This window comes from Mya arenaria, chromosome 4, assembly GCF_026914265.1.
Source record: "Mya arenaria isolate MELC-2E11 chromosome 4, ASM2691426v1".
NCBI lineage: Eukaryota > Metazoa > Mollusca > Bivalvia > Myida > Myidae > Mya > Mya arenaria.
In genome coordinates, this window is record NC_069125.1 from 14,348,943 (window position 1) to 14,410,751 (window position 61,809).

At 34.3% G+C, this 61,809-nt stretch overlaps 4 protein-coding genes and 1 long non-coding RNA gene across 5 annotated transcripts; 3 read left to right on the forward strand and 2 right to left on the reverse strand.

The window, feature by feature from the left end:
* Positions 1-1,689: 1,689 nt before the first annotated feature.
* LOC128230644 (salivary glue protein Sgs-3-like) lies at positions 1,690-8,950 on the forward strand (the record flags this gene model as incomplete). The annotated part of the gene is made up of 3 exons (XM_052943087.1): positions 1,690-2,034; positions 7,615-7,703; positions 8,575-8,950. Coding segments are annotated over exons 1-3 (684 nt in total), but the record flags the coding sequence as incomplete, so codon positions are not given.
* Positions 8,951-8,952: 2 nt separating this feature from the next.
* LOC128230645 (adhesive plaque matrix protein-like) lies at positions 8,953-16,400 on the forward strand. The gene is made up of 4 exons (XM_052943088.1): positions 8,953-10,749; positions 10,859-11,068; positions 13,279-13,506; positions 15,755-16,400. The coding sequence occupies exons 1-4, from the start codon at positions 8,953-8,955 to the stop codon at positions 16,007-16,009; spliced, it is 2,490 nt and encodes an 829-aa protein (XP_052799048.1). The 3' UTR covers positions 16,010-16,400.
* A 3,732-nt stretch (positions 16,401-20,132) lies between these two features.
* On the reverse strand, positions 20,133-55,778 carry LOC128231329 (MAM and LDL-receptor class A domain-containing protein 1-like). The gene is made up of 8 exons (XM_052943999.1): positions 55,651-55,778; positions 54,616-54,816; positions 54,087-54,257; positions 52,788-53,141; positions 51,999-52,291; positions 50,618-50,704; positions 21,456-21,686; positions 20,133-20,970 (listed from the first exon to the last, which is right to left on the reverse strand). Exons 2-8 carry the CDS (start codon positions 54,626-54,628, stop codon positions 20,716-20,718), a joined length of 1,404 nt encoding a protein of 467 aa, XP_052799959.1. The 5' UTR covers positions 54,629-54,816; positions 55,651-55,778; the 3' UTR covers positions 20,133-20,715.
* On the reverse strand, positions 33,558-34,715 carry LOC128231331 (uncharacterized). Its single transcript, XR_008260348.1, has 3 exons — positions 34,532-34,715; positions 33,829-33,904; positions 33,558-33,624 (listed from the first exon to the last, which is right to left on the reverse strand). It is a non-coding gene; the product is annotated as an uncharacterized LOC128231331 (long non-coding RNA).
* LOC128231330 (uncharacterized) lies at positions 42,448-48,324 on the forward strand. The gene is made up of 4 exons (XM_052944000.1): positions 42,448-42,718; positions 43,015-43,068; positions 47,640-47,723; positions 48,044-48,324. The coding sequence occupies exons 1-4, from the start codon at positions 42,605-42,607 to the stop codon at positions 48,134-48,136; spliced, it is 345 nt and encodes a 114-aa protein (XP_052799960.1). The 5' UTR covers positions 42,448-42,604; the 3' UTR covers positions 48,137-48,324.
* Positions 55,779-61,809: the final 6,031 nt, after the last annotated feature.

Below are 61,809 nucleotides of genomic sequence, written 5' to 3' on the forward strand. Positions count from 1 at the left end.
AATCAAAATTGTCGCCGATTAAGGCTATTTTTAAATTAAAAAATATTCTAATTAATGAATTACAATCACAAAAAAACTGATTATAGGGTAAAAAAAAAAATCATTTAAAACATTTTGGTTTTGATATCTTACGTCAAAAATGAGTATTTAATTGCATCTTCTATACAACCAATATCATTTCCGGGTTTTATCGAGTTCTCCGGGTTAATTTCCGGGGAGTAAACCTATCCGAATCTGATGTCCCAGATTTAATTTTAACAGATAGTATCTAGTTCCCCAGTCGTGGCCAAAATGTTAACCAAAATATATACATGTATATTTTGATTTAGTACGCATTCATTTTGAAACTTTGTGGATTCTGCTTATTTATATTGCGTTTTGTAACTCGTAAAATAATTGCTAAAATTCTGCGTTACTTACCACTGTCAATGTCTGATATCCACCCTTTCATCTGTTCTAGTGCGGCGAAACAAACGATATTCGAGAAACATCGTCTCGCCTTATACGGTTAATGGTGAAGTCACCTAAAGCGGTGTCACAAATCTCCCCATCCCTTCAAGACAGTCCATGTGCTTTCATTGAGTCGTGTGTATATGAAGTGCAATAGTCCATTCACCAAACGTGATGAAACTATCATTCCGCTCAACTTTCCCTGCAGTCATGTCTTTAGCTATGACATATGTTTTCCCCCGACAAAAGGTGCTCACAGCAGAAACAATGATGCCTATTACATGGTTGGTGATATCTGTAGCTTTGTGAACTGTACAACCTCTTACTTTTAATCTAGTCATCCATTCTACAGACTAAGTCTCATCTTGTTCAAGCTCGCCTATTTTCTTCATTACATGATTTTGGAAAGGTCGTGGTATTGGATGGGTGCCGATACATCCAGAACACACATACATACTGCAGTCAACAGAACATCAAATCATTTCTTTCTCATTCATTGCCTTTATATTAAAAGATGTTGTAAACTCCCGCGATGCAATGACTTGACTTATATTGACGTATATTGGCGGCAGATTTAGTCATAACTTTAATATACTTAATTGTTGATGTCTGAAACATTTAACGATAGTTGCATCCGAGGTTAAGATTAATAAATTTACTGAAGGTAAAAGGATGTTTTGCTTTTTTTAAATTTTCATTCTACTACTACCAACTCACATTTCTCAACCTCTTCTAATAACGTCAAGTGAAAACAGAAAACTCTTTTTACATACGTTTGCAATATATGTATGATTTACATATGTATTTGAGAAAATAAAATTGAACACACAAGGACAAGATTGTAAACAAAGGGGCGTACCAAATACTTTATATGTGAAAATGATATTTTGAATAAAGAAATAACTAATGTGAGTTGTTCTGTGCAATACGCAATTTACTTTTCAACATTTGAACACCAGCTATGTCTTGATTTTGACATGTTTGGAAGCGGAAACAATTCTGTATTAAAATTAAGAAAACATTCCAACTGCCGGAAGTAGGTCACCTTGCAACCTTCTTGTTTCTTAAATTCCAACAAAGTTTGTTTGTTTATTGATACTTTTTTTGTTTATTTCATGTCACGTAGAGGTTATGGAGCCTTGAAATTAAATGCAACCTGGAATTTGAAACTTCCTTAAACGTAAATATTTACCTGCTTCAGAATTAACGTCGCAGTGTATTTAGCCTGAACTGGAGAAGGAACATACTTCGCAGCGAAATAAGTGTATATATTCGGTGGTTAATTGCATTTGTGCTAGTTTATAAAAATCGTCCCTTTTTCTTGGTTACAAATTATTTTGACTTTAGAACTACTGGATTGTGAAAATGCGTTTCTTAATATTGATTTCATGCGCAATATGTGTGCGCGTTGTAACATGTGCGCCTACACAACCGCCGGGCGTCAATAACAGCATGCATCATGATTTGTCATCAAAGATTGGCTCCATCAATTCAGAATTGGATCTTCTAAGACACGAACAATTACAAACTAAGCAAGATCTTAATCAGGCGAAAACAGAGACTCGAAGAATACAAGAGAATCTGGTAGGTATTTCTTGTGTGTAATGTACGCTGATTATACCTGATTAAAACCCAATGAAGGTCGCCATCTTTCTTTAGTAACAACAACAGCACGCAGGGTACAAACCTAAACAATTATCAGACAGGGTTGACGGCCTTTACATAAATTGAAAAGACTACATCACCTTCATGAATATTCTTTTAAGTTTCAATAATAAACATTAAGCTGAATAAGTGGCATGAACAGTTTATAGCTTATTAGGCACAAAACGTTAACAATAATCCTCTTTTGCATTTCTTTCGCTTCCTCTGTAAAATCATAACCCTAAATTGATAGAAACAATAATTTGTATTACAAACTGTCCATGGTCTTTTCTTTTCATTATGAACTCTTCCAATTTATCTTTTTTTCTGTATTACCCTTATGCCATGCTATGCGATATCCATTCCATCCATCCATCCATCCCATCCATCCATGTCTGGTCCAGGAACTACCTTCGCGTCGCTTTAAATAGCGTGACAAAAATGACTGTTAGAACCTGTCAAATCTTAGATACATACAAATACCTAATTTTACTAACGGCACCAGAACCATGTAAATATTCAGGAACATAATTCTTCAAAGAAACATGAGGATAAGCACGAAGCAGAGAAAACTTCCATCTATCCAGACAGCTAGTTGTGTGCCAATTCAAAGTTTATGTCTTTTAACATTATCTTAATCATGAACAGCTCGCCAATACAAAGAAGAAGGCGAATTCGCGTCATCGATTGAATCACGAACTTACCTGAATTCTGCAAATAATGATCTTCAAAAATTCTAAAAACATTCACTTTGTTAAAATGGGCGCATTACGTCTTCATGATTACTTTATACTCGTAAAAATTACTGTTTATTTTTGTTATTTTTTTGTGCTGAGACAACTAATAATTGTTTTCGCATTAGCAATTTGTTTATTTTGCAGAGATGTAAAACATTGTCTTATCATTTTGCTCAATAAAGAGAATTTTGTAAAATCTGACTTCGTTTCGCTGGAGTAGCCTCCCTTGATTTCAATACACAAAAGTACGTTACATATTTATACGCGCGAGCCATTCCATTTCTGGACATTTGACAAATAGCGGCACATTTAAATCAAGTTGAAACCGAAAAATATACATGACTTATTTAATTGTCAGGTATATGCGGTCCCGACGGATATGTGTTTACACACCGAACGCGACGTGATACAGGTTACCAGAAAAACGCCCTCTCATAATATCCCTTATATATCAAATTGGACGATGCAGGTTTGAAGTTAAGAACATTTTATTTTTTCACAGCGCAGCACCATGCAAATTTAATTGCACTTTTATAATCAAAGATAGTGTTACTAGAAATCAAATGTTTTCAATCAAATATATTCTGAACCTAACATTAATCAATCTTCAAAGCACCATTTCAACCCATTGGTCTTCTTGCACATACAGTCGAACCCCGATGGCTCGAACTTCGAGGGACCGACGTAAAAACCTCGAGTGTCGGCAAATTAGAGCCAAGCGGGAATGATTGAGTTCAGTTGAAAGAAATCTATCCTTAACATTCAGATCGAGCATTTTAAAAAGGGATATCTTCATTGAATCTTATGTACCAGTATAGTTTGTATTGCATTTGCATTTCTTTAAAAAACATTCACTTAAACAGACCCAAACAAAAAGAAGGCATGTAAACGCTTGCTTAAAATGTTATAAAAGGCGTCAAATAACATATTAAAGCATTTCAAATATAAAGATATTACAGAAACTATACTCGACTATCAGATAAAAATAGCATGGAACATGGAAATACGTAACAACTAGCAAGCAAGACATTAAACTAGTTCATTAATATTAATTGAATGCAATGTATGGCACAAGAAGAAATAACTTAATGTCTAAACTGTACAATAATTTATTTCTAAATAACATCGGAATTTTGTAACAGTAGAAAGGCAATCTCTTTTTTAAAAATCAAATTGAGGAAAACAAAACGTGGGTTAATTTCCTTAACGAAAGTCACGAAAAACGGCGTTTGTTTGGATCAAATGTCACAACTCAATGTTTTTTTTTCCTTTCTCCATGAATAATCATCCGTTTTTATGAATTATATTAGTATTTATATAACTACCTTAATGTTTCTCTCAATGTATTTATACCCATATTAAATGCAATGCAAAACTGTTTTTTATAGATGGTTACATACTTTTTGTGACCTTAAGTTATATAATATTATATCTGTTATCTAAAAAAACAGTGTAACTCAAAACATTTTAAACTGATCAGTTTTTCCCCTAATATTTAAGTGTAGGATTCGTAATTGGTCCCAGCTAATATATAGTATATGATTCGGATTTAAAACTTTACACAAATTTCAAAATAAAAATAAATCACATGATATCGATATTAAACACTTAATTGATTCCGTCTATATACTAATAATGATATTTCTTATTTTAAGACTAACGAAAAATATACCTACTATGTACAGTTATATTAACAATCAATTGTCGCATAACGTAGTATAAACACTTTAAAGTGTCACGTAACATAAAAGTTACGTATGAAACACTTTAAAGTAATAACAAAAATCAATAGTAGAATTCAAAGTTTATTTGTAACAAAAGCAAATACTTCATCATAATTATTCAATTTAGATGTACTTAGCTGGTGACAGTCGTGATAGCCGCTGGCTATTAGTCCAATTAGCTGGACAGTTCATGACTGTAGAATACGTTCTTTTTGTATAAAACAAGAAATTAAATATGCACAACTGTCACTAGCTAGACAAAAAAGTGGTATATATAGACGCATGATTATAATGTTAGAGAGTTGGGATAGGCAAGGCAAGGAGAGCGGCCTTGGGTCCTTAATGGACGGCAGTTAGGATGCGGGATTACCTTAAATGTCATGCTGTATTATATACTGATTATTATACTTAGAAAGAACGTGGAACAATAAAGACTTAGAACACTTGAACAGTTGTTGGTTGTTTACTGAACGAACTATCACGAAAGTTAAGTGAGCGTTGGCATTACGCGACACAATATATTTTGAGTGAAAATACAGTCTTCGAAATGGTCATTTTGTTATTTAACAAATACAAAAAAACGCGTATTTTCAGCATTTCGGCTTTGCTTTTTTTTGTCTTATCTTATGATCAGTTATGAGAAACATAATATGTATTAAGTAAAATATAGTACACAGCGAAACTGCAAACTTTTGATGATAAGTGAATATTGTCAGAGGTCATGGCGAATTGCCAGAGGCAACTGATAAGCCCTGCCTAATCTTAGCGCTGATTCAGTCGAGTATCGGCCGGCTAGTTTGATCTACATTCCGCATCATGTTAATTGGCTATAAGATCATTTATTCAAGTTTCTTTAGTTTGAACCTAAATAAGTCAATTGAATTCATTATTGTCTGCGTCTGCGTCTGCGTACTTATCAGAATGCCCTTATTATTATTTTGATAAGTTGCTTAGCTTCCCCAAACACTCCGAAAACCTGTTTTATAAATAACGTTTTCACAGTGCTCCGCCAGGCGGTAGTTAGAAAGTTTGTCGAAGAACCTAACCCTCAATCAAACTCTGGTAAAAGACCAAAGATGGGGCCTTGAACGCGGCATAGACTGCAGTAGGTTTCATTTAAAATGGTGAACAATAGGAAGTTTTAGTAAGTTTGTAACTTTTATAAAGTCTTCATTCGAAGCCAAATGTTGCCTTCCGACAAAACATCTATGACGCAATTTATCACGTGGTATACACACATGGATATGTTCAGTGCCTAATAACATTTTCACCAATATTTTATAATTCCAAGAACTCTATATACATATTAGAGGATATCAACTAAGCTATTCATATTTAAACACCATTTTCCTAACACTTAACAGGTGTTTGCAAAATTTTAATTGAATTATTTTAATGCCTTTCAACTTGGTGTATCCCCATATTTCGTAACCGTTGGTTACATGTTAAAATACGTGCATTTTACTTTTAAGGTGTTGCCAGCTTCTTTGTTAAAAGCATAATAGCCAGTCTAGTAAACAATAAATTTTAAGTAGTTAAAATCATTACAACTTAAATCGGTTTGCCATTAACGATTCAATTTTCCGTGGTCAATAGCAAATTCATTTTCGTTTTCTTTGATGAACAAAATATTCGACTTTCGACGTAGAATTATTGTTGATTGTCATCCTGTGTCCATCAAAACAAATTGAGCACGAAATTACAATGTCAATAAAGCTGCATATGCGACATACAATGTAATTATTTTGGTCGAACCTTGACAAAACATATTGAACCTGTAGGCGAAACCCGTTACCATAAACCATGGCTCGATTTCAAAACTGTGACATCATTTAAAGACTAATTATGTTGATGGTGTAAGAACAAAGACCAATGTAGATCATTTTATTAAATTATACATATATGTATTACATGCTATACCGTGTTTCCGGTTTAATATATCAATCACGTATTCTTTGGTTTATATTACATTATAATATAAAATATATCATTGCTTTTTTTGTTGGTCAGAAAATATATCACTTCGCAAGTTTGTAAACAAATTAATGGACAAAAACAATTGCTTAATTTATAACACTCCAGCAAGTCATCCGCGTATTTCTAACCTTATATTTGTGATGAATACAGCTGTACATTTTCCTTCTTTAGAAATCTAAAGAGTAAAGCATGGTAGTTCGTCATGCTTTCGTGAAAAAAAACAACATTTTAAAGACGTCGGTAGTTCGTCTATAGAAACTGAGAATTACTTAATGAACATATCACAAATTATGACGTCATCACTCCGGTTATTACGTCACAATTTCAAAGACAACAAAGTGTCGTTAAAAGAGTTGTGTTTTGATGTAACTCTTATTGGATATCATCTTAGTATGAATTCTACTTATAAACAGGATTAAAAAATTGGATGTATATGTGTTTTTTAAAGTATTCCGGGTTCTATAGTTCTGTAATGCATGTAGCGCGGAAAATTATATTGCTTTGTCGTATTCGGCTTATCACTTCAGCAGGTGAAACAGGTAGCTATTTTTACTGGAAAAAGCATGTTATAAAAAAGAATCTGATACTCGTTATCATATTATACACAATGGTCCAGGAAATATGACAAAAGCTAACATGTACTCGTTGAATAAAAGTGTGTATTAAAAACGCCCCAATGACCGATCCTATATAAATGAGAAAGAAAACTTGAAAATTACAGTGAAAAACAATAGAATCCAAGTTTTGATCTACCAAGCTCTTCATATTAACAGCTCTCCCACCTTAAATTTCTAAAATAACTTCTGACTCAAATGAAATGATATGTATAAATGTTAGTACCTCATTAATAACTTATATTTTCAAAGGTAACATTTCATAACATGTATATCCATAAAAATTGATTTCCAAAAACCGCAAAAAACGGAAAGAAAGAAATAATGAAATTTGGTTACAAAATGCTCGTCTATATCCGTGACGTGTAGTCCTACAACCGTGACTAAACTCATTATACGTGACAATTTTTACGTGACTAGGGCCAACATAAGTGACAGCCTGATATTTTATACTTGCTTTACTTCCAGAATACTGCACTGGGTTATCTCAATATGGTCAAGGACAGAATCTCGCCATCCTCCTTCTGGAAAGCGCCTTCATTCGATGTCGGATTATTGTACGTATTTATTTTGTCAAATGCTAAATAATATAAACCTTAAAGCTGCACTCTCACAGATTTGCCGTTTTGACAACTTTTCCAAATTTCACGTATCAAACTGCAGATTTTCATATTTCCACTCTAAAATTAATATGTTACAGCTAAAAGCGTTACTAACGATTTAAAAAAAGCATAACACATCAATTGAACTTCAATATGAAAATCTGCTATCTGATTTTTGTCAGAAGTCTTATATCACTGGTTTCCTTGCATGAATTGGCTCGTTCTAAGACAAAAATAAAATGAATTTTGTCGAAACGTTCAATCTGTGAAAGTGCAGGTTTAAGAGTAGAAAGTATATCTGCATTAAAAAACACGTGTTTAGTCAAACATGGCAATACTCTGTAATACTGTGCATGTTTATGATATTCCTTTCAAAAAGCTGCGCAGACTCCGGAATGATCCAACAACAATTAAACCCAAAACAATCTCTATTTCATGACGAACATTCTAACCATTTGGACACTGGTCATCCTGCTGGTCTACTATGGCCGAAAATACTTCTTGTTTGTGTTGGAAACATGTTTAAGTTACAGATAAAATGTTATAACCCGATACGTTACAAATAATTTATATACTGGAACGTAGTACGTTATAAGTGAATGAACACGACTGTCAAAATAATTGTTCATACCAAATGTTTTTACATTTGTTACAATGAAAATATATATATTATGTGTACACATGTATATATATACCCTCTGTGCCAAATGCCTTATAGAAATAATGTGAGTGTACCGGTTGACATGCCAAATAAACAAACTATCGATGAAATGAGACCTTTAAAGACTTAGTGAGTAGTAAAACTATGAAATTGTCGTTATTGCAGATACAAAGTTGTCGAGGTCAAGGAGACATTTTTGGTAAAAATTGATTCGTCACCGCTTTCATATCAAGCCCCAACGCAACCGTCAACAACTCAGGAACCTACAACGCAGGCTTCAACAACTCAGGAACCTACAACGCAACTGTCAACAACTCAGGAACCGACAACGCAACCGCCAACAACCCAGGAACCTACAACGCAATGGCCAACAACCCAGGAACCTACAACGCAATGGCCAACAACCCAGGAACCGACAACGCAACCGCCAACAACCCAGGGACCAACAACGCAATGGCCAACAACCCAGGGACCTACAACGCAATGGCCAACAACCCAGGGACCAACAACGCAATGGCCAACAACCCAGGGACCAACAACGCAATGGCCAACGACCCAGGGACCAACAACGCAATGGCCAACAACCCAGGGACCCACAACGCAATGGCCAACAACCCAGGGGCCTACAACGCAATGGCCAATAACACAGGAACCTACAACGCAATGGCAAACAACCCAGGAACCTACAACGCAATGGCCAACAACCCAGGGACCTACAACGCAATGGCCAACAACCCAGGGACCAACAACGCAATGGCCAACAACCCAGGGACCAACAACGCAATGGCCAACAACACAGGAACCTACAACGCAATGGCAAACAAACCAGGAACCTACAACGCAATGGCCAACAACCCAGGGACCTACAACGCAATGGCCAACAACCCAGGGACCAACAACGCAATGGCTTACAACCCAGGGACCTACAACGCAATGGCCAACAACCCAGGGACCTACAACGCAATGGCCAACAACCCAGGGACCAACAACGCAATGGCCAACAACCCAGGGGCCTACAACGCAATGGCCAACAACCCAGGGACCTACAACGCAATGGCCAACAACCCAGGGACCAACAACGCAATGGCAAACAACTCAGGAACCTACAACGCAATGGCCAACAACCGAGGGACCTACAACGCAATGGCCAACAACCCAGGAACCAACAACGCAACCGCCAACAACCCAGGAACCTACAACGCAATGGCCAACAACCCAGGAACCTACAACGCAATGGCCAACAACCCAGGGACCTACAACGCAATGGCCAACAACCCAGGGGCCAACAACGCAATGGCCAACAACCCAGGAACCTACAACGCAATGGCCAACAACCCAGGAACCTACAACGCAATGGCCAACAACCCAGGGACCTACAACGCAATGGCCAACAACCCAGGGACCAACAACGCAATGGCCAACAACCCAGGGACCAACAACGCAATGGCCAACAACCCAGGGACCTACAACGCAATGGCCAACAACCCAGGGACCTACAACGCAATGGCCAACAACCCAGGGACCAACAACGCAATGGCCAACAACCCAGGAACCTACAACGCAATGGCCAACAACCCAGGGACCTACAACGCAATGGCCAACAACCCAGGAACCAACAACGCAACCGCCAACAACCCAGGGACCAACAACGCAACGGCCAACAACCCAGGGACCTACAACGCAATGGCCAACAACCCAGGGACCTACAACGCAATGGCCAACAACCCAGGGGCCTACAACGCAATGGCCAACAACCCAGGGACCAACAACGCAATGGCCAACAACCCAGGGACCTACAACGCAATGGCCAACAACCCAGGGACCTACAACGCAATGGCCAACAACCCAGGGACCTACAACGCAATGGCCAACAACCCAGGGACCTACAACGCAATGGCCAACAACCCAGGGACCTACAACGCAATGGCCAACAACCCAGGGACCTACAACGCAATGGCCAACAACCCAGGGACCAACAACGCAATGGCCAACAACCCAGGGACCTACAACGCAACGGCCAACAACCCAGGGACCTACAACGCAATGGCCAACAACCCAGGGACCAACAACGCAATGGCCAACAACCCAGGGACCTACAACGCAATGGCCAACAACCCAGGGACCAACAACGCAATGGCCAACAACCCAGGGACCTACAACGCAATGGCCAACAACCCAGGGACCAACAACGCAACCGCCAACAACCCAAGGACCTACAACGCAATGGCCAACAACCCAGGGACCAACAACGCAATGGCCAACAACCCAGGGACCTACAACGCAATGGCCAACAATCCAGGGACCAACAACGCAATGGCCAACAACCCAAGGACCTACAACGCAATGGCCAACAACCCAGGGACCAACAACGCAATGGCCAACAACCCAGGGACCTATAACGCAATGGCCAACAACCCAGGGACCTAAAACGCAATGGCCAACAACCCAGGGACCAACAACGCAATGGCCAACAACCCAGGGACCTACAACGCAATGGCCAACAACACAAGGACCAACAACGCAATGGCCAACAACCCAGGGACCAACAACGCACAGGCCAACAACCCAGGGACCAACAACGAAATGGCCAACAACCCAGGGATCTACAACGCAATGGCCAACAACTCAGGGACCTACAACGCAACCACCAATAACTCAGGTACCTACATGGGATGCTTTAACAACTAAGGAACCTAAAGCGCAAACTCCAACAACTCCGGAACCTGCAACACAGACTTCAACAACATTCAAAAAGAAACCCCTACATTCATTTTAGAACTGCAAGAAAGAGTAATATGACATAAGCACCCACTTTTAAATATTCTTTCATAATCGAATGGCTTCTAGTAGACGGAATCACAGGGGTTTCTCTCGAACAAAAATCCGTTATATATAATATATTGACAAGGGATACATCATCGATTGCGCAATTCTGACACAGGTTCGCAAAGCAAAAATGCGTGTGTAAAAGTACCTCTATCAACCAAAAGACAATTTTTGACGATGTAAATCAGTAAATAAACATAAAATATTCACACTGCAACAACAATTCTAATTATAGCATTCTGAACAATGTCTGTTAATTTGTTACCGCAAATCGAAATCAGGTATGGTCACATCTACTTTTTGACATGCTTTAGATATAATGCGCCGGGGTTACAAAATGGAAAACATGGAATTATTCGGTTTAAAATATTGTGAATAAAAACACTCTTTTTTCAATACGTTTATTAGATTGCAACGTTACTGTGAATTTAAAAGCAAGCAAAAGAATCTTAAATAAATATTGGTGATACTTATAGGTAAGTATAGATAATTCTAGAAAAATGGAAATTTGTTGACTTATTAACGCTGCCTTTCTTTGCCTACTACAAATAGGTTAATCAGACACTGTTATGAAACTAGCCAATTGTATTAAAACCGATTTTGTTATTTACTATTATTCAGATATCACTTACTGTGTACTGAGGTTGTATTCAAAACAAGTCTTAATTGGGTCTTTGAACGATGTAGCTAATCGGATTGTTCTAAATAAATAACGGACCAATTCAGTGAATGGAGTCAATGATGTATGACCACAATATTGACGTTAATTGCATATTGAATTCCACACGTTTTTTTCCATACACCAATGAACCGCGATACTTAAACATACGCGCCTTAGTTTAACGTCCTCAATCATTTTTACTAGACGATACAGAAACGAACATTAAAATAATGCTTAATAAACGGGCTTTGTTTGTTACCATGGTAAAGAGCACATAACTCAAATTTTAAGTGACCCCTCAGGGTAACATGATGTAAGTTACATAATAAACATAATGCTTCTCCCTGAAGTCCCTCACACTTATAATAGTTATGTAAAATGACGTGTTTTGGGTAGCAGTGGAAATGTTTAAGTGATGGATAGGTTGATTCTAAATCGTTCTAGAATATAGAACTGTGTAGCCATGTATTTTGAAAGCCTGTCAAAATGCTTTGTATGTTTAAAGATGCCCTCTTACTCCCAAATAAGATTACCCACAATTAATACAATTGTTTAATTGTACTAAAAAGGATGAATAAATGTTAAAAACAATGTTTTGTTATGAAGGATACAGAGTTTAATTTGAAAACAAAATGTGCAGAAAACACGGTAATTCTACCTTATGAGACGATGGCAGATCACAATAAATATTTTAGCACTCGCCAATCACTTAATAGTTCTACGTTTCCAGGTATTAAATACACGGCTATTATCTTGTTATCAGTAATTAAAAATGTCGATAAATGCATTATTTAGTTAGTAGTTAAAGGTTAATCACTCAAAAATTATGTTTGTTATACACGTATATTTATTGATTTTGAATAAGAGAGTCACTCTAAAAGGGCACACTAGAGGTTTACAATAAATACCAAAAAAGCATCATTATATTTATCTTATTTGACTGTAATGATCAAAATAGAAAAACCAATATGATTTGTGTACATGATTAAAATCAATTAACCATTAGATTCGTGGCCACAAATAACCCAGTTTAAAAGCGTTTATCTGTACATGCATTTGCATCATATGTTTTTTTTTATTTGATCATTAGAGTCAAATGACTTTAACACAATAATGTTTCAAAATGGAATAAAAACATATATTAAGTGAAACCTATATTGTACCCCTAAGGCTAAAATTCTAAAATTATATTAGCAACATTTTTCATTTAATGCTGATCTTTTGTAAGTTTAAAACACAAGTTTGTTTAGTATAGTCATCAGAGTCAATCATTACTTAGCCATTGTGACATTTGAGACCAAATATTGACTTATTTGTATAGAGTAAAGACGGATTGTTTGTTAATTGGTTTGTAAACTGAAAGATGAAAATCTAATTTTCAGGCAAGTACTGAGTCACCTTCGTGGCTAAGCAGCTCACAGATGCAAAGTATTAAGGAACAACTCAGGATAGACGAAGGAGTTATATACAAAGTCTACAAGGACTCTTTGAATAAATTAACGTTTGGTGTTGGTCATTTAATAACCGAAAATGATCCGGAGTATGGAAAACCAGTCGGTACCCCTGTGAGTGAGGAACGGGTGGACGCGGTATTCAAAACTGACGTAGCGGTATGTGGCGTTTATCTTAAAGATGCAATAAAGGCGTTGAATGGGATATGCAAAATGCAATAAATGCATGGGCATATTTAATGAAAATGCAAACAATACAATACGATACGATACATTACGATACATCACGATAAAGCACGATACGATACGATACGATTCGATACGATACAATATGATACGATACAGTACGAAACGATACAGTACGATACGATACAATACGATACAATACGATACGATACAGCACGATACGATACGATACAATATGATACGATACGACACGAAGTAGTACGAGGCGATGCAATATAATATAATTCAATATAATACAGTACAATACGATACGATACGATCGGTCAAATGTGTTGGCAAAACAATTGCGGATAATCATTGAATATAGAATATTTTCATAGTTTAGGAGTGTATTTTATAATACATGGATATTTAGTTATCTTACTGTCAGAGACCACGCTAGTTTGTTGACAGATATTGAGGCGTGGGTGGGGTAAAATAAATCATTAATTCTGTTAATTGTTGTGTGAATTTTCCGGGAAGTTCGTATTACGTATTACGACAAACAGTTCAAAATACTATGATATTACATTCTATTTCTGTTCGAACAGTTGTTTTCGTCTGCTATTTGTTTGGTATGAAAGCAAACGTTCGAACATTCAGCTTCAAGATCAAGAAAACGATCATAAACGGGATAACAATTTTTCTAATGAACGGGAGGTTGTTAATTTACAAATATATCTTAATTTAAAGTTAAGTTACATTTCTTTAAATTTCAAATATTTTAATTGCAAACATTTTCAGTTTCAGTTTCAAAACTAAAGCGTTCTGTTTTTGGTCAAGGGGAAGTAACTACAATGTATTTTAAAAATAGTTCGGAAATATGATATTTTCACACCTTATTTTGTAGTAAAAGTATCAATTTGTTGTTATTTCAGTGATAAAACTCAAAATTTCATCGAAAAGCATGAAAAACAACAACAAAACAATACAACACGATACTATACGAAACGATACGATACGTTACGATTCGTTATGATACGATACGATACGATACGATACGATACGATACGATACGATACAATGCAGTGCAATGCAGTACAGTACAGTACAGTACAGTACAGTACCGTACAGTACAGTACAGTACAGTACCGTACAGTACAGTACAGTACAGTACAGTACAGAACAGTACAGTACAGTACAGTACGAAACGATGTGATACGGTACAATACGATTCGATGCGATGCTATGCGATGCGATACGATATAATACGACATAATATAATATTATACGATACGATACGATACGATATGATATGATATGATATGATATGATACGATACGATGCAATACGATACAATTTAAAATAATTCAATACAATACGATATAATATAATTCAATAAACATGTAACACAATAAAATACGATGCGATTCGATGCGATGCGATGCGGTACAATACAATATAAACTGATACGATACGATACGATGCGATACAGTGAGATGGTTTATTATGTAACATAAAAAGCATACACATGTTTTGAAAACGAATGGGTGGTATTTTGCTGTTATGTATTGTGACAATATTCAAAACCTTATCCAGCCAACACCTACGTAAACAGCCCATTATGCACTAATGACTGGAGACTGAGTCTTAGGTTCAGACTCAGAAAAGCGATATTTTAAAAATAATGAACAATCATTCTTTTGGATACATTTTTGAGACTTATAGAAAGTCCTTGACTTAGACTTCAGACGTTAAAGATGCACTCTTACTCCCACATAAGATTTACCACAATTAAAACAAATGTTGTAATATACCTAAAAGGATAAATGAATGATGAAAACAATTGTTCTGATTAAGGATACCGAGATTTATTTGAACGAAATGAAGAAAACACGGTATTTCTACCTTATGAGATAATAGTAGATCAAATTAAATCTTTCAGGACTCACCAATCATTTGATTTTTCGTGTTAAGCTTTTAAATACACGGTTACAATCTTGTTATTAGTAATTAATATTTTCCATAAATGCATTATTTAGTAAGCAGTAAAAGGTCAATCAATCAAAATGTATCTTTATTATATCAGTGTGTTAGAATATCAGCCCCGCTATGTTGCTCCTCTTCTACAAATTCGTTTATCTTGATGCGCTTTTATTATTCAACTACTGCAATATATTTGTTCACACGAGAAGTAGACTTCGTATTTTGTAACAACTGTTAACAATCGTTTATTTTATAGGAAGCTGTAAAACTAACCCAGAGTATATACGATCCGGGATGTCAGACCTGGCCGGGCGAAGTGAAGGAGATTATGGTCAACATGGCCTTCAACCTGGGAGGAAACCTGAAGAAGCTAAGAAAGGTCAAGAGGGCTTTAAATAAACGAAACTGGCAGAAGGCTGCAGATAAAATGAAGGACAGTGACTGGTACACACAGGTCGGGGATAGAGCGGAGCGACTCGTGGAGAGGATGCGGAACGTGGAGGAGAAATAAAATCTGAAAAACGACATTGTCATCTTTATATGTATCGTTATTTTCTAACGTGTGCCATCATTGGCTTTCAAATCATATTTCTATTTTGTAAACTTTTCTATCGACCCGTGAAAATATTTAATTATATATATATATATCTCTCTATAGTATTGCACGTATGCATATTTTCATTATCTTGTTTATCGTAAGTGTTATATATCTAAATTTATGACATAACTTACGGCACAGGAGTGAAAACACCCCATGCAGTTATTTTCATATATAACTAGTGTTATAACTATGCAAATTCGGTTACCGCATCACAGAAATATGTATTCATACGCGCTATCAAAAAGTGTATAACAAACATTAGAAACAATGTTTCAAAAGAAATCGTGTCGGTGTGCACAAACTCGGCTCCATGATGAAACGAATGGTGAAGATGGCTGGGCTTAATTCAAACAAACACCTCCCTGATCACAGCTCCAAGAAATACCTCGTTCAGAAATCGAATGACAACAAGGTTCGTGCGGACCAGATTATGCAAACATCGTTACACAAGAACATTGCATCTATAAACAACTATAGCCACTTAAATCCAAATCAACACAAGGAAATGTCCACCATCCTGTACTGTTATGAAAATACCCGGTCTAATTTCTTGCAAAATGTTCAAATTGAGCAGTTCGCCAGCAACGCTCGAGTTCACACACTGTCAAAGTCATTGTTTGGAAATAAAATCCCTCTTTTTCAGGTGGATTTTACAACACCTTTGGTATATCAAATTCACGGGGGTAATCACAGCATTTGTTAGTGATTTGAGAAAATTGAGTTTAAAGTTTAAAGTTGTTAAAACCTTTTTGTTTGTGAACGTTAATTCACCAAAATTTTACAGACAATTTAAAATGCAATGTGTCGATTACGTATCAAAAATCATTGACATGCAGTAATTTATGTTTTAGAATATTTACTTTTATAAAAACGAAAGTGACCACAAAAGTTACGCTATTGTTAAGTTTAATGATTTTCATACTGTTCCTATTGAGATAGAACAGTTTGTGTATGTGATATTGTGCCTGCATTTTTGTTATTATGTGTGTTTGTCAAGTGTTCAAAACTGATCTAACGTTTAAGCATTTTGGATTTGTTAAAGAAATGAATCACGTGTTGTTGACACCATGATTTCATTGGCCAATTTAAAACTTAGAACAGTCTGGAAGTTATGACAGTGGGGGAGATTTTGAGACAGAACAAAAGGAATGTAAAATAACTCTCTAAACATAATAGATGGACTTATCTTAGTAAGACGAAATTAAAGGGCTTGAAAAAACAATTTTAATGATATAAAAATCTAAAAATACCCCCAAAAACTACTCAGAACAATATGGAATATGGAATATGTCAGCGAAGGGCCTTATTCTCGGAAGCCCTGTGTATTTGGTGCATATTTTATCACGTCGAATGCTAATGTATTACAGACAAGATGAAATTTTGTCCCCACTTCTCTAACTCATCAAACGAACAGAAAAAACAACAATGAACATTTGTTATATTATCTATGTTTCCAATCAAATTAGAGGAATAATTTTTATAAAGGTAGCGAACGAAATGTAAACGAAGGTTATTGCTAACGTTGCTAACAATATACAGAACGTTTATACTAGTGAATGGTTTTCAAAAATACTAACAAATACATTCACTGTTGCTGTTGTAATGGTACATTTGGTCACATGTAACACGATAAGCTCCGCCTCTTAGAGAGGCTGGGTAGAAGTGACGTTATTGTTATAGTTAACCGAATAAAGAACTCTTTACCCCCTCAACATTTTCATATTTTTATCATTTTTAGATTATATTAAGAAGAAAAATATCTTTGAATTATACTTATTGTCAACGTAGCATATGCCATGTCTCATCTGTTTTTCATATGTACTTTATCTAAGTAGAGGGGCAGAATTAATATAAGATATATCTTGTTTTCTAATCCTTGAACACATTGTGACGTATTTCATCTCTATACATATAAAGTTTGTATATCTGTATGCTATTTGTCAAATAAATAAAATTTAAAGTAAAGAACTCTTTATGCATGCATCGTGTTATGTATACCATGACCGTAGTGTTAGTAATTACATTGTCGACGAGGATGGGATAAATAACGAATGATATTTAGACAGAACTATAATTCATTTGGAATTTTATTTTAATCCGTTTTTGTAACGAGGAAACATCTGAACTATTTAGAATAAATGGTTTTAAATGTATTGATACGGTCATGTTTTATGTGAACTCCACATAAGTATTTACAAATGTCATTTAGATACATGTATTAAGTATATCATGATTTCTCTATCTGAATGTCATATAGTATTTTATGATCCATTGGGTCGCATGCAACATGGCAAGCTCAGCCTCCAGTGCGGGGCTTTGTAGTAGGTCAGAGACCACTTAATGAAGTTATATACATTTGTATTTTATAGTATATTGACCAAATTTCATGGGAGATAACACCGATTTCTAGTGCTTCACGAACACCATATATAGGAATAAAGCTTCACTTGTGTACTAAAAAATGAACAACGTTGGAAAGAAAGTTACGTGTCTACTAAGACAAATAAAATTGTTTGAACGTAACCACTGCGTATTCTGTAAAATAGCAATATCCGGTGTACGAGGACAAACAATGCGGCGAAAATGTGAACAATAAAAAAGTAGATCAAGTAGATCCAGCATGTTCAGCATGATTTTAAAATAACAAACCATTTAGTTTTAAAACCCATATCTATGGAAGGTAGCCAATGATCTGAGATGGTATAGTCCTGCTTAGATTCACTGTCATATGTCAATTAAAAGAATAAGCATGTAACAAGGAGTCTATTTGTTAATATATCGAAAACAACGTCGGATGTATTTGGACGGTTCACAATGTCAGAAATCTTGACATTTAACTACACTACAAGTAGATCTCGTAGTAATTTCAATTAAGCAGTTTAACTTAATGACTTTACTCTAGGGAATCTGAATCATTTATGTAATAAATTAATACACACTGGCAATGAATTTTAACTTAGATACATGTATACAAAATATACAAAATACAAGCTAAAACATAACAGTTAATTCATATTTTTAATTAAAATTTTACGAACTACTTCTACTGATGTACCAGCATACATCCGAGTTTTTATCGTTTGAAAATGGCCGCGGTGTTCTGAATGAGAGTGGCTATTTTCAAAGAGCTCTTATATATACAGTTTTTGCAATTGAATTTCAAATCAAACCGTGTTTTACTCGGAAATGATTAACATATACAAAATATAAAAATAACATGAAATTATAACAAAATAATGACGTTTAATAAAAACGAAAACTAAAGAGTTATCTTGTCAAGCACGGGCTACAGACAACTAAACTATTAGCAATAATACGTATACACGGATTGCTTCCCTTTAACATGATATTGAGTCAGCACATAGGCTTATAACAAATTACAGATTTTCTTGACAATGACACATCTATGTTTTCATGTTCAACATTTATTCACATATCTGATAAAGACGTTAATAAAATACAATAATGGTATCCTATGCAAAGAAATGAAAAGAAGTAACGAATCGGAAATGAATATTCAAATAAAAACGTAATAAGTAACACTGAAGTTCAACATCAGCAAAGGTTTAAATTGAGGGGGAAATTATATAGCGGTAAACGAAGAATTGGTGAAAATATCAGCTAATGCAGTTAGAACGCCAATAAAATGCCACACGTTTCAATATTGACGTCAGTGGTATATTTTGAAGACCCGTAGTTTCAAAACTGTTTCGAATTATTATTGAAAATGTAAAAACAGTCCCTAGTTGTGCATATGCTGTTTTATTTGTATACCAATTTTCAGACATTAACTCGAAAATTCGCTCAGGGTCGCGTTCCACCTTGAAAACGTTGTTAACGTAAACAAAGTCATGAACAGTCGGCCCATTGTTCGTTAAAGATGTCCTACAGTGTTTTCACGCTTGTTTCCAGCACACACTCCCTCCCATCCATATATCTTTAAATTTCTGATCACTAGTTCAAAATAGCATGGTCTCACTTCCTACAGCAATAAAGTAGCTTTATGTTTTTTCCCAATAGTTTCACACTGTCAGTTAGTAAAGAGGTTTAATTTATTTAACGTATATTTACATTTATGGACAAGAACACGTATATATGTAGAACTGCATCCTCGGCACCCCAGCGTGTCATAAACCTATGGAACCGTAGGCAAAACGGCTAGGAAAACTTCGTATAATTTGAATATTCATATGCATTTTCCGACCAATGAAATAGCCGAAAACAAAAAGGAGCTATCGGCATATTTAACAATATCCTGCCTAAAACGATTTGTAAGCCGTGATCTCATTGGATTATTTCGAACCGAGATTACATTCGTAACTTTTCGGCCATTTCCGCACCGAATGAGGTGTGTCTTATGCGACAAATCAAGCGGCTGGTTTCACCTTATTAATTATTCATGAGTACGAGATTTTAACAGCTGATTTGCAAAGGGTATCATATAGATTATGATACGCTGGGGTGTCGAGGATGGTAGAACTGTTAACAGATAAACACTAAACTTCGAGGTTCGATAGATAAGTATACAAAATAGAAATATGATTTGAAAGTCAATGATGTCATTAATTAGAACATGACAATATATATTTAAACAACAATGTCGTTTCTTGACGTTATTATTTCTCCTTCACATTACGCATCCTCTCCACAAGTCGCACCGCTCTCTTTCCGACCTGTGTGTACCACCGACTGTCCTTCATTTCATCTGCAGCCTTCTGCCAATTCCGATCATCTAAAGCTGTCTTGAGATTCGTGAACTTCTTTAGGTTTCCTCCCAGGTTGAATGCCATGTTGACCATAATCTCCTTCACTTCTCCTGGCCAGGTCTGACACCCCGGATTGTATATGCTCTGGGTTAGCTTTACAGCTTCCTGTAAAAATCCAACTGGTTGTTACAAAATAGAAACATTCTTCTCGTGCGAACACATATATTTAAGTAGATGAATGAGACAAACACATCAAGAGTAACGAATTTGTTATTTGCTCAAAGTAACAGACGAGCTCATATTTATTAACGTCTTAAGAATTAGTTTGAGACTCAGACTTAGGAAAGAAGTGAATTCTAGACGTACCTAAATACTGCCACTGAGTTACAGACACAATACTCAAAACATATTTTATTGAAAAACTGCACATTTCATGACATGTAAACACTTAAATAATACGTACTTAACTATGAATAATACTGTATTGTATTATATGGTGTTTTATCCTAGTGCAATATATTATATTGTATTGTATTGTATTGGATTGTATTGCGTTGTATTCATGAATAATTTACTCCACTTATGCATCAATTTGGCCCCTGCATATCCCAGAGCAACGCCTTTATTAGATCTTAGTAAACGCGACATACCGCAACGTCAGTTTTGAATACCGCGTCCACCCGTTCCTCACTCACAGGGGTACCGACTGGTTTTCCATACTCCGGATCATTTTTGGTTATCAGATGACCAATACCAAACGTTAACTTATCCAAAGAGTCCTTGTAGATTGTGTATTTAACTCCTTCGTCTATCTTGAGTTGTTCCTTCAGACTTTGCATCTGTGAGCTGCTTAGCCATGAAGTTGCCACGTCAGTACTTGCCTGAAAATATTTTTTTCATTTTTCAGATTACAGAAAATCACCCGTCTTTACACTATAAAAATAAGTTGATATTTGGTCAAATGTCACCATGGCTGAATGATAATTGGCTCCGAAAAAGCATGCATTGCTATGAGAATTGGTTATAAACTTACAAAAGATTAACATCAGGAAAGAGTTATGTTATGTATTTTTAGAATTTTATACTTTACTATACATACCATTTTGATACGCTTCACCTGGCGCTATTTTGCGCGTAGGAATACATGGTCATAAAAATTACGTTCTAGAACAATTTACCCATTAAGACACAATTATCCATTTTCTTACTGACACTTAAACCCTTAAACTGCTTTTATTGCACGTAATATTACATAACTACTATAAGTGTAAGGCATTTCCGCAAAAAAACAACATCAACATTGGCGTTTATTATTTAACTTACAGCATGTAAACCTAAGTATTCACTTCCGAATTTGAATTTGAATCTGCTCTTCATCATAGTAGCAAATAAAACCTTTTCATTAAGTATGGGTGTTCCTTTAGCTACAAGTATTAGTAAACAAAATATTGTAAAATTACTTAAAGCGGAAATTAAACCTAGTAGCTTAAACACCGATAGCACGTTTGTGCTAAAAACCTTAATAGCTGCACTCACAGATTGACCGATTGGACGACCTTTTTCATTTTTTGTCAGAGAATCAACTGATTTGGGAATCAATGCTTTCAATTCAGTCATATAAGATTACTCACAATACAACAGATCAAAATTGTTTTTAAAACTGCCGTTTTTAGACAATCTGCGCATGCGCGCAGGTAGTCTTAAGACCACAAACTCCAAAGAACTACAATTCTATTCATGTCGTTTTAACCCATTTTTTTTGGGTCTCAATGCGCTCTATGTTTAGCAGAATGACGTCGACACCATAACATAGATTGGTTGTGTTGCAGTCCGAGTATGAGTTTTTGCTTGTTCGGCTATTTCCGCGCTGTGATTATGTATCCCGCGTTTTAATTTTAGCACAATATAACTATTTTTAGATCGTTATTTTTATCAGATTAATGAGGGTCAAGATAATGGAGGGTCTAGTAGGAAGATAACATATTGATATTCACTCTTAGTTTAGCCTATGCTGTTTCAGAAATTATTACCGACCGCAAGTGTCCCATCGCCTGTAGGATTTGTTATTATAACCTGACGTGACCATGCACACGCTTATTTGTAAAATGGTGTTTTTTTATTCGACTTTTATGAGATAAGAAACAAAAATAATTGTCTTAGTGTTAAAATAATTGTATCTCAGGTTTCGCATTGCTAATGCTTCAAATACTATACATTGTAATTTACCTGCTAACACAATAACAAGATACTATTAATTTTATGATTTTAGGCGTTTATATTTCTAATGAGATGTTTTCATTTTTTGCACAAAAGCTTCGTTCCGCTGTATTCTTGGCATAGTTTTAGACATTAGGCTTTCAGTTTATATAAGCACACATACCCTGATACGACAGTGAGTCATGCATACGTTTGGTGAAGCAAAGTAGTTCGGATTAAACCTGTTTAACATCCAAAGAGTACGAAGCATTCATAACAGCACTAGTACTGTTTCTACACAGGTACTTACATAAAACATTACTAACCTTAAATTATCAAAAAACTTTAAATAGCACAATCATATTATCATTCATAAAACAGAACAAGTTTCGATAAAAATAGTTTCAACTACATTAACTGACCGATATTCTAAACATGGTTTCTACATACATTAACTGACTACATGTTTGTCCTCACCGCGGGAAAACGACCATCTGATAACCTCTGCATTCTAAAAGGTATTATTGCTAAAGTTAATCGTAAAAATTGAATCATGTTCCTTAAAGACGTGTAAGTTCATAACACTTGTCTTACGTATGCTATCTAATCAAAGCACCGAAAAACCTTTAGACGCGACTGAAAAGAGTATTTATTGTCACTTCAAATACATGGTGATACGTCGACTGAATTGATAAGCTGTGCATTTTGAATGGAATTATTGCTAAATTGTTTGTAAAAAAAATGATTTTCCCTAAACAAAACGTGTATGTTAATAAAAGGAAATGGTATATATAAATGATGTACTGTATTTTCCTATCGTATGATATTTAATTAAAGCAACGAGAAACGAATGAAATGGGGCATGCATTTGTAACACTAAATACATGGGGATGGGGATTTCGACGATTGAAGTGACATTTACAAAAACAAAATGACACAAGGCGCCATAAAGATATAGATATATTTGTTTCCTCGCCGTGTGTGGGCACAAGCGCTCTCGGCACATTTTTCACTTTTATTTATGTGCCCGTCACCCATTCCCATAGTTCAAATAAAATTTGCAACTCTCACATATTTGCCCGCAGATAGTCTTTCAGCGCCTCGCGCTTTCATTTCTTACAGCGTTTGTAACGCTTTTAGCCATAAAACATTATTTTTTAGGGTAAATATTAAATCTGGGATCTGATCTTTTATCAGCAGTCTTATACCACTGGTTTCCAGACATTAACGCAAAATTTGGCTTATTCAATGACAAAAAATATAAAGTTGTCAAAACGGTCAATCTGTGAGAGTGCAGCTAGAAAGCTTTATACTGATGATTTTTTTTCTGACATAAACCTTAATCATCTTATACTACTACTACTACTACTACTACTACTACTACTACTACTACTACTACTACTACTACTACTACTAATAATAATAATAATAATAATAAAACTAATAATTATTATTAAGAAGAAGAAGAAGAAGAAGAAGAAGAAGAAGAAGAAGAAGAAGAAGAAGAAGAAGAACACAGCCTTCCTAACCTAGCTGATACTGGACAATATGTACCCCTTACCACACCATTTTGGCCCTATTAAAACCTGCAAAGCTTCCTTTTCAATAATGTTGTGATTAATTTGTATATTATGTGTCAATCTTTCAAATACTAGTATTATTGACACAGTAGTAAATCATTAATTATTCTAAAACTCGGTTTATCTGGCAATTTTTGTTTTGATTATTCTAAAACTCGGTATATCTGGCAATTAAAATGTTTTAATAGAGTAAATATTGTATACAAACCAAAGACCAGTATACATATATAACAAACCGCAAAATGAAAAGGGAAAACGCAACTTTCCCTTTTCAGCATGGTAACATTTTTATTCAACAGAAACCCTTTGTAATGTCCTCAAAGCATTTCTGTAGGATTAGAAATGTCTTTGGGAATATTACCAAACACTTCATAGTATAGTATTGAAGAGTTATAGTGTGGTTTTCAACATTTCTGATAATATTCCCAAAAGGTATCCATAGTATGCCAGGTTTTCTGGGAATATTACCAATTTGATCTTGAAAATTTGGTAACATTACCAAAACATTTTGAAAATAATTCCAAACACTTTGTAGTATAGTATTGAAAGTTGTGGTGGGGGTTTCAACATTTGTGGGAACATTCCCAAAATATTCGATACTATGCCGAGAGATTTTCTAAAATATTCTTCAATTATGAAAAGTCACAAATATTTGGTAATATTCCCAAAACAAAATGATGAACATTTTCTGCTAGGAATCTGAATATAATGCCCAGGTTTTCTGGGAATATTACCAATTTGATCTTGAAAATTTGGTAACATTACCAAAACATTTTGAAAATATTTCCAAACACTTAGTAGAATAGTATTGAAAGTTGTGGTGGGGGTTTTAACATTTGTGGGAACATTCCCAAAAATAATCCATATTATGCCGAGAGATTTTCTAAAATATTTTTCAACTATGAAAAGTCAGAAATATTTGGTAATATTCCCAAAAAAATGATGAACATTTTCTCCTAGGAATCTGAATATTATGTCCAGGTTTTCTGGGAATATTACCAATTTGATCTTGAAAATTTGGTAACATTACCAAAACATTTTGAAAATAATTCCAAACACTTTGTAGTATAGTAGTGAAAGTTGTGGTGGGGGTTTCAACAATTGTGGGAACATTCCCAAAATAATCAATACTATGCCGAGAGATTTTCTAAAATATTCTTCAACTATGAAAAGTCACAAATATTTGGTAATATTCCCAAAATAAGTGATGAACATTTTCTGCTAGGATTCTGAGTATAATGTTCAGGTTTTCTGGGAATATTTCCAATTTGATCTTGAAAGTTGGTAACATTACCAAAACATTTTGAAAATATTTCCAAACACTTTGTAACATAGTATTGAAGAGTTATGGTGTGGTTTTCAACATTTCTGGTAATATTCCCAAAAGTATCCATAGTATGTTGAGCGGTTTTCTAAAAATTAATAAAAACTAGGGGTTGTCACAAATATTTGGTAATTTTTCTGAATTATGCACATTTTCGGCTAACATTTTAAAATTCGTCTTGAAAATAATGTCCAGGTTTTCTGGGAATATTACCAAAGTTAATCTTGAAATTTCTGGTAACATTACCAAAACCTTTCGGGAATATTACCAAACATTTCAAAGTATAGTATTTAAAGTTATAGTGGGGGTTTTAACATTTTTGGGAACATTCCCAAAACTATCGATATTATGCCGAGAGATTTTCAAAAATATTCTTCAATTATGAAAAGTCACAAATATTTGGTAATATTCCCAAAATAAATGATGAACATTTTCTGCTAGGATTCTGAATAAAATGTCCAGGTTTTCTGGGAATATTACCAATTTGATCGTGATATTTGGTAACATTACCAAAATTATTTGAGAATATTACCAGATGAACTGAAACAGACTAATTCAACAAAAAGCCTTTGAAAACTCCACAAAAAGTTTCTGTAGGACCAAACAGTTCATAGAATAGTATTAAAAACTGGGGCTTTTCAACATTTTTGAGAACATTCCCAAATTAATCCATATTATGCCGAGAGATTTTCTATATCATTCTTAAACTAGTAATAGTCACAAATATTTGGTAATATTCCCAAAATGAATTACGAACATTTTCCGTTATCGTTCTCAATTTCATCCTGAATACAATTATATTATCTTGAAATATTTGGTAACATTACCAAAACTTTTTTGGGCATATCAAAAGATGAATTGAAATAAAATAATCCAAAAGAAAAAGCTCCACGTGGGCTGCTGTAGGACATGAATTATTCTGGGAATATTACCAAAATCTTCATTGCATAGTATTGAAATTAACAGCAGGTTGTTCAGCATGTTTGTAATATTCCCAGAATAATCTATAGTATGACTAAAATTGTTCTAAACATTTCTAAAACATGCAATATTCGCAAATGTTTGGTAATATTTCCAATAAAAATATAAACATTTTATAACAAGCGATGTTTGTCAAACATTAATCCCCATCACCCCCTGAGCGCCATGTTGTCAGGATTATTTGAACAATCGAAATACGCATGGACTGAAATGACAGCTGATTGGTCATTGCCATTGGATGACTTTAAGGCAGTTTAAAGATTATGACCATTCAAAGTGTGAGGATAGTATACATAGTGTTCAATCGTGTTCAGATGATAACAGATATTTGCAGATAAAATGTGTCCTCTTAGAAGGGAATAAGTAAATACGACAACATTTTAATGGCGAATATGAGTTATGACCATGACGTTTGACTCTAATAAGTGTTGATTGATAGAACGACATAGATTACATATTCCTGGTTGTTTAAACCTACTAGAATGTTATTTCAGTATTACAGGTATGTCTCTTGCAATTTTACAATTTGACAATAATTATTTTAAATACAAGTGTGGACTTTCGCATATTACGATTTAAAAAAAAAACACAGAAAAGAACAGAACAGACGTTTATAAGTCATATACATCAGAACATCGTCTAAACACATACACTTAGGTTTTTGATATCAAATGCTTGTACATGGTTAGTGCTATGGTTAAAGACACAAATATGTTGATGTAAAGGCAGCAGTATCAGAGGATGAACTAAATTATTAATAATAATCATTATTAGGAATAGTATTACGAATACATACTGATTCTTTAACATAATCGCAGAGCTTAACCCGCTCACATTTATTGACAGAGTTAAATATATTTCTGGGAATATTACCAACTAAATCTTGAAAGGTTTGGTAACATAACCAAAACAATTCGGGGATGTTACCAGATGAAATGAAATACAAATATGATTATTTGACAAACATACAAACAACCAACAGACAAATAGAACTTAAGCTGCAAAACTAGACATGCTGGTTTTACGACTCTTGCTAATTTACTGCCGGAGTTAAGTGTGACAAAATGTTGTGTGACAGCTAGATGAACCGACGAACAGACAGACAAGTGAAATCTATTTGCTTCTCAGACTGGGGCATTTAAATGAATAGCAGTATTGAACATTTTTCGGTTATAACACATATACAGTTTTAAGCAATTTCTTCACAACGTGAATGACAAACAACTAAGTGTCTGTTATGAACTGTACATTTAAAGTATGCTTAAATAAAAAAAGTCATCGAGAACATGATTAACATAATTGGTGAATGTTCCATCAGTAAACATGGAGCAGGTTCAATACTTTTTTATTGTTCTATGTTTCTTTCCATATCATTAAAATAAACCTAAAGTATCTGCTTAAAGTTATCTATTCAAGAAAATAATAATACTTCTGTCATTCGTTCTCGTCATTTACAAGACATTATCTTGATCGGAATACTTTATAGTATATGCTAAACAACCTATAGCAAACATTTAAAAGTGGATTTATATTTCCTACAAGGATGTCACTATATCAGACTCTGAGTCAGCTTATGCTGGACACAAATGTTGTTGTAAGAAGGGGTATTTCATACAAACTTTCATGAATACCAAAGACGGCACTTTCTCAAATATGTCAGGCTTTATGCACAGAGGAGTGGATAAATAAAAAACTCCATCACAGAAATCACAGGAAGAACTTTAATAATGAGTTATGTAGGGTAAGAGCTTAGCATACTGGAATGGCTCTCGAAAGACCAAGACTAGATTCCCGACTTGTCATTGACCGATTCTCTGTGTTCACAAAATGAAACTTGAATTAGTAACCTACTAAAATAAAATAGGCTTTAAGGCAAAGCAAAAGTAAATAAAAATAACTCAATCATAAAATGTACAAATATTTACAAAATGAAAACACAATGTAAGCTTACTGAAATACAAAAACAAGGTTTAAAAGATATGTACAGGCAAACTGTTATCTGATATTTATGATCATATCAAATATATCAGGTTTTAGATGTCTGAAGCTTGTTTGGAACAATATGAAGCTACGGACTGATTTATAAGTTGAATCTGAATTTCCGATAATTGTATTACGTTGTCTTTCTTACATCCTTCGAATTTTGCAATTATATATCGACGATTAATTTTCATTTTGTCCAAGGGATTCAAAATCACGCTCTGTTTATTTTTTACGTTGAGAGAACTTGTTAGTTTTCCGACTGGCCGACGGGCAAAGGTCATCATGTTTCCCTCCATTTCTCCAATATACACACTCTGGTTTGTATATTCCACAACTGCCACCTGAAGACGAACCAAACATATAAGTATTTCCTAGATTTAATAGATGTGGTGTATTCTTAAAATTACAGTGTATACTACATATTACCATTACAGCCAAAATCCAATTAATGATCATTTTAAGTTCAGTATATTTGTTATATAATGTCTTATACGTTAATAGACAAATGGCTTTGTTATATAATGTTTCATACTTTAATAGACAAATGGCTTTATATTTCTGTATTTATACTTGAACATACCGTCATATTTTCTGCTATCTCGGCTAAAGTTTCAGTTTCTGCTGTCTGAAAATATATTTTTGAAATCTGCTGTACTAACATAACGATTAACTTTATGAAAAGCATATAACAAACAGAGGTGGGGAAACCATAATAAAAAAAATGCTGGACGGAGGCGGGATTCGAATCCGCAACAGCGTGATTTTAAAGTATATGGTCTAACCACAGGACCGGGGCTCTAAAGCAATTGCAAAAGTATACTTTGCTCTTAAGTATGTATGAATTTTTTTTGCACTATTTCTTGGGTTGCCAAATTTATGAATATGACTGAGTTTATATTGCATATTGTTATTATTTTGCATACAACATGAATGTGATATGCAATACATGTATGCCACTTGCCAAGTTTTTATTTAAATACTGGTAGGAAAGTTTCAGTTCATTACTAAAATCATTTATTATGCTCAGTTATAATTGTTACATAAAATAAGATTTTGCCAGTTATCTTTGGTAAAGAAATCATGGAAAATAAACATTAATGATTTAGCATGTATAAGTTGTTTTTCTTAAATTCAATTATTATTTTCATACAATCTTTACAACTACTGAACTATAACTTTAACTTAATTTTGCGGTTGGCAATTTCTGTTTTTTAGTTGGAAGTGTTTAGCTAATTCGATTACGTATCATCGTTATTATTAGTATCCTACATGGCCGAGAGCGTAAGATCGGTTCATTACCAACCTGTGCGTCGGGTGTTTTGTGGAAACGAGGTTTACTCGAGGTTTACTGAGTCTTCACAGAACACCCTGAGCGAGTGTTGGGACGAACCTTTCTTATACGGGCGGCTATGGTATATGCTTTTTCTCCCATCTCAGTTTAACAAAATGAGGTAAAAACGTATGTTTTACTGGAACTCTTTATGACAATAAAAAGTACAGTTTAACACCGTTAATTGAAAATCGTAGGGACCCAAAAAATATTTCGGGATAACGATATTTCGGATTAACAATTTTCATAAAATTGACAACGTTCGCGAATAATAGATGACGTGAAATACTAAGTCGTGAAGATTGCAATTTCGGTTACACGTTACCAATATGATACATTCGGTTTGAGTGATATTTCGTATACAAAAATATTTGTTGATTGATTAGGTACTAAATGACAAATAATTCGTTTTTTTTTACTTCTTTATTAAAACATAAAACGTTTAAAACAAATTGACAGCACATGTATGCATTCGGAACATAGTACGGATTATTCGGTAGCGGGTTAAGTGAGCAATGCGTATTTTCGATTGATATTCATGTTGTTTTAACCAGAAATTATATACAGAACAGAACAGAACAGATTTCATTTTCACTTAAACTTATACAGTTTTTCGTGATAAACATACATATTGCATACAAATACATAAATTGTATACAAATACATGAAATGTTCAATTATGCAATGTAGTAAGCAGACACATAATAAACGGATAGCTATGGATGAACTAATATAACTAGACTTTAAATGTTGTTTAACATAACATATGACATATTTCGTTACAAAGTTATTTTGGAACATAATATTGTCTTAAATATTGTTCAATATAAGAACATAATAGTCACGGAAACATGTGATGCATGATATTTTGTACTGATTGTTATTACAGAATATTTGACATATTAACAACTCAATACACTACATCACCTAAATGAATTGCTAATTTTCTGACATCGATGATTGTAAAATACGCGTGCTCAATTTCATTCTTTAACAAGCGCTAATTGTGCTCCATTGTCACCCCAAGCCCATGCCCTAGTGTAATTGAAGTATGGTGTGAAAAACTATGACATGATAAGGTTCGAAATAAGAATTAATAAACAGGTGTGAAATACCAAATCGGGCCCGTAATTATAACTTGGGAATAGCGATTAATTCGGACTAGCGATTTCGGATTAAAGATTAAACATTTAGTTAAACAAAGTAGGAGTAAAATCGAGACCAAAAAAAACAATAGCGATCAATTCGGATAAACGGTGATCGGAATGGCAGTGTTCAACTGTATTTCATACGGGTCTTTGTTTTATCTTTGTCCGAGGGCAAGATTCTAATTTCCTGCATGGCCTAATTTTTGGATCTACTTATCTGAGGTAGGAGAAAAGTATGTCTATCAAATATTATCAGTCATATGTAATAAATGAATTCAGCCTAGTTTTAAGTTGTATTTCTTCAGACAAACAAACCTTATCGAATCTGGCATTGTTTGCTGGTGTAACCGTTTCCTGCAAAACCTGTTTCTTTGCAGCAACCCGAGATTCCTGCAAATGGTATAATACAAATATACAAATTTATTTGGGTCAAGGAAAAAGACAGAGCTTAAAATTGAAGCTCCTTTTCACTAACAATAGTCACAAAAGACATACTAAGAGATCTATCTTTGTAATATTTGTATCATTCTACCATAAATTTATGTCAGTTGTAGTAATATGTTGTTAAAAAAAATGGGAACAGAATCTAGAATCGAGATACACAATGGTCTTTATATCAATATTTCAAAGCAAAATATCGTTTACATGATCCTTCTGCATAAATAAACTTCGGGAACATAAATGTGCATTGGTGAATTTGGCTGTTCTTTAATGAAAAACAAGCAGTGCTCCAAAACTCAGTTACTCTTTCAAAATTAATATTGAATAAAAGATGTGAATATAAAATCAAACTTTTTTTTTCTCGTCAAATGTTGAAATTCATATGGATTTTCACCCATTGCAGGAATTTGAAAATATAATTACAAGGCTCAGACAGCAAGCAGACATATTTCATCAATATACTTAACATTTCTTTTACATTACAACTAAATTCTTAATCCGGTCAAAGATCTTAAGTGTTAACTTGACCTTCACATTTTGATGTTGTAAATATGGTTGTCATCTAATCACATGTGCTGAAGGTTTGATGGAAAGAAATGAAGATATAATGAAGATTTTTCAGTTAATCTACCAAAGACTGTTTAAAATAGATCGTCAAAATATGAAATTACATAGTTATAGCCATCATAAAGAGTCTGTTATGAACGATGGACAGTCTTATAGGTTGACGGACTGATTATTTTAAAAAAAGGCGACATGAAGATATCAAAGATCATTAGACTGCAACTGTTATCCTTGTTAATTAAACAATAGCTTCGCTTGTGGGTGCAAAAAAGACAAAAAGGGACAATATTTTACCAAAATGCAAATTAGTAATAAGAACTACATGAGTTATGAATGTTGACCCTTTGGTTTACTATGATTTATAATATACTTGTCAATCATCTTAGCTGTAACTTGTGTGATTACTACACATATATCAACTTTAACACGTTTTCAACGACAGACAACAACATATCCCCATGAAGCTATGATGTAAGCTCATCTTTCTTAAACAGACGAGCTAAAACAAATGCAAGGAATATGGTCATAATAGGTACCCCATTTACTTCTAGGTTGATAAGATGCGGCATTTATGTATGTGGTTAGAGGCTGTGGACTTTGTTATTTAAGTTGAAGCTATACACATGCACATATACATAATAATCATGAGAAATAACGAGCTTCATTGGATATAATTTGTTTCCATGAAAAAAACAGTACCTTTGGTAGGGAAGCCCTTGCCCTTGCTGTTGTCTGTTCTGTCATTTTCACTCTGAGCATTAGACTATCATTCTCTGCATACATTCTGTTTTGGTTTGCCTGAAATATATGTTCATGGCCTCAAAATTTGCCATATTTTTCTAAATCGACATAGGAAATATTGAATAAACATTTAAATAGTACAAAACATAATACTCTCTGAAAATGTGTATAGGCGTATATTCACAGAGAATTCATGTTCATTTTATGAATAATATTTATAGATAAGCATGTGTGCTTTCCTTTTTTATGTTCTTTATAAGGTTGTTCATATATAATGAAATACTTGTTACAAAATAGAGGGCCTATGCTTAATTATTTACACTACTTTAAAAGTTAAATACCGACAAGGTCTCTTAACAGAAATGGAAATATTACGATACAATAAAAAGACATGTCAATAATTAATCAAAATAGTTTAAAACATTTACCATTTTAAGCATTTAAGATTTAACGGCATTTTACCTGCATATCTGCAATCTGCCTGTCTTTATTTACCAGTTTTTCTTTCAAATTCTGAATTTCCCCTTGTAACTGAAAAATAAACAATTACAATTAAACCCTTATACTATTCAACAACATAATGATGTATGGAATTTCACATTTATCTCATGTAGTCTTCACGCGTGTGAAAAGAAATTGCTTGTTATATTTGTATTTACAACTTATTGTGTGTGATTTTCCCAGCATATTAAAAACATTTAAAACATTACTATATTGGCAATCCGGGTACTATACCTCATTTATTTGCCGCGTTTAAGCGATGCACTTTTCGAGGTGATTGATATCGGGGTATATGTTGCATCTCGCATCCCTGAAATACAACAAAGTATGGCAACTCGTAGTGATAATCTGGGCAAAGAGATTGTTCACAGGTGTGCCTAAAATATTATCATTCCTTGTAACACCATTTAACAATCCTCAACCACGGAAATTATTTTAGTTTTATACATCTAAATACAAAGAAATGGATGTTTGACATGGATTCATAGCAAACGCTACAGATGATCCATTTCAAAATCATGAAATATTTACATAAATTGAAATAGTGATGACTAAAGAACAACTAGACAAATATAACATTAAAAAAAACTTCAGAAAAGATACCTAGTTGCGCTAATTAAATAAACAGAACAACAACAGGAAGTCCAATTATGTAAAAAAAATATTGCCAAAAATGCTGCATTACAAATATACGAATTATTTGGTATTTGCCCGGCTTCCATGTGTCACTTTAAAAAATCGTGATTAGGAAAGTGCAACTGTCACTTTTTTATAAGTATATGAGCCAGAGTTACAAAGCGTAACAGAAATGCACCTGGGATTTAGGCTTAGGTTAGTTTTACTATAAAAATGTTTTACTAATAAATAGTTAGACGACCTGAAGTAAGTTATAAGTTATTAAGAATGGGCGAAGTGAGCATACATTGAACAATTTTACCTTGAAATCTAACCATGTCAAGAACAGGGATCTGCTTTGCCTGAATCCTGGCTTCGTACCGGAAATAAACTGTTCTAACTTGCATTGAATGCTTTCATCATCTTCAAAGGAAACCTGTTTTGTGGAAAATTGTGAAAGATATTTATTTTAAACAAGATAAATATAATCATCACAACTAGTGCTTGTGGAAAGTTTTATATGATATTATTATAATTATTATTTTTAAAAAAGCGTTCATAAACTTTGCTAGGAAAATATGCGTGGCAAAACTTAATTGCAAATTGCTCATATCAACTCATATAATACTTGATAAATGTTTAATTATAGCATTGCAATTTGTTGATAGAAAGATGATAATAAAAACTAATGTTGTTTGAAAAGCCAAGCATAAATTATATGTTTTAAATTAGTAAAATGTGTAAGGAATGCAAATGTGGAACTTAGCGAAAATTGTTTGACAAAGATATTTTTTTTACACTGTTTCATGAAGGCAGAAACTGTTTTAAAACTGTGCATCCGCTTTTACAAAGGGTTAAAGGCAATAACACCATTAGAATCATATCTTTTCTACCATTAAACAAAAATATTTTAGTATTTACCTTAATGCAACCAATGCTGCCACAATGAACATGCTTGATTACTCTTCCATTGAATTTTTGTTCTTTAGTTTGGAAGATATGACCATCAATACTCCACTTCATTGTAAATTCCATTTTACATGCATGCGCTTGCTCAGTGAACTTAGGAATGGAGAGGGCAGTGCGTATGCAAAATAAGACTTTCCCCTGCTAGCCACTGACACTGACGCGATGCAAGTTTGTTCAGCATAATGATGTATAACTAATTCTTGTGATCAGTTTGATAAGCATGGCATTGAGGTAATTTAAGATCTAGCACTCTGGTGGCTGGATAGTTAATGCCAAAATTTAATTGCCATCTACGTCCCAGGGGCTTTGTGTCAAAGCCAACTGATTATGGTGCATTTAGTGCCTCGTTTAAGAAATGTTTTACCAATTTATATCATGGTGTAGTTAACTTGTGTGAAATATAAAGAATTCTTTAAGGGTAACAATGTCTGTTTAACCGTAAACCATTTAAACTTTCTGATATGATGACGTCTTCAAAAAGGTGTATTTGTGTATAACTCATGAGAGTTGAGCTAATCGTGTTTAAATTAGATAAATCAAAACAATCATCAATATTCCAAGTAAAACATATTTTTATCAATTTCATTAAAATTAAATATTGATGCAAATATACTTCAAAATACTTAAATAGCGTTCGTATTCTCTCTCATTGTTCGTAATCAATTAATATATGAAGTTTTATTGAGTCGCTCAAAATGTTGTAATTTCACTCACACAAAAATCGAAATGGACAGATTGCCGGGGAGAGGGCTATTATTATCTAACCAGTTTTCTATTTTCAGTAATATGTGCTTGTACATTGCTGCCGGCAAGTCAACCAGAACTGGACTTTACAAAGAGACGCATTTTTCAATCCTCAGACTGCAACTGAGTAGCATTTATCTGATGGAACGAAGTGAATGATTAAATAATTTAGGTGTTTATTATAGGTGTTATTGAGATGGGCAATTCAGTTAGCAAGTCATCCATCCTCCATAAATCCCCCAACTTTGGTCAATCCTGCAGTAAGAACAAACAGCAGTCTGCATAGGACTGTAGTAATTATTTCAACTATCATAACTTTACTGCTATATACCAGCATGGATAATCAAATCAGCCAGCCACTAGTTTACCAGCGTAATAAACTATGATAGAGCAGGTTTTGTGGGAACTGACCCCTACTAACAAATGTTAGACTCTTTCTTGGAAATTGATAACTGTAGTATAAAAGGATGATTTCTTTTAATGCATGTTAATTTTCTTTCATTATTTTGTCTGCTGTTATCACCGCGTTTTCATCATCGTACTGTTGTGTTTTCATCATCGTACTGTCTTGTTTTTATCATCGTACTGTCGTGTAATCATCATTGCACTATAGTGTTTTCATCATCGTACTATCGCGTTTTTATTGAAGTACAATTGTATTTCCATCATCGCACTGTCATGAAGTCATCATCGTATTGTCGTGTTATAATCATCGTTCTATTGTCTTCCGGTGCGCATGAGCATAGAAGATTTTCCCTCCAAGTGCTAACATGTTGGTTTCAGGGGTGCGTGTCTTTGAAATATATCTTCAACCGAAGATCATCATCATCATCATCATCATCATCATCATCATCATCATCATCATCATCATCAACAACATTAACAACAACAACAACTACGCATTATAACCTCGTTAGCACCATTCACGTCATTATTGCATCATGATTTGCATAAATGTCGTTGTTGCCTAATTGCTACTATAAATATCATTATCTTAGTTGTGGTCATCACATAATCATTGTAATCATTGTTGCCATGTTGCGTCGTGATATGATTATCATTATCTTAGTTGTCGTCATCGTCGTCGCATTGTGATTTGTATTATTGTAAAAATTGTCGCCAATGTGGCATTATCGTAACTATCATAATCAACATTCTCATAATCACAATACGCATAATCGTCATCATAATCATCATCATCATCATCATCATCATCATCATCATCATCATCATCATCATCATCATCATCATCATTATCATCATCATCATCATCATGCTGCACATCTGCACTTACTTTACATAGCATTGAATGTACCCAAAATAATAGTTCAGTTATCATAGATTTGATGTTCAATAATCATCATATTTACACCAAGTTTGCTACGGAGGGTCGGTTTCTCGGAAAAAACTTTTAGGTTGTGCTTGTGGAATATTATTTCAGATGTTTTTGTTCTAAAAATACAATGTACAAGACTGACATATTCGGGTTTCTATGGTTGCCTTGGTTCTCAAACACGTTAATCCCAAATGGAATAGTTGTATTACAGAATATCAGCATGAGCAAGCAAATAGTCAGAATAGAGATCGCAAGAGTAGTAATAGTAGTGGAAGTTGTAGTAATAGAAGTGGTTGTGGTGCTGGTGGTGTTTGTAGTAGCAAGTAGAATTAATAGTAGTTAGAGGTAGTAGTAGGTGATGATGGTGGTGGTGGTGGTGGTGGTGGTGGTAGTTGTAGTAGTAGTAGTAACAGTATCAGCAGCAGCAGCAGCAGCAACAGCAGCAGCAGCAGGTAGTAGTAGTAGTAGTAGTAGTAGTAGTAGTAGTAGCTGTAGCAGTAGCAGTAGCAGTAGCAGTAGCAGCAGCAGCAGCAGCAGCAGCAGTTCCAATAGCAGGAAGTGTTGTAGAAGTATTATTATTCATAAAAAGACAGGTGCTTTTATAAAGTAAATATGACGTTACGTCATTTTACTTCAGACTGTGCCATTTGCTTTAGGGCTGTGCTATCATTAGTTTTTTCAAACGACCGATGAGTTTACGAGACGTTTCTTATACATCTGTATTATTTTCATCAAGTTTGACGCAATTATGATTGGAGATTTACAATGATGGTGATCGTATCCGATATTTTTTTTCACATGAAGGGCAAATTATTTTAAGTGCATGCACACCGTAAGGCGATAGTATGATGGTAAAAACATGACAGAACTATGGTGAAAACGCGACAGTACGATTATTAAAACAAGACAGTCAATGATGTATATCCCACATACCCATGATGGAACATGACAGTAAGAAAGTGAAAACATGACAGTACAATGACAAAAACATAACAGTACGATGACAAAAAAGGCAACAGTGCCATGCTGAAAACATGACATTCCGATGTTGAAAACATGACAGTACTATGGTGAAAACATGACAGTACGGTGGTGAAAACATGACAGTACCATGGTGGAAACATGACAGTACGATTGTGAAAACATGACATTACCATGACAAAAACCTGACAGTATGTTAGTGAAAACATGACAGTACGATGGCAAAAAAGGCAACACTACCATGGTGAAAACAGGGCATTACGATAGTGAAAACAAGACAGTACGATGGCATAAACATGACATAACCGTGATGAAAACTTGACAGTACGTTGGTGAAAACATGACAGTACGATGGCGAGAACATGACGGTACGATGATGAAAACAATAACAGTACGATGGTGAAAACTTGACAGTATAGTGGTGAAAACGCGACAGTACGATGGTGAAAACATGACGGTACGATGATGAAAACAATGACAGTACGATAGCGAAAATATGACAGTACAATGGTAAAAACGCGAAAGTACTATGGTGAAAACAAGACAGAATGATGGCGAAAAGGCGTAGTCTCATGATGAAGAAAATACATTACGATGGTAAAACATAAAGGCAGAATGGTTAAAACATGACAATACAATTGTGAAAACATGACAGTAAAATGGTGAAAAGGCGACAGTATGATGGTGAAAAAAGACAGTACGATGGCGAAAAGGCGACAGTCCTATGTATAAAACATGACAGTACGATAAAACATGACAGTACGATGGTGAAAAAATGACAGTACGATGGTGAAAACAAAATAGTACCTTGATGAAAACAAGACAGTATAGTGGTGAAAACAAGACAGTACAGTGGTGAAAACAAGACAGTATAATGGCGAAAAGGCGACAGTCCCATGGTGAAAACATGACATAACAAGGTGAAAACATGATAGTGCGTTGGTGAAACATGACAGTACGATGGCAAAAAGGCGACAGTCCCATGATGACAGTACGATGTTGAAAATGTGACAGTACGAAGGTGAAAACATGACAGTATGATGGTCAAAACGCGACAGTACAATGGTGAAAAGAGGACAGTACGATGTTCAAAACATAACAGTACGATGATGAAAACGCAACAATAAGAAATTCTTAAAGTGTAAATATGATGCTAAAAAAAGAAATGAATATCAAAGAACAATTTGTTGCATTGTTTTCTTAATCTGATTGGATTGACCTAAAACATATATAATATAATTCTGAAACGAAAACTTGTAATTTTATGCTGCTGATTATATATAGTTTACTTACGGTTACAAAATAATAATAATGCATAGATTGTACCTAAAACATACGTTTGCTGCATTCAATATTACGGAGGTAACGTTCATTTACATAGACACTGCATACTTGTATATCAACGTAATGCACCAGTCAATTGTAACCACGCCCCAACCCCCCCCCTTCCTCCCAGGTCCGTGGATTAGCGGGGACTTTGACTTTTGGTCCAGCCATGATCCCCGTCCTTCGGGGAAAAACTACTGGTAAAATCCTCGCAAAATTACCCCGCACCCAAGTAAAGACTATTCCTGCCTATTTTTGGAGCAAAGACAAAACCACCTCATTCACCCGGCACTACCGGGCTACCTGAAAGGTAAAAATACGGCCCATTTCCCCGGCTATCCCGCCGGATATGTGGGAGGGGGACGTGGTTACAAATTGACTGGTGAAAAAGCTTATACACTTTCTTAACATCTTAATCTTTCAGCATGTTCCTAGACAAATGTACCTGTCACTCTAGTGAATTGTTATATTGATTTTACGGTGATGCAAATGTAATTCATATGTATTATTATATTAAGGCATACGCAATCTTATTGTTTGCAATAGATAACTAAGACTATCTATGTTACTTGCGTCATCATGAGATCACATTGAAGACTTATACATGAAGTCATTAATCAAACATCTTTTCTTGTGCAAGAGTTCTTATACACGTTAACATTGGTTCATCTACTTTAAACGCTGGTCCCTATGCTAATTTTGTACAATATTGAAATAATATTGTCAGCGGCCTCCCGGGGAGCCAATTTATTATCTTGATAATGAATGGAAAACAACAGTTTCTTTAAGATATATATTTCTTCGATCATACTTATTGAAGTATTTTATAAAAGTTGTTTATCTGCCAAGCTTTATTCTTATAGAAGAAGATTTGCAATGGAGCAAATCTAAAATGTTAACTGTTAGATAGTCAGTTATGTTACCGTGTTTCTTTAGACGTCGTATAGATGCCTATTTCATGTGACTATAATATCGATTTTATTTCGAACTTTAATATTATAATTGGAACAATCGTGTAGTTTAAAACATAGTACATGTATGTAATTAAAGTTGGTATGGCACTTTGTTTTATTGCAAAAGTCCCAATTTTATTATGTCTCTATTCTGTTTGCACTTAACCAAACATTTTTCGGCAAATAATTAAAAGTCTTGTTCTTTCATATTTTCGTGTCAATATTTTGAACACCGTTGTTCGTTGCAATGTGACGTACCATTGCTAAAGTTGAATGCTCTTTGGACGTGATAATACTTATAATAATATTAATCATCATCATAAGCATAATCATTAAATTATTATTGTTATCATTATTATTTCCGTCGTTATCAGCAGATTCGTAATAGTTCTTGTCTTCAATATCATGTTCATTTTGTCATCACCGTTGTCATAATCCTTTTGATTGTTGTCGCAACCATTGACGACGTGGTCGTCTTTGTATTTATGTTTATCGTATATTCATGTCTATATAAATATAACAATGTCAAGATTAAGGTTATGTGTCTGGAACTCTACATCTTAACATCCATATAAAAAAGAACACGTACAGACAGAAGAAACATACGCACGGACATATGGACAGATGGACGAACAAACACGCACGCATACATATAACGTCGTGCATTATCAAGTTACTATTAATGACCTTTAATGAGTAATGCTTTATGATATTGAGCTGTACATAAAGTAATTTCAAAATATTGTGTTGCACATCAAAACGCGTTCGTATAACAATTATAATAATGATGTTAATACTTCCATTAGTTGTGTCTGTGATAAGTTACACGTGAAACATACACATATATCAATATCAATGTTCATGCCTTTAGTCTGAAACTATGAAAAGGAGCATACACCACAAATTGACGCGATCAGACGGATGAAAACAGTTTTATCCTGTTATTTTTTTCGATTTAAAATCGACTTCTTTTTTGAAATTACAGACGGAAGGATTGAGTTCTCAATCAAATTCAAGTTCTTACATGTACAAGATATAATGTTTGATATTTACTTGCGCCCATTCTAACAGTACCAGTATCAATGCTGTTGAATAAAGAGAAAACAAATGCGTATATAGAGGAAGAGGAGTATAATGTACACGTATTGTTAAATAAAATTGTAGATGGTGCTTTTAAACTAAGTAGGGCTGATACAATATAGGGCATAACGAGTTCTGGTTATACACAGCTCTAAACAGCTCGGGACTCGAACCCTCAACCCCCTGCTTGCAAGTCAGGTGCTCAAGCACTATGAGCTACCTGAAGGGTTGGTATACTTCTGTAAGGGCAATCAACAAATCAACAAATCGATCCGGTGACCCAAAACTATACAAATGTGCATTCATATTAACAATAACCTGTGTTAAATTATACTGATAATAAAATATGTTACCTTTGACCATTCATATACATTTGACATTATGCAGTTGCAATGCGATCTGAGATGAGACAAGAAATGGGAAAAAGGTTTTTGTCATCCATGCTTATTAGTCATTTGTTTCAGCTTTAGTCACTGTACTGTCAGCTTAGTCAAAAGCTAACATTATTATGATTGAATGTGTTGCCAGATATATATTTTTTTCAGTCCAGAGCCTATTTTCATAAGTTTGGACTAGATTGACGCTAAAATCAGTCAATAGTAAAACCTTTGTTTTATTTTACCAGTTAAAACACTCAGTAACACCAGCTTGATGTCAGATATTACCCTTGTAATTGCAAAGCCCATTAGTGTCAAGATCAGATCAATATTTGTCTTGAAATCCGCAACAGTTGTTCAAGTGCCTATAACTGCTCATCAGCAGGTCATAAAACGAAGCTTCAAGATTGAAGGAAAATGTCTAGAAATTAAGAAATTTGCAGAGGGATATAATTAACCAATAAGAAACAATCCAGAATGTGAGTTATCAATATGACTATTAAAATGTGAAATAAAAGTGATTTTGACTGAACTGTTTAGGATACACAACTTTGATAGTCTGCTTAAATTTTGTTGAACTTTATCAGTTAATTGAAACTAATTCCCACAATATTTAGCTGAAATCAATAATGGATTATCTCGGAATATCTTTAGAACACATTTCTTTGGAAGATGTCATTGATGAAGAAACCAACACATTAGGAATATCCCTTGAGGAAATGGAAACCTCTTTAAATGCTCAGGTACTTTACATGTTTTACTCAAATATTCTTATATAAATAACTCTACTTATGTAAAGCAGTTAACCTTTATGTCGTAAAGGAAGATTATAGCAATGTTTGTATTGAATACACCATGGAATTTATCTTAATGCTCAATTTAGATTAACATTATATTTTATAATGCTACGTAATTCCATTTACTAATATAACGATATTTGATCAAACTGTATTAAGTACATGAATATGTATGATGTATGCTTAACACATTTAATGGTTTTTTAAGGCTATTATAATTATTATAATATTTGACCTTTCAGGATTTGTCAAAGCATATCTTTGAGTTTGATGATGAATTTATCTTCAGCCTAAAGGTAAACTGTTTTTTGTTATTTAATAAATGTATACTGTCAGTGACGTTTATAGTTTGAGTGATTTAGACTCTTAATGTGTGTATTTAGATCAACAATTTTGTTTACATTTTATACACAACTCAATGTCTGCCTACCTCTTCTGATTTCTTTATCAGATGGATGTCAAAAGTTGTATTGTTTCGGAGTATTCATTACCTGTTGTTATCTGTAGAAATCGAAAGGTCATACAGACTTTTACAAACTTTAATTTGTATGCAATAGAACGGAATGTGTGTATTTTAGCTATAGTGGCATTATTGGAATTCATGTTAATGGAATGCGCGTTATAATTTTATCTTTTGTTCATTAATGCTCTATAGAGTTTTTATAATTCACCCAATACCGTGATTCAGAGGCATACTTGAAATTAAGAAATGGCTGAGTGTTTGATAATCAGAACTTTGAACGATTTGTTCCTGTTTTTCCTGCATTATACTCGGCTAATTCGGTGCCAGACTATTAAGGTCGTTGGTTTGAATCCCGGTAGGAAATACGACTTTGATTTATACGGTCCCATAATAAAGGCGGTTGGCCTACTTGTTTATGACCCGGGACTCAGTCATTGAGAGGGATAATTGATATAATCAATGGACATTTTCAGTTCAATCGATGTAAAATAGAAAAAAGAAATACTTAGTATCATGAAGCTTTTGTAGTGAAATTCAAAAACACATGATTCAGAAATATTTAGCTCGTATTTATTAAACAAGTATTGCATTCTTGAAAGGGCAATACGAGGAGTATTCTCCCACGTTACAAGCATAACAAGGTGCAGTTATTTATGTTATGCTGTTGATATGTTTTCCTATTGCCCTCTCAGGAATGCAATATTTTTTAAAATGTAATTAAATGTGATTCTTCAATTCACAACGTGTATTACATTTACATTCATTAAATGTTATTTGCATGCATTTACTAAACGTATAAATGTATACTTTTTTCAATAATTATGTATATATGCACATTTGTGAAACCATCATGTTGTTACTATTTATTTAGTTATACATTTTTTATAACTGATGTGACTCTTTAAAGGATGTAGGAGCTAATGTTTGCACAATCAAAGCATTCCAGAGAATTTACAAGTTACACAATAACAAACTGATTAACATAGGTTATCGGCCTCATGTGTCTGATACATACGGTGGAACATAACTGCCGTCAGATAATCTGTTAACGTCTGCGAGTTGTTCGTGTTAACCACTTAATTATGCGATAATTATCAAGCTATCTAGTTAATAGAAACTGTTCTCTGTAAGATAAATATCACAATACTAAAAACTGGCTTCAAAGTGCTCGGAACTGCCACCTTTTTACCTTTTAGCTGCATAAACAGGTTATCTAGTTATGGTTAGCGAATTCCACTTAATTAGGAACATAATTACCGGCAGATAACATTCGTGTTACCACATATTTATAAATGCATTTTGGCCTTTAGCTTCAACTGGTTATCTAGTAAGTGTTTATGAATTCGATTAAGTAAGTACATTCTAACTGGTTAACAAGATACGATTCATGTTACCAGTTATTGTTTTGATTATTCCATGGATCATTTTCAATGTGCCCATATCAAGCAGTCGTACAGTTTTTCCAGGTTTCTGGATTTTGGTCCATTTTCGAAGCCTCACTTCACAGCAAGGTGTTTATTATGCATGTAATTGAGATAACCAATTTCTGTCAGCAGGGGCCCATTAACCACTCTTCCCTGGTCAGTTTTGGGGTCAGAAGGATATTTATCAGAGAACATCTTCAGTACGATTTCTGCACTAAAATTCACGATGACTATAGAAAAGCAATTTATATCATTTACTTTAGTTTTCAACTATTTATGAAAATGAAAAAAAAACATAATCATTGATTCCATAACAAAGAAATGAAACATTGAAGTAAATAAAAAAATATATTCAGTCTTATCGTTTGATTTAATTTCGAACGGAATAACTTTATACATGGGATTTTTATTTATACTTTTCATTAAGATAACGTTAGCTGTCTACTTACTACAAAAGTATCAATATCAACCCTATTATACCCAATGAAATGTACAATTGAATGAAATGAATATATAGGTTTTATAAAATATAATAATTTATGTATTACATGTATATCTAACAGTGTCAATAATGCAGTTATAATGAAGTTTGTTATATATGGTTATATTTAAAGAATATGTTTTTCGCAATTTTCACAACAAATGAAAATTAATACTTTCTTTTGCTGCATTTTTGGAACAAGAAAAAAATACTGCAAACTTTGATACATTGCTATTTTTCACTTTAGGATGATTACTCGTAATTCAACCGAATTAAATCATAGCAACATTATCCAATTGCTAACAGTCTCATAATTATAAAGTCTAAAGTTTGTAAACTCTGAAGTCATCACTTGGATTGAGGTTCGTATGTTTTCCTGTGAATTATCATAAAACATTGCTACCTTATTTCAATATATATATAATACTTGTTTCAAAGCAGTTTAATATCATCATATGAGAAATAATCACAACAAAGCAATACTGTATCTTAAACCACTATGTCCGGGCTTTTGATATCATACCAGTATATTTGAACGTTATATGACTCATTTTATTTTAATATAATATTTAAAATTATCCAACTTTTTCTGATCGTTTGCACTCCTAAATGCACAGTTGATGTAAATTTTTAATCACAGCAGTCACTGAACTTTTATTACATGTTTCTGTAATACAATGTATGTAGAGCATTTTTCCAGAAATATATATTTTCTCCATATTATTTTCTCTTTGCGAAAAAGAAAATATATGTATATTAAAGCATCTTATGATAGGGTAATAACTTATTAGTAGTGCGTTTTGATTAGGGAGATGGAATTCGACTAAAGTCGCACGAGGCGCTTACTGACTGAAATCAATATCTTAAAACATCAACAACAGTTGAATAAGACATTCCTGATCAACATGTTATTAATATATATATATCAATGGTTTAAATCACTTAAAAGATACATGATTTCGTAATAAATGTTATATTCATGACAAACTTGTTTTATGACGTCATTTAAACATTGCACAATGATACTTGATGGACGTCAGTATAGTGGATTTTGGACTACCGTATGTAATAATAATAATAATAATAATAATAATAATAATAATAATAAAAATAATAATAATAATAATAATAATAATAATAACTATGATATACAAAATTTATACAAAAGCATTCGATAATAATATTATTTTAATAATCAAGATAGCGAAAGTTGAAATACCAAGAAAAACCTCCTAACATAAAATGGCCCAAATCTCAAGACAAGAACAGCTATTACTCTCAAATTAGTCAGGCAAACAGCTCCCAGCACGGAAAGGGTCAAGTGGTCAATTTACAGTTATGTTAGATTAGTTCCACTGATAAGCCCGAGCATCAGCGATGCTCAGTAGCGGCATTAACTGTAGAACTGCAAGTGTTCATAACCTCGTGTATAGTGGTCAATAGGTTTATAAATATATGCCTTTGTGCGGTTAAACTGAAAACCAATTTTCTACAAGGGCTAGAATATTAATATTTTAGTAAGTACAATTGGCATGTAGATTGCTGTTATCCTAAGGTAGTTGGCGAAAAATAAAAATTAGCTTGTGCCATTAAACTAAGTCTATTGCGCTCTACAAGTCAGAGAAATGGCCTCCCATTTACTCCTCATTTTGAGAAAAAGGCTAATCAGTCCATGAAATCACTATGAAATTGTACCAGTCAATTAATTACCACTTAGTGGACATTCCTGCTGGGCTTTTGAATTTGTGTATTCCAAGATGGTCTTTGTTTTGACTGATATTGCAGTGTTAAGCTTGTGGTGAGTTATTGCATGTATCAAAATGATCTTGGGAATGGGGTAAATACTTGCATACATAGAGAATTGGCCTACACTAATTGATCAATTAAAAGTTAAAACTGAAATCAAAATGTTTTCTTTACAGTTCTTGAAATTGATAAAGGGACATCTAAGTCATTTTTTGTGTGATTTCTTCATCAGCCTAACTGGCGATAGCTTGTGTTCGGTCTTCAATTTTGTCATACGAGGTCGTATTTAAAATGAGTTGACTTGGGCATGTGGGGATATTCATGACATTTAGTGATAGCTCTTATAATTAAAAAAATATAATATCCCACAAATAGAGATCATTCTAAATTGTTTATGTAAGTATAATGGTATACAACAAAATTAATTCTTCAACTTAAAAGTTCAAGTTAACTTAATCAAATGAAATTTAATGAACGACAAAAAAGTTAAAAATAAGATGTACAGCTCGTTTGAAACATGTGCATTGGAATTGAATACCAGCTGGGCAGTCAGGAGTATTTATAAGACTGTGGCATATATGTTGCTTCAGATCATTATCACAGAAATGTTGGTAAGCAGTGACCCTGTGTAACCTTTATTAGAATGATAAGTTTGGAAGGCACAAACGCTGGACATTATATTTAATTTTGCACATAAAGAAGTAAAACTGGAAAAAAGTCATGATACAATACTAAAATGACGGTTTAATTCAGGAGTCCGATGAACCATTGGCTGTTGTTAGTCCAGAGGAACACACACAGCCACTTCATACATCAACACCAAAGACACCCATACATGTATGTATTCAACTGCCTGCAAAAATGGGAAAAATTGCTGCAGAAGACTGTACTTTTTACAATTAAGTTACCCCATAAAGTCATGTATTATTTTTTAAATAATAAAGAACAATAAACAAATAGATCATATTTATGCACAGTGTTAACTTTTAATTGCTTAAAAAAAAACAGTTCATAGATATGTTATCAATTATAATTATTTTTTAGACAAGTAAAACAGGAAAAGGCAGACCAGTTCTTATTTATGCATCGTGTTAAATTTTAATTGCTTGCAAAAAAAGTTCATAGATAATGTTTTATCAGTTATAATTATTTTTCAGACAAGTAAAACAGGAAAAGGCAGACCAGTTCGGAGGTTATTAAAGCTTAAGAAAACAGGGGAAGTGCAACGTCTACAGCCATGTAGGAGATGATGTTTTCATAGCAATGTATCCCAGAGGATTTCAACTGTAGAGTTGACTGGATGTTGGAAAAGTTTGAAGAATCCCCGAATTGTTTTGGTTATATTACCAAACCTTTCAAGATTTAGTTAGTAATATTCCCAAAAATATATTTAACTCTGTCAATAAATGTGAGCTGGTTAAGCTCTGCGATTATGTTAAAGAATCAGTATGTATTCGTAATGTTATTCCTAATAATAATTATTATTATTATTAATTTAGTTCATCCTCTGATACTGCTGCCTTTACGTCTACATATTTGTGTCTTTAACTATAGCACTAACCATGTACAAGTATTTGATATCAAAAACCTAAGTGTATGTGTTTAGACGATGTTCTGATGTATATGACTTATAAACGTTTGTTCTGTTCTTTTCTGTGTGTTTTTTTTAAATCATAATATGCGAAAGTCCACACTTGTATTTAAGATAATTATTGTCAAATTGTAAAATTGCAAGAGACATACCTGTAATACTGAAATAACATTCTAGTAGGTTTAAACAACCAGGACTATGTAATCTATGCCATTCTGTCAATCAACACTTATTAGAGTCAAACGTCATGTTCATAACTCATAATATTCGCCATTAAAATGTTGTCGTATTTACTTATTCCTTTCTACGAGGACACATTTTATCTGCAAATATCTGTTATCATCTGAACACGATTGAACACTATGTATACTATCCTCACACTTTGAATGGTCATAATCTTTAAACTGCCTTAAAGTAATCCAATGGCAATGACCAATCAGCTGTCATTTAAGTCCATGCATATTTCGATTGTTCAAATAATTCTGACAACATGGCGCTCAGGGGGTGATGGGGATTAATGTTTGACAAACATCTCTTATTATAAAATGTTTATATTTTTATTGGAAATATTACCAAACATTTGCAAATATTGAATTTTTTAGAAATGTTTAGAACAATTTTAGTCATACTATAGATTATTCTGGGAATATTACAAACATGCTGAAAAACCTGCTGTTAATTTCAATACTACGCAATGAAGATTTTGGTAATATTCCCTGAATAATTCATGTTCTACAGCAGCCCACGTGGAGCATTTTCTTTTGGATTATTTTAATTCAATTCGTCTTTTGATATGCCCAAAAATGTTTTGGTAATGTTACCAAATATTTCAAGATAATATAATTGTATTCAGGATGAATTTGAAAATGTTCGTAATTCATTTTGGGAATATTACCAAATATTTGTGACTATTCCTAGTTTAAGAATGATATAGAAAATCTCTCGGCATAATATGGATTATTTTGGGAATGTTCTCAAAAATGTTGAAAAGCCCCAGTTTTCAATACTATATTATGAACTTTTTGTTGAATTAGTTTGTTTCAGTTCATCTGGTAATATTCTCAAATACTTTTGGTAATGTTACCAAATATCACGATCAAATTGGTAATATTCCCAGAAAACCTGGACATTTTATTCAGAATCCTAGAAGAAAATGTTCATCATTAATTTTGGGAATATTACCAAATATTTGTGACTTTTCATAGTTGAAGAATATTTTTTAAAATCTCTGGGCATAATATCGATAGTTTTGGGAATGTTCCCAAAAATGTTAAAACCCCCACTATAACTTTAAATACTATACTATGAAATGTTTGGTAATATTCCCGAAAGGTTTTGGTAATGTTACCAGAAATTTCAAGATTAACTTTGGTAACATTCCCAGAAAACCTGGACGTTATTTCCAAGACGAAATTTAGAATGTTAGTCGAAAATGTTCATTATTCAGAAATATTTTCAAAATGTTTTGGCAATGTTACCAAATTTTCAAGATCAAATTGGTAATATTCCCAGAAAACCTGGACATTATATTCAGAATCCTAGCAGAAAATGTTCATCTCTTATTTTGGGAATATTACCAAATATTTCTGACTTTTCATAGTTGAGGAATATTGTAGAAAATCTCTCGGCATAGTATGGATTATTTTGGGAATGTTCCCAAAAATGTTGAAACCCCCACCGCAACTTTCAATACTATACTACAAAGTGTTTGGAAATATTTTCAAAATGTTTTGGTAATGTTACCAAATTTTCAAGATCAAATTGGTAATATTCCCAGAAAACCTGGCATACTATGGATACTTTTGGGAATATTACCAGAAATGTTGAAAACCACACTATAACTCTTCAATACTATACTATGAAGTGTTTGGTAATATTCCCAAAGATATTTCTAATCCTACAGAAATGCTTTGAGGACATTACAAAGGGTTTCTGTTGATTAAAAATGTTACCATGCTGAAAAGGGAAAGTTGCGTTTTCCCTTTTCATTTTGCGGTTTGTTATATCATCATCGTTAACCTATGTATGGAAACAACTATTGTTGGCACGTATTAAATAGTCATTATCATAGTCATTATCTTCGCACAATTTTGTAATAATATATTTGGAAAAATATTCATATAACTACAAATAAACATACCATTTCGCACCGGCCCTTTCCTATGCGGATGTTATCCAAAGCAATGTCGCCGCTGTAACTTCCCCCAAACGTTGCGATGAATTCGAACTGCAATAGACCAAATCCGAAAACATTATTATATAAGAAACCATAGTTGAAGTAAACACGAGTGCGGTTAAGTGTGTTCAAACACTGAAACCGTTTTGCCTGCACGCGTAAACAGATTTAAACGGGGGAAAAAACGTAACGATACATATCAAGCAGACACTACCGGTATGTATTACTCACTTAAGATACAATAAGTTTATGTTAAATATGAACAATGACATATAATTAAAGATAACAATACTAAAGTATACCTCTGACCTACTAGCAACGCATTTCAAGAGAACGAAATTGACTGAAACTGTACCGTTTCATACTGGAATGGAATTTATAGCCAGCGTAAGAGTGGTCTAATGGTATATGTGTCCGTCTCTAAAAAAGAGATCGTTGGTTCTATCCAGAAAAGGGTGAAAGTGTTCTAGTGGTTATGGTGTCCTTCTCCTCGTAAGAAGTTGTGAGTTCTATCCCAAACAGGGTAAGGGTGGTCTAGTGATATAGGTTTCGGCCTCACACTAAATAGTATGTTGTGGGTTATATCCGTAATAAGTTAAGAGTGGCCTAGTGATAAAGGTGCCAACCTCATACTAAATATGTTGTGGGTTGTATCCCTAACAGAGTGAGAGTGGTCTAGTAGTAAAGGTGTCCACCTCTCACAAAAGAGGTTGTGGGTTCTATTCCCAACAGGTTGAGAGCGGTCTAAGTAGGTTCGATTACCACCGGCGATACCTTCTCTAAAAATGGACACCAGTACTATTTTCTACTTATGTAACAAACTAAACTTATTTGAGTTGGTACGACAAACGTCATGTACGACGTAAACAGGAGTTACCCGGACTATATTTGTAAGTTCATTTAGGTTTATCAAGGTCTGCAAGCGCCAATTGGCTGCACTATGGCTTGACCCCATCGTGAAGTCATCGCGGCTTAAATTGTGTTTAAATGCCATAAGTGACATAAGAAATAAGTGACAGCAATTCGCAGTAAAACCCAGACATTGTAAGACTTAAAGAAACAGAGTGAGATACAAGAAATCCGGGTGCGATGGCCTAGGTTTTTGCGTAGACACCTCTTGGTTCTTTGACGTCTCGATGTTGAACCAGTACTGAGTACCATTTTCCCAGTACAACCCTTTAAATGCCAAGTGATAGGCAATGGAGCTACTGATGTCATATTTTAACGTCTTTCGGTTTGACGCGGTCGGTGTTTGAACCCATGACCTTCCGCACCCGAAGCGTACGCTCTACAACTAATATGTCGGGGTGGTCATTACACGATCTAACAAATTGGCAACCCTTACATGCATTTTTCCTTCGAAGATGCTGATTGCAGTTTCGACTGTTACACGCTTTCGTATCCACCGGTTGCCATGGTCACCAGATATGTGCCAGACTGTTTCCCGGTACCGTTGGAACCACATATCGTTAAGTCCTAGTTTTAAACTAAGCGTTCCAACATCGTCCCCATGCATGTGATATTGGAAATCCACACAGTAGAAGCTGTGATCAGAAGAGTCGTACGGGTATTGGTCGGAATACATTTTGACAGATTTGTAAGCAGTACTATCAGTTGCGTCGGCGAGAAGGTAGTAACCTGAAATATTTTCAGTATAAGAATTGGTTTCTACCCGTCAGGATGATTGTTAAGGTTAAGTTTGTAGTATATTTAGTTTAGCTTCGAATTTTGTTTCCATACGGCCAAACAAAATTTGTTTTGTTAGGATTTCATCGTGTCCAGAAACTGGTAAGGTAGGTAGGCTTTTTATTAGGCTTTATATAAGAACGTATGTCATCATATGAAAATGGCGTTAAAGTAATATTCAGTACAAAGCTTTAATGTTTTTTTAACTACATACTCCAACACACACTAACATTTGTTTACAGACTGACAATAAAAAAAACGTAAAGGTCAGCCCCTAATTCGTTAGTAGGGTCGTGTACCCTGAACCATATTTTTATTTTATTTTACGATTGAATATTGTTTTTCATTGTATATGTGCTTTTCAATGTTTACAAGAGGGCACCGCTTTTAAATTTTGAGAAAGAACAAATACATGTGCCACAAAACAAATTGATAGTGTGTGATGTACCTGTCAAAGATCCCGTGCTGTCTGAACTGGGACCAGTTATCCCCGGTCTATTTGCTTGGCCACGTTGTTTGGACCAAAACAAGGGACCATCCTGGTGCCAGCCGCAAAACTTTCCACTTGCATTACACATGTCTAAATGGCTTTCTTGGTCAGATGGTCCTTGCGACCTCTCACAGATGTCCCTGTCGATCGTCTTGCCACTACCTGGATAGTTTGTCCATGTTTGAATTTCCCTGTACAATGCATCTCCTGGGCACTTTGTATCCGATTTTTTCGCATCTCGATGGCCCAGAAGCGTGTAACTAGGTTTGATCTTTCCTCGGTGGACCCCGCATTCGATCAGAATATCAACAGCTGTAACGAGTAAATTTTCAAGTTATTTGAAGGAAAAGTTTCTGTGACATGTTCATTTTCAGCTGTTATAGAGATACTTACTTAGTATTTAATTAAAATGAACTCTGCTTGAAATAATGACATTCCTTGTATATTGAAACATGTGATAGGTTTAAATTAAACACCGAGTTTGGAAGACGTTTAAATACTCGGCATGCTGTAAGACAATTCAGATCTGATCCATTGTGAGTTATCTTATATGAATTAATTTAAGGCATTGACGCCAAAATACGCTGATTCTGAGAAACAATATTAAGAACCGTCGAAACTGTCAATCGGTGGAAGAGAAGCTTTACAGAATCATAGGGAAAGTATTTTGAGTGATTTACACATCTATATTAAGATCGGTTCCATGCGCATGGATACAAGCACTTCTTTTTGGTATTATAGCGTGTAGCTTTTTATAATAAACTAGGGATGTTTTTTTACAAATATGAACGCAGATGAATTGAAATTATTTGATTTTTTGATTAAAATGTATCGATTTTTCTTGGGATATATTCTGAAAACGGGGAAATCAGAAGCTAATTTGTGGAACAATAAGTGTCCGTCGCATGTACCTGATACGACAAAGAAGGGTTACAGGGTCCCGGCTATTACTACAGTGAATATTAGTTTACTACAATTCTAAAAGGTTCATTTTGGTATTCGAATATTCGATCGAAAGAATAACCGAATATTCGAATATCAATTTTGCCATTCGTTTGCATCCCTATAATAAAAGCCTTAACGTTTTTTACCCTTTTTTCTAGATACAAATTTTTAAAGTGTAATAGCCAACATTTCAAGGCTATGTAAGGTTTTGATGCTCAATACTCACTCTGGTAGCGTTAAAATAGCCTGCCGATATTATTTTTTTAACATTACAGGCAATGTTAAGGTGAAATTAATAGTGTCTAACCTTACCTTTAATTGCTTTGGCATTTGGAAGCAGACTTGTGAAATTTCCAATGAAAGCTGCCGCAGATGAAACTCTGTTATACCCATAGGTATGCGCTCCAACGAATTTCCATCCCCTGCCTTCGTATACATTACCATCTCCACCAATCAAAAAGCTGTATCCGATATCTGCCCATTCTGAAAGTGGACTTGGTAGGTTGAATTAAGATTTTTTTTTGTAAAAATCAATAAACTAAGATCGCTTACAGAAATTAAGAAGTTGAAAAAAAACTTTCTAAAATGAAAGGACCTCATTTCTATGTAGAGTAATATAATGATGATATTTGTTTATTTCAATGTATTTTCGATTTTTATTTCACGAGTGTAATAGAAAAACGTATTAGGCACGAGTGAAAACTTCATTTTTCTATGATCACGAGTGCTGTGTGTATGCTTATTTTTGGAATTCAATACCCTTTTTAAAAATGCAGTCCGGTTGTATATGATAAAACTCCGTATTTTACTGACAAGCATGAACAAAACATATTGTTTTTACTTTTTATATCCATGTGGTGTCGTTGGATACTCCTAACTCGAGCAGAGCAGACATCCTGAGTTTCACAACCATTGGTGTCTGTATGGTGAATAAAAAACGTCGACACTGGCACTGTTATATTCTCTGTGGATTTTGGGTCTCTTGCTCCCCATTCTGCTCTTGTTATGATGTTCAAGGCATCACAGCAGTCGGCCGACACACCTGAATATATTACAAAATAAATGTACCGGTAAACAAACAATAAATCAATCAGTAGTCGGCTGACACACCTGTAATTAATACATGAAATTTTACCGGTAAACCAACAATGTATCAATCAGCAGTTGACTGTCACACCTGTATTTAATACAGACAATTTTACCGATAAACCAACAATAAATCTATTTAATAGGGAATATTTTACCGGTAAACCAAGGTTGTCCGGTTAGCGCAGTGGTTAGCGCACTCGCTTCTCACCAAGGCGACCCGGGTTCGATTCCTGGCCAGGGCGCATGTGAGTTTGGTTAGCGGTCACCAAGCTGGACAAGTGGGTTTTCTCCGGGTACTCCGGTTTCACCCACAACACAAGACCACACTCTCGCGCAACATCGTGCCAACGAGAGTGATTAATATAAGTTGTTATAGCTTGTTTCACAATCGTTGTAAAATTAAATAAAATTTAAACTATACCGGTAAATCAACAATGAATCAATCAGCAGTCGACAGTCGCACCTGCATTTAATACAGAACATTATAACGATTAACCAACAATGAATCAATGTGCAGTCTTCCCACACACGCACCTAAATATTTTACTGGTAAACGATCAATTAATCGATCAGCAGTCGACTGTCACGTCTACGGAATAGTTAACTGGTAAACCAGCAATACATTAACAAGCAGACGGCTGTAACACCTGTATTGAATACATAATATTTTACCGGTAAACCTTAAATCAAAAGAAAATTAAAAACAATTTTATTAAATGGAGGTATATATTCATTGTTTTCTTCATTTTCTCTCTTGTTTGTCTTCTTAATATCATACATTACTTACCTTGAACAGAGGATATGCGAAAAACACAGCTAAAATTGTATTCCTAAATATCAACATATTATGTTCGACTTCCCTTTCAAAACATATTGTAAGTATTGTATTCGTGGCTATAAGTTAATCTCTTTTCCTATAAACGAACGATATTAAAGCTGTGATGAATTGCGAAATGGATTTTTACTTCCTTCTTCATAAGGACGTAAACGTTTAAATCGAATGTAAATCATCAGAATGTTTTTTTAGGTATTAAATTGTTTTAAGATATGCTGAGTTGTTTGTTAGTCATAAGTCCTATATTCAACTTGAGTAAACTACCTTAACTTTCAACTTCCTTGACTCATTACTGCGAGGTTAGGCTTTAAGCTGTATTTTAAACTTAATTGTTAACAATATTCCTGAATCAAAATCATTAAAAACGTTTGCAAACAAATACAAACGCTTATCTTTTAAACAGTTAAATATATGTAGCCAAAAAATACATAAGCGCAGAAACATTTAGAAAGAGGCAGACCAATTATGATAACGCCAAAAAAGGAAACCAACATTAAGACATCACTATTGTAAAACAAATTAAACCAGCCTCGATTAAAAACAAATGCAGTTTACTAACGATATATCGGTGGTATTTTGCTGAAAACGCCTTTTCTGATCGAGACTCGATTTAGATTTTTTTCGCATTTTGTTACAAATCCGAAAAAAATGTCCGAAAAAAGCAACAACCAACAACGAATTATTTAGACTAATTTATTCTTATTTAAGACGACATGTCCATGCAATGATTCCAATCGCCACATTTAAATGCTTTCATTTCAAAATTCACTAAGAGCTGGAAATTAGGAAGAATATAATTCTTTTGTCTTTCAGTGTTTTTGTTATTTTGCTACATAAATGCGTGAATTTGAACTTTAGCTCTTATGAAAACTTATCACAGATTAGAGAAATAAAACCATAAAATTGATGCAATTTGTATCATATATAGTAAATTTCTACGTGGCAGATTATTGAAGTTACGACTAAGATCCTTTAATATGTACTCGAACCCTGTTGGCTCGAGCTCGCTTGGCTCGATTTTCTCGTTGGCTCGATTTGGATGTAAAGGACCGATTTCTTTCTACTGTAAATAATCATTCTCGCTTGGCTCGAATTTCCCGAGGCTCGAGGTATTTTTGGCCAGTCCCTGGGAGTTCGAGCCAACGGGGTTCGACTGAATGTAAATAACTAGAATTACATATAATCCTGCTTCATCAAGTGAAGTACTAAACGATGAGAAAAAAATGCCACTAAAATCATTTTCACAGTTAGTTTAAACCGGTATTTTTTTGCTGTTACATAACATCATATATGAATCAAGGGGGTGGGGGGGTGTAGTCGCCTTCCTCAACATACAAGCGCGGCGCTACGATAAGGTGTTCATGTGTAGATCCTGTCTTCCTGTACGCTTTTTGGTCGGTTATACATATTAAGCAAGCGAATTGTAATCAGTCTGGGATGAGGCTTATGCTTTTAATTGTGCAATTATTAATAAGTTTATAAATGCTGGGACAAGTGTGAGTTTATGGCCATATGACCAGGTGAAGCCTTATATATACTGACCGTTCAAAGACGTAAATTCATCCCCCTATTACGCCCGGTTAGCTCAATCGGTAGAGCGTTGGACTCTGAATCGGACAACCCGGGTTAGATTCCCGGGCGGACCAGGTTACTTCTGTTGTGATTGGTTATGAAATCCTTTCTACGACCATTCGCACTCTACCACTACTCCTAGCATGTACAGAAGTTGTCAGTTCCTTGAAGAGGTGAAGGCACCTAGTACTGGTTCTGCCCAGGATAGTTGTGCGGTGGTTGAACTGTCACTCTGGGACCCTTCAATGTGCTCACGCCGGGACTCGGAGAATAAACTACTAACACCACGTACATCCCATCATTTATCGGTAAAGATAGCACGATGCATGTATTGTCTGTTTGTGTTGTTTGTATACAGTGTGGATGTGATGTTTATACGTTTGTGTTCCTAGGTCAGCGTCGTTTGGGCCCTTGCTTTGTGCATACAAACAGGATTTATTTTCAATTGAAATGTTGACTACTGGACTTGCTGCTCTAGTTTTCTTTGTATTATTAATTCAGCATTTTTACAGAATTAATCATATTTCCAGTAAAAGAAAAGCTAATACCTAAATAACAAAACAAATAGAAAAATACGTACCTGTACTGCCTCTAAACAGGGTTTATATTTGAATGTCTGACTACTTGGCTCGTTTCTATAGCTTTCATGGTATCATTGCATATGAACAGGGTTTATATTTGAATGTCTGACTACTTGGCTCGTTTCTGTAGCTTGCATGGTATCATTGCCTCTAAACAGGGTTTATATTTAAATGTATGACTTCTGGGCTTGTTTCTGTAGCTTGCATGGTATCATTGCCTCTAAACAGGGTTTATATTTAAATGTATGACTTCTGGGCTTGTTTCTGTAGCTTGCATGGTATCATTGCCTCTAAACAGGGTTTATATTTAAATGTATGACTACTGGGCATGTTTCTGTAGCTTGCATGGTATCATTGCCTCTAAACGGGGTTTATATTTAAATGTATGACTACTGGGCTTGTTTCTGTAGCTTGCATGGTATCATTGCCTCTAAACGGGGTTTATATTTAAATGTATGACTACTGGGCTTGTTTCTGTAGCTTGCATGGTATCATTGCCTCTAAACAGGGTTTATATTTAAATGTATGACTACTTGCTTGTCTCTGTAGCTTGCATTGTATCATTGCCTATAAACAGGGTTTATATTTGAATGTATAACTACTTGGCCTGTTTCTGTAGTTTGCATGGTATCATTGCCTCTAAACAGGGTTTATATTTAAATGTATGACTACTTGGCTTTATTGTGTAGCTTGCATGGTATCATTGCCTCTAAACAGTGTTTATATTTAAATGTATGACTACTTGGCTTTATTGTGTAGCTTGCATGGTATCATTGCCTGCCTCTAAACAGGGTTTATATTTAAATGAATGACTACTTGGCTTTATTGTGTAGCTTGCATGGTATCATTGCCTCTAAACAGTGTTTATATTTAAATGTATGACTACTTGGCTTTATTGTGTAGCTTGCATGGTATCATTGCCTGCCTCTAAACAGGGTTTATATTTAAATGAATGACTACTTGGCTTTATTGTGTAGCTTGCATTGTTTCATTGCCTCTAAACAGGTTTTATATTTAAATGTATGACTACTTGCTTGATTGTGTAGCTTGCATTGTATCATTGTCCATAAACAGGGTTTATATTTAAATGTATGACTACTTGGCTTTATTGTGAAGCTGACACAATTTTGTAAAAATGCTTATTCATGCGACAGGGGAAACAATTCTTCTTCTAATGAATTCGCTTGTTTAAATAAAATGTTTTTCAATAACCCATTAGTGACATAAGCCTCAATGGCAAAGTGGTCTTGGCTTATGTTTAATATGATTGTACTGACAAAGAAGACCAGGGCTAATTCAGGCTTTCATCAGAATAGTTTTCAATGGGAAAGGATCTGGTAACTGGCGAAACCAATAAAATTACCTCATTAATTATTCATGATAACGAGATTTTCCTCGCCAAATCGCCAACGGTACACAACAACCCATAGCGTAAGAGTGTATCGGGGTTATCCGACCATGGGTATTCGGCTGCATTATGCAAGAATGGGACTTCCTTCAAACACATTCCTGTCATCCTTTTTAGTGTCGGCATGTTTTCTGTTCGCGATCTTTTGGAGTAGGTATTCCATGAAATGCGTGTTGATCTGTCTGGTATTTGTCTAAACTGCTTGTCTTCTAAACCTTCAGAGAAAGAATTTTACATATCCAGACATTCATCTCAGTGGTGACAAAGTGGTTGCTCCGCATGTCTGTGTGTCATTGTCGATCTTTCAACCATGGTCTTATTTTAGTACGGTATATAATTTCATCTGAATGTTATTATGCCAATCAATTTTACAGCATATTTGCAATTAAAAAAAGTTTACAGAAATTAGGATTTACAAATGCATTATTCAGGACAAATGTTAAACACCACTGTTCCCTGCATTAACCTTGTCATTCTTCAACAAAACAATACCATCTACAAGGACAAGCCAAGTAGACATACATTCAAAAATAAACCCTATTTAGAGGCAATGATACCATGCAAGCTACAGAAACAGGCCCAGTAGTCATACATTTAAATATAAACCCTGTTTAGAGGCAATGATACAATGCAAGCTACAGAAACAGGCCCAGTAGTCATACATTTAAATATAAACCCTGTTTAGAGGCAATGATACAATGCAAGCTACAGAGACAAGCAAGTAGTCATACATTTAAATATAAACCCTGTTTAGAGGCAATGATACAATGCAAGCTACAGAGACAAGCAAGTAGTCATACATTTAAATATAAACCCTGTTTAGAGGCAATGATACCATGCAAGCTACAGAAAGAAGCCCAGTAGTCATACATTTAAATATAAACCCCGTTTAGAGGCAATGATACAATGCAAGCTACAGAGACAAGCAAGTAGTCATACATTTAAATATAAACCCTGTTTAGAGGCAATGATACCATGCAAGCTACAGAAACAAGCCCAGTAGTCATACATTTAAATATAAACCCTGTTTAGAGGCAATGATACCATGCAAGCTACAGAAACAAGCCCAGAAGTCATACATTTAAATATAAACCCTGTTTAGAGGCAATGATACCATGCAAGCTACAGAAACAAGCCCAGTAGTCATACATTTAAATATAAACCCTGTTTAGAGGCAATGATACCATGAAAGCTACAGAAACAAGCCCAGTAGTCATATATTCAAATATAAACCCTGTTTAGAGGCAATGATACCATGCAAGCTACAGAAACAAGCCCAGTAGTCATACATTTAAATATAAACCCTGTTTAGAGGCAATGATACCATGCAATCTACAGAAACAAGCCCAGTAGTCATACATTTAAATATAAACCCTGTTTAGAGGCAATGATACCATGCAATCTACAGAAACAAGCCCAGTAGTCATACATTTAAATATAAACCCTGTTTAGAGGCAATGATACCATGCAAGCTACAGAAACATGCCCAGTAGTCATACATTTAAATATAAACCCTGTTTAGAGGCAATGATACCATGCAAGCTACAGAAACAAGCCCAGAAGTCATACATTTAAATATAAACCCTGTTTAGAGGCAATGATACAATGCAAGCTACAGAGACAAGCAAATAGTCAGACATTTAAATATAAACCCTGTTTAGAGGCAATGATACCATGCAAGCTACAGAAACGAGCCAAGTAGTCAGACATTTAAATATAAACCCTGTTTAGAGGCAATGATACAATGCAAGCTACAGAAACAAGCCCAGAAGTCATACATTTAAATATAAACCCTGTTTAGAGGCAATGATACAATGCAAGCTACATAACACAAAACAACTCAGAACGTCAATATCATTTCAAGCATTTCAGATTTAATACTGGTTTAAGCACTTGGGCAACCAACTGTACATGTACACATAATCAAACAACACAATGCTATATTCAAACTGAATAAACAGGACTTATTTCTAAATCATATTAACATCATTCATGTTTAATACCTTATATTTATGTTAAACACGTATTTCTACCAATCCATTAGTAACTTTCAACACAAAATTTCAAACTTTAAAAAAAAAGTTGTTGAAGTAAACACGTCGACTGCCCAAAGCTGAATGACAGTTAAACTTAATTCCTCGTGCCCGAAACCTTCTATTATTCGCCACCTAGCAGATATTACGCTACATTCAAACGGAAATTAATTTTATACTTATTCATATACATTCAAACTTGGAAAATTGCATTTCTTGCAATTGTATCATCTGGTGTATAAAAAGTCTTAAAGACAAGACGAATTATACACTTCCGACTTTCCCAATGTTTCCCAGTGTATGATGCAAAAGAAACATTAAAATGCTGCGATTGCATTCATTGCATCGGCATTATATCGTCTTAAATACGAATTGTTAAGTCCAAATTATTCGATGTTGGTTGTTGTTTTTTTTTGGACAAATTTTAATTCGGAATTGTAACACAATGCATACAAAGTAATTCGAAATTGAGGCTCGATAAAAAACGCGTTTTCAGCAAACTACCACCGATATATCG

Coding starts and splice junctions, on each gene's coding strand:
- LOC128230645 (XM_052943088.1), top strand. CDS start 8,953: ATGGCCAACGACCCAGGGACCAACAACGCAATGGCCAACAACCCAGGG. Junction 10,750..10,858: donor ACAACCCAAGGACCTACAAC/GCAATGGCCAAC, acceptor CCAACAACCCAG/GGACCAACAACGCAATGGCC. Junction 11,069..13,278: donor CGCAACCACCAATAACTCAG/GTACCTACATGG, acceptor TCTAATTTTCAG/GCAAGTACTGAGTCACCTTC.
- LOC128231330 (XM_052944000.1), top strand. CDS start 42,605: ATGGATTATCTCGGAATATCTTTAGAACACATTTCTTTGGAAGATGTC. Junction 43,069..47,639: donor AATTTATCTTCAGCCTAAAG/GTAAACTGTTTT, acceptor GGTTTAATTCAG/GAGTCCGATGAACCATTGGC. Junction 47,724..48,043: donor CACCAAAGACACCCATACAT/GTATGTATTCAA, acceptor ATTATTTTTCAG/ACAAGTAAAACAGGAAAAGG.
- LOC128231329 (XM_052943999.1), bottom strand. Junction 52,292..52,787: donor CAGCACGGGATCTTTGACAG/GTACATCACACA, acceptor AAAATATTTCAG/GTTACTACCTTCTCGCCGAC. Junction 50,705..51,998: donor TCTTCGAAGGAAAAATGCAT/GTAAGGGTTGCC, acceptor GGTCTATTGCAG/TTCGAATTCATCGCAACGTT.